The sequence below is a fragment of the Gallinula chloropus genome (genome assembly GCF_964237585.1).
Source record: "Gallinula chloropus genome assembly, chromosome: 13".
NCBI lineage: Eukaryota > Metazoa > Chordata > Aves > Gruiformes > Rallidae > Gallinula > Gallinula chloropus.
In genome coordinates this window covers 15,423,194-15,484,141 of record NC_140098.1, presented here as the reverse complement: position 1 = coordinate 15,484,141, position 60,948 = coordinate 15,423,194, and the positions used below count along the sequence as shown (strand labels likewise).

The following is a 60,948-nucleotide window of genomic DNA, read 5'->3' as shown; positions in this document are numbered from 1 at the left end:
AGCCTGTGACACGGGGTCAGAAGTTCCACCAAGATCCAAGCTTGAATTTGGCAATCAACAATGGGTTCGATGCACCCCTAAGCTAGATTTTCTACCTAGTCTAATAAAGTAAAGCACCTTTGGATTAAAAAATACATTTAAGCTTAACAGCAACTGGACGTCTCAGTTTTGTGTTTCGATCTCCTTGTGTCTCCATGGCTTTACAGTGTTTTCTTGCCAGATAAAGTATCAGTCTGTGGAGTCAAGACTTTCGGAGGGAGGCGCGTACTTCAGCCGAAACGTACCTGGGGGGAAGAGGAAACACAGGAATGAAGCCATCACCCACCTTTTCCCACCCATCACACACCTCAGACCTTCCCAAACCTGCTGCTTTATTAGACATACAGGGCAGGGTTACGGTGTAACGCCAGTAACCTCACTGCTTAATTTAGACTGGAGACCTTGTCTGCTCCATATAAAAAGGAATCTGGACACGCTCTGCAGACAGGTCACAACTCAAAACCACAAAGCTGCAGTGCTGGTGGCTCTAGTCTGAAGTTTGTATTTAATTTTTGAAGCCCACAGCATGTGTGAGTTATGTCCATAGAGTCTAACCAAAAAATGGGGGACTAGAAAGTGCTCTCAGGAAGCTGGCATTTCGCCCTCAGTTGCTGCCTGCCCAGACTCACAGACTCATAGGGGCTGGAAGGGACCTCCAGAGCTCATCAGGTCCAACCCCCTGCCAAAGCAGGGTCCCTAGGACAGGTCACACAGGTCAGTGTCCAGATGGGTCTCAAATATCTCCAGAGAAGGAGACTCCACATCCCCTGGGCAGCCTGTCCCAGGGCACCCTCACCCTCACTGTGTAAAAGTTCTTCCCCATGTTGGTGCAGAACTTCCTGTGCTCCAACTTGCAGCCACTGCCCCTTGTCCTGTCTGCACAGACACTGAAAAGGGGCTGGCTATTTCCCCCTGCATCCCATACTTAAGATATTTATAAACATTAGTAAGGTCCCCCCTTAGTCGTCTTCTCTCCAAGCTGAACAGTCCCAGCTCACTCAGCCTTCCCTCACATGGGAGATGCTCCAGGCCCTTAATCATCTCTATCCCTCCTCTGGACTCTCTCCAGAAGATCCTTGGCTTTTTGATACCAGGGAGCTTAGAATTGGACACAACACTCCAGGTGGGGTTTCAGGGGTCTCCTGGAGAAGCCTGTGCTGTACCCATGGTGGGAACAGGCCCTACAAAGGCAGTATAGCATCAAACACGGAATCTATGTGTTTCCAATGGTAATTCCTCACATATTTTGGGGAGGCAGGGAAAGGGGGAATAGAGATGTTTGTAAACCTCCTGGGGAACCTGCAATTATAACCAAGGATGAGCTGGATCATAGGCTGTCCAGGGGGGTTGTGGAGTCTCCTTCTCTGGAGATATTCCAGACCCGCCTGGATGCTGACCTGTGCAACCTGTCCTAGGGACTCTGCTTTGGACCTGATGAGCTCTCGAGGTCCCTTCCAACCCCTGTGATTCTGTGAGTCTGTGTAAAAACAGCAATTCCTCTGCAGTCTGTCCTGGGGAGCTCCTTCCTCCCTTCCTGGGCGCTTCTCCCCTTCCCAGAAACCAGCAGAAGCCCTGCAGAGCACCCAGGTCTGACCCAGAGTGTTACGTGGGGCCCGTCCTCCTGCTGTGTCTGCACAGAAACTTCAACTTTTGACTCCAAACCCCCAGTGTTCAAGAACCCAAGGCTTTTTTGTTTTTTAAATATACAAGGTAGAAACAGCCTTGTACTTAAAAGAGTGAGAGCTCCACGTGTCGGCCACATCCTGCCCCCATCCCCTCCACCTGCTTTTTTACCTTGTCGATTGAAATCCATGGGAGGCTGTTTGCAGTCCTGAGCTCTGTGACCACTGGCCCCACAGTTGTAACAGGAGAGATTCCCATTTTTTTTGTGACTGGAACCATTGCCATTTCCCATCATTCCCTGTGCCTGATACACCCCAGCTGTCCCTGCCATAAAGTTCTGCATCGGCGGTACTGCAAACGTCGACTGTCCGGTCATTACGGAGTCCGGTGCTATACCGCTGTTGTAGGCGGTGTGGACCACAGGGAACGTCGTGCTGCTGTTGTACTGCTGAGTGTTGATGTAGCCGTTGCTACACAGGGGGTTGAAGGGTAGAAATGGAAAAGTAAACATGGAAGGTCCTGAAAACGGGTGCTGAAAATAGTTGGCGTAGCTGACGGTCATCCCGCTCGAACCGCAGTTCCCGCTACACCCGCAGGAGCTGCACACCATACACCCGGGCGGCTGCGGCTGTTGCTGCTGGTGGTGATGGTGATGATGGTTCTGATTCGGTACCGGGATGCTCCCAGCGGATCCGGTGCTGCTGCTGCTGCTGCTGCTGCTACTGCTGCTGCTGCTGCTGCTGTAGAAGTTGTTCTCGGCGACGGATGAGAGCGTGGGGCTGGAGCTGGGCGCGGGGCAGCTGGGGAGATTGGCCATGGTGGCGAAGGACGTGGAGGGGTGGCTGCTGGAGGAGGCTGCATTGCTGTTGGCGCAGAAGCTGCCTTGCATCGGCGCCACTGGCACGCTGCTCATCGCAGAAAAGGCAACTTTGGTGTTGGCTGTGTACAGAGCAGTCCGGGGGTTGATTATTGCAGGGGACACCGTTATTTGCATATTACTGGAGCAGGAGGTCTGTCCAGCCATGGCAGAATCGGTAGGAAGAGACGAAGACACCAGGAGTTTGATGGGTGGACGAGCCACGTGGAAGACTGTGCTGGATGTGACAGTGGCAGCGGTACTCGTTTCTACGATCAGTCCCGGCTGCTGAGCCGTCTTTATCACTCTGTCCAGGGTCGAAGCGTGGATGACTTTGGTTCGAGGACCGAAGTTAATGGTGGATGTGGGGGAGCTGTTCTCAGCAGCCCCCGACAGCACCTGCAAGGGCTGGTGGGGAGAAGCCGCAGCCATGACATCCACCACCGCGTTTCCAAAGCTCTTCTCCATTTTTATGCTGCCCCTGGGTCCAGGAGAAACTTTACTTCTTTCTTCTAAAAACAAAAGTGAATGCATAGACGATGAAAGCAGCTTCATGTCTGCATTGCCACGGTCTGATTTATGCACCGAATTCAGCATCCGGATGGGGGTGATATGACTGGAGCCCGCTGACATCATCTGCATGGGCAGAGCGTGGTGGCCAGATGGGTTGGAGCCCGCGTCGTTCTGCACTGGTAAGACCTGAGCCGTGGGCCTGGCAGAGCTGGAAGTGAAATGATTCAGCAACATCACCGGCTTCTCCTTCTCTGAACCATCCAAGTGAATCTCTAGACCTGGGGAGAGAAACAGCTCTGAACACGGGGGCTTCACTAGGCAAAGCCGGGCGCTGCAGGCACCCTCTTGGGTGGGTTCTGCTTACGTCTCTCGTTCTCCTCGGCGCTGTCTGAGCTCTCTTCCCTCGTCTGGATCCCCATGGGGCTGGAAGAAGAGCTGGAATACTCAGAAGAGCTGCCCTCCCGGGGCAGGGGGTGGGCTGGCTGATCCACATCTACTCGCAGCTCTGCAGAGAAAGGGTATGTGAGCAATCAGGGGATGCAAACAGGAGGGGCAACACCTACTTGACAGGCCTGAATCTGACATCTAACATAGAGTGATGCTCATGATGTACAGAGCTACACATCGGCTGAGAAGCAGGAGTCTGGAGACCTAAGAGGCAGCTCCTTCTAACTGCACTCCATGTGTGCAGGAATCAGACTTTTTCATCGCTCCCTGTTAAGCTGATGGCATTTTGGAAGGTAAAGCTTATGGCAGGTTAAAGATAAAGTGGTGTAAGAACGAGCCTGCTCTTGTGCAAGGATGTATTCAGCCTCCAGAGCACAAGGGTGTCCTCTGCTCCTCCTCCTTACCTGCAGCATGGTTGCCCCGAATGCTCTGGATAGGCCCTACGTGCGTGGTGGGGGGAACCCTTGCCACTCCGCTGCTGGTAACAGAAGAAGGAGGTGTGGGGTTCAGGCACCGTTTCTCTGATTTCTCTCTAGAGGGGGAAAGAGAAAGGTTATGAAGAAACAAAAACTGGCCTAAGCACAACAGATCAATCAATTTCTGAAGGAACCTGAAGCAGACACCATAATCTGCTTAGAAGTTGCACTAATTTCTAATGGAAACATTGGGAAATGACAACAATCTTGACCAGGGCTTCTTGCCAGCAGTTTACCTTCAGCCTTTTGGCCAGACAGTTATTTGTACAAGGAAAAGCATCACCAAATGGTGACTCAATCCTACCAGGCGTTACGTAAGCACCTCCCAAACCCAGCCCTGCACGCCAGAGCCAAAGTGAAGCCAAATGCAGTGCAAAGATTTCATAGAAAAAACTAAGACCCTGGAAAACCACCATCAAAGAACTTTGAGAAATGGGCATGGCTTTGGATTGTTTTAACTGCTTTTAAGTAACTGCAGTAGCTGCAGAATAAACATTGCTCTCCAAGCAGAGATCTCAAAATAGGACAAGCTGTTGCATTGGTTTCCCCCAAGGCTGATTAATATTGCACAGAGAGCTGGCCTCCTTTGTATCACCTCCACCAAATAAAGCTGTGATTTTCCTGTGACTGGGGTGACATGAGAGATGGGCAGGGCTTTGGATTGTTTGAATTGCTTAACTGACTTTCAGTGGTTTGTCCCCACACAAAGTCCAGATCTCATAGGGGTATCGTCTGGCAACCCACAGCCCAGCTGGCTCAGGTCACTGTGGGACACTGAGGAGGCTCTCAAAGTAGCTGTGTTCAGTCTGCACTGACTGGGAGCCAAAAAATTGTCAGGTTTTAGGAAGAAAAAGTGCTGCTGGGCATCCTGGGTCTGTGTGAGCATCACCTGAGCCTGCAAACCCCACGGCTCAGTGGCTTGCTTGCCCAATGCACTCCTACCCCAGGCATCTCAGGTAGGTGGTAAGCCCAAAACCTGAATCATGGAATCCCAGGCTGGTCTGGGCTGGAAGGGACCCCAAGGATCACAGAGCTCCAGCCCCCTGCCACAGGCAGGGACACCAACCTCCAGGCCTGGAGCTACACAAGGTTGCCCAGGGCCCCATCCAACCTGGCCATGAACACCCCCAGGGATGGGGCACCCACCCCCTCTCTGGGCAGCCCCTTCCAGCCCCTCACCACTCTCTCTGCAAAGAACTTGCCCCAGTTTAAACCTTCCTTCCTTTAGCTTCACTCCATCCCCCTTGTCCTGCCATTGTCTACCCTTTTAACAAGCTGATTCCCCTCCTGTTCCTCTGCTCCCTTCAGGGACTGGAAGGCTGCAATGAGGTCCCCCCACAGCCTTCTCTTCTCTTCTCTAGGCTGAACCAGCCCAGCTCCCTCAGCTTCTAAAAGCAGTGACCATTGTAAAAGTTGCATTAAATACCTTAAAATGACATTTTTTTTTTCTCCCACCACTTACTTCTCCAACTCCAGCTGGGTCTTGAGCTTCTTCTTTGCTCCCATGGTGAGGGATTCAAACTTATTGAGATCTTCCTCAGTAAGACTCAGAAACTTGTAAAGAAAGAAGAGTCACATGCTTAGTTTTGCAGCATGAAATATTCCCATTTATATTTTCAGGTAAGAGAATTCTGAGAGGAAACTTTTAAAGCCTTTTCTTCCCCCCTTTAAACACCTGATAATTCAAATAAATTCTCTGCTCCCATTTTAAATTACACAATCAGTGTGGAATAAAATTGTTGGGGAGTGGGATGAAGGAAAAAACATCTGTAGATTGAATTTAATTAGGTGTGTGCCTATAAAACCTCTTCACAATGAAGGTGAAGGTATCTGTGTACAAATTAAAACAGAATTTTGTGCCATAAATGAGTTGAAGGATCTGGTTCTCTTACAGAATGGTTTTCCCTGTTGTTTCACTTAACATGGAAATCAATGTCCAGTCATCTCATTGAAAAATATACCCCAAAATGAGATTTTACAATGAAAGAGACATAGGAAATGAAAATAACCAAGAAAATTTATAATATAATGAAAACTCCAAGCCAGCAAAATACACTGTCTTCAAGCACATCGGAATTTGCATAGTTTTCCTGCTTTGTTGAAGAAAAACTCTACTCTATATAATTTCCCCCACCAGAAGACTCTGGTAACGGTGATAATGAAGCACATCCAACATTCCATCAGCAGCACAAAGCCGCCCAGCCCCGTTCAGACCCAGCTCAAGGCGAGCTCTGAGCCCACAGGAGGGCGTGCGAGGCTAACAGACAGTGAGAGAGGATCCCAATTGCACAGCTGGAGCCGGGTGAACGCTGTGAAAGGTTTCTATTTACATCCAATCCAGCACATTCGTGGCTCTTACTACACAAGGGATTATTTTTCCCCAGGAGTTTCTGCAGGAAACAGAAAACTCAAATGGTAGATATGAGCATGTGCTAAATATTCACATCAGAATTTTACTATGATATGGATAGCTGAGTATTTTGGGAGAAAAATGAATCCAGAAGGAGAAATAAATAAATAAAAAGAAATCAATAGATGTTAGTTATGTGCTGTACATCAAAGGGATGCCCAAGGAGCCAAAGCAGAGCTCCTAGGGCAGCACACAGGATCTCCAGTTCTTGGATCTCCAAAGCACTGAGTGAAGAGCTCAGCAACAGGCAGCAGCTGTTGAACGGCCCAAGATCCGGACACAACACAGATGGAAAAGAGAAAGAAGGTGGTTTTCATCCAAATATTGTTGCTTTGAGAGGGTGCAATCCTCTCTGCAGCATGAGCCAGACACTTCTGGGCCTCTCCATGCAGATGTCTGCAGACTCTCTCAGCACCAGAGTATGGGGGTGATTTAAAAGCTGGTTCCCCCGTCACAATCTCCTGCCCTACCTTCTCCATGGTGAGCTGTTTGAAGACAGGGTAGTATTTGTGCAACCGTAGCTTCCTGAGCCAGTCTAAGATCCCGTTTTGCTCCTGTGTCTGAGGGGTCTGGGGGCTGGAAGACATTAACATGGGTGAAGAGGAGGTGTCCATCTGGGTGCGATAGGCCAGCGACGAGCCGGTGCCTCCCGCGTGGGAACAGTGGGGTAGTGCAACGGGAGCAGCGGCCGAGTGCTGGACGTGGTTCTGAGAGGACTGAATGCCAGCCACTCCACAGATGGGTCTGCAAAAGAGGGACATCACTTGATTTAGGACCTTGAATCCATCTTGCACATAGTTCCACTACTACAGCCATACTACAGCTTCCAGGATTCTGGTAAAATCACTGTTTGCTTACTACGGGTTTGTACCTACGCTGTTGAGCAGCGCAATACAAGCAGCACAGCTTGTCTCCAGCTGAAGCAGAGGTTTCCTGCTATAATCACAGATAATGTATGTTCTACTGCTTCTCTGGCAGCAAACAAAAGGTTAGGAGAGAATTCAGCTTTGTGTTATTAAAAAGAACCCCCAAACAACCCAGTGGAATTTCTTTTCTACACAAAATAATCCGCAGTACTGGTTCCTCGGAGGGTCCTGGGGTTTGTTTGCTGGAGAAAATGAAAATTGCCTCTTGAAAGTCAAGAGAATGTCTTTGCTTCTTTTCCCAAGGCTGATTCCAAACCCTTTGGAAGAGGTTTCCTTCCTCCCTCTGAAAGGAAAACCCCTGCTGTACACAGGAACATTCCAAAATGCTGTAGGGGGAAAAACCCCCAAGCCTTGCAGAGATGTTCTAGTGTCCCCCTGCTCATGAAGACTTACACTAGGGAGGCCAAGATGTGTGCCTACACTTTGGCTGATCATTACTCCTTTAAAGCACGTGACTGAGACCATGAGGAAATCATCCACCACCACAGCTCAACACTGGGGTGCTGATGGTAATTAGTAGTCAGAGCTTTACACCTCTGAGCAGCGCTGCTCAGATCAGGTGCTCACAGGTTTTCCTGCCTTCTAAGAATCTTCTAGGAGTACATATGAAAGCATAGATGCAAAGAAATCCCCACAGGGAGACTGATAATTCACCTTTTTAATGGGGTTTTGTGACTAACCAGAAGACATGTAAACAAAATAAATACTTCACCTTCCAGATGTTCCCAGCGTAGTTCCTACTTTATAAAGGGAGGGGTTGCCAGGATCTGAAAAACCAGGGAGCAGAAGTTACAAATAACATCAGTTTATGACATGTATATCAACTAAAAAAAATAATAATTCTGTTTTAAGCTTTTATTTAGACTTACTTGAACTCTGAAGTTGCTGTGAAGGAGATGAAGTGCTGAAGAACTTTCTAACGTGGTCGTTTTTCACCACATGGGAAGGTAAGGGTGCCAAATACCTGCAGGTTCATCAAAAGCAAATCACACACACACCCCCAATTCAGTTAAATTCAATTCTCAGCTGCCAGTGCAATCATGATCATAGGCTGTATGTGAAATGCTGAAGCTGAAGTTGAAATTTTTAGACTAAAACATTGAGAGACCTCTGTAACTAGTAACACCATGCAATTCTGAATCAAGGTAGACTTGTAGGGATATTCTTATCCTTAATCCTAAAACATGTTACTGTTGGGTGGATTTCACTGCATTTATGGTTTCAGATGCTTAATTTAGGAAGGCTGAAGGCTCCTTAGGCAGAAAATGTTCAAATATAAACTTGAAAACTTCCTTTTAAATCCACAAACCTGCAGACCATAAAATATAGATGTAGCTGTTATTTAATTTTCCCCTCTTTGAGATAAACAGCAGATGCAGAGTCTGGCAGTGTAGGGGAAAAGGCTGTAAAACTTATGTTCTATTTTCCCTGGGATTGCTGTGCCTCTTTTTTGGGAGAAAAAATGGCAATCTCCTACAACATTGTAAGGTATAAAGTGTATTCACTAGGATGACTAAGCTTCTCATTGTCACACAAGCTTGCCTGCCTCCTGCCCAATCTTCTATGGATTTGAACAGGTGGAGAAAATTGTTTAATAAAGAGAGTGTCCTGACTGTGCCTTTGTGATTTCTAAGAAGTTTTGAGTAAAAAATAATGACACAGACCTAAAATGTGCTTTCTGTGGAGAAGGACCTGGAGGTGCTGGTGGGTGACAGGGTGGCCATGAGCCAGCAGTGTGCCCCAGTCACTAAGAGGGCCAGTGGGATCGTGGGGGGCATTGAAAGGAGCATGGCCAGCAGGTCATTGAAGGGGATCCTCCCCCTCTGCTCTGCCCTGCTCAGGCCCCACCTGGAGTGTTGTGTCCAGTTCTGGGCTCCCTGGGATCAAACAGCCAGGGATCTCCTGGAGGGAGTCCAGAGGAGGGACAGAGATGGTGAAAGGCCTGGAGCATCTCCCCTGTGAGGAAAGGCTGAGTGAGCTGGGGCTGTTCAGCCTGGAGAGAAGAAGCCTGAGAGGGGATCTGATCAATGGGTATCAATAGCTGAAGGGTGGGACACAGGGGGACATGGGCAGCCTCTTCTCAGTGGTCTGTGGGGACACGACAAGGGGCGATGGGCTCAAGTTGGAGCACAGGGGGTTCCACACCAACTTCTTCCTGGTGAGGGAGCCCTGGGACAGGCTGCCCAGGGGCTGTGGAGTCTCCTTCTCTGGAGAGATTCCAGCCCCATCTGGACACCGACCTGTGTGCCCTGTCCTAGGGACCCTGCTTTGGCAGGGGGTTGGACCTGATGAGCTCTGGAGGTCCCTTCCCACCCCTGTGATCCTCTGAGTCTGCTTGTTGCATTGTTTTTTTCCCAATCCACAGCATTTCACAGCTTCTCTCTCTGCTCCAGAGATCCAGCCCTCGCTCTGTACACGCAGATTGCTGCTCTATTAACCTAGATTCACCGAGGCTGTTGCTAGCTACACAGAGGCAGCAGCAACGCCTGCCTCTTCTCCTCGATAGGCTGCGATCCCCAACACACAGAAAGGGCTGTTGGAAACACTGTTGTAGTTCTGCGTGGCTGGGTGCTGAGAGAGAGACCAGGGGCTGCAAAAATGGCTGCTGGAACGCTCTGCCAGCCCCCAAAAATGTAAACACCAGGCAATTCAAGGCCAAAGTCCTGGCTAGAGATAATCATAACGCCTCTGAGAATCACATATAGGAGAAAAAAACCTGGAAGCAGCTGCATTTTGCCACCGGAGAAGGGAGGGAGAAGATGTAACGAGCTGTGCAGACACCAAGGCTGGGACAGGGCTGGGGAGGAGGCGGCCCAGGTGCCAGAGAGAAAGATGCCCCTGCAGCCCCTGGAGAAACCCATGGAAAAGGCCCAGACCCCACCTGCAGCCCGTGGAGGGGCTCCAGGCTGGATGGAGCAAGTGGAGACATAGAGGAGATGCTGTGACCCTACGTTGGAACAAGCCCCTGCCAGCACTTGCAGCCATGAGAGTCAGACACAGAGATGAGAGAGAAGTATTTGTGTCGGAACAGGTTTGCTGGGGGGAGGCTTGGAATCCTGTGGAGGACTGGGACTGAGAGACACTGTGATAGAGAGATAAAGCCCTGTGGGAAAGGAATCATGTCGGAGAAGTTCGTGTAGGACCATCTCCTGTGGGTGAGATCCCACGGTGCAGCAGGGGGAGGGTGTGGAATGAATTTTTGGCTTTTTTAAAAGCAGTTTTGGCTATTTTCTGAGCTCAAACCAAGCTTCTGCAAAGCCAATGATCCTCTATTTGTTTTCAACAGGGAATGAGGAAATGTCAGGCCTCCAGAAAACTTACTGTGGAATATTATTACCATCTGTATTTCTGAAGAAAGAATTCCTGAAAAATACTTGTGTGCTGGAATTAGCAGAACCTCAAGAAACAGGCACTTAGAATCAAGCTGTAATTTCTTGAAAGTAACTTAGAATATGAATAAAATACTTCTAGTTCCTGGTTCTTTTCTCCACTTGGTGAAAAGAACCAAGTGTCAAGATAAAAACCCACCCCTACAAAAACCCCCAGCATACCTAAGGTCCGATTCCAGGTCCATGTGGTTCCTTTCCAGGTAAAACGAATCTGGACCAGCTAGGCAAGGAATGAATTTCTCCAAGTTTTCTTCTGGATACAGCTGAGATAGCTGAAAGGGGAGGATATTACAAACAAGTGGAGAGAGGACTCGTTACTCATGTGAGATTCAAGGTGCAGAGATTCATAAGCCAAACATTTTATGGCGTTTGATCTATTTGTATTAGCTCAGTACACTTTGAAACATGTCACTGAGTAAAACTACACAGAGAGACAAAACATCTCTCTGGCTTCCAAGTATTTTTCACGTTGCTTTTACCTTTGAAATAAACTCAGTCACTTCAGCAGAAGATTTGGTTACCAACGTCACTGAAGAATCAGACCACAGGACCTTAGGAAGTAAAAAGAGCATTTAGTGTAAGTTAAAAGGGCTTGGAATTTGGTTTTAAAAGATCAATAGGTATCAAATATTCCCCACAGACTGCAAGAAGGTTTGTAATGTGTGATGCCAATAAGGAAAAGCTTTTTTTTGTGGTGCACAAGTAACTATTACTCACTCCTCCCTCACTGCCTGATCCTCGCTGTTATTCTACTTAACAACTATTCCCAATGCTTAAAAAAAGCTCTTCATAGTTTACACAGCCATTGCACGCTGCAGACATCCAGTATTAAGGAACAGACTACTAAGTAATGGAAATTCCCCCCCTTTATTATTATTGTTAAAGAAAGCAGCTGGTTTATGGAATCTGGTGGACAATACGAACACTACCACGGCACACTGCTGCCTATTTATAATTAATCACCTCCATGTGCCATGCAAAGTTGAAGATGGCAGCAAATCACTCCACTGCAGGGAAAAAAAGGGCAAAACCTCAGAAATGGAACTTGCTGTTACCACTCTAGCTATGTTCTTCAGCCACCATCCCACAGCTGCCCCAGAAAAAGGCAATGGTTTGGTATCTCTTCCCATATGCTTTCTGCATGAAGTCATTACATTCTTAGATATGGAGGCATTTATTAGTTGGTAGGTGATTAGTTTGAGCCTAAAGTTGGCATATTCTTGGCATGTAGAATGGCAGCTTGAGTCTGGCCCTTCAGATTATCTATTCAGGGTGTTTGGAAGGCACACAGATCTTCAGGAGATATTCGAGTGTGGCCAGCAGGTCACAGGAGGGGATCCTCCCCCTCTGCTCTGCCCTGGTCAGGCCCCACCTGGAGTGTTGTGTCCAGTTCTGGGCTCCCTGGGATCAAAAAGCCAGGAATCTCCTGGAGAGAGTCCAGAGGAGGCTACGGAGATGCTTAAGGGCCTGGAGCATCTCCCCTGTGAGGAAAGGCTGAGTGAGCTGGGGCTATTCAACCTGCAGAGAAGAAGCCTGAGAGGGGATCTGATCAATGGGTATCAATAGCTGAAGGGTGGGACACAGGGGGAAATGGCCAGCCCCTTCTCAGTGTCTGAGGGGACAGGACAAGGGGCAATGGGCTCAAGTTGGAGCACAGGGAGTTCCCCACCAATCTGGGGAAGAACTTCTTCCCAGTGAGGGTGAGGGAGCCCTGGGACAGGCTGCCCAGGGGGTGTGGAGTCTCCTTCTCTGGAGAGATTCCAGACCTGTCTGGACACCAACCTGTGTGACCTGTCCCAGGGACCCTGCTTGGGCAGGGGGTTGGACCCAATGATCTCTTGAGGTCCCTTCCAACCCCTGTGATTCTGTGATAGGGGAAGCTGCTGGGTTTATGTGTGTAAGAATCAGGAGGTCATCCTCTCACATGACATCGGTTTCAATGACAACTGAAGACATACACAAAGTTTTTCCAGCCATCAGAATGCTGCCAAAAAGACTGATGAGAGTATTTCAAAATACATTACATAATGGAGGCATTTCCTCTCTGCAGAGTGGTTACACAAAAAGGGGGGAAAAAAATAAAAGAAAAAAACCCTTTTAAAGTTGCTGTTTTTCCAAAGCCTGTGGTGTGGGGAGGCGTTTTTTTAAAGGTTGTGATAAATGTATATTTTTTAAGAGGCATGAGGAATTTCAGAGACTAGTTGCTCTTTTTAAGTTTTGTAATAACCCAACATTTGTTACAGCTTAGGTCCTGCTAACTTCCACAAAGGCAGCATCGCCATGTGATGCTGAAAACACTCAACTTGCTCTATCTATTGACCTCCTATTCCCAAGCTACAAAACAAAACATGTCATGGTTGGGTTTCTAACCCAGCAAATAGCAATTTATTAGTTTGGCTAAACTATGGGCTGTTCAGTTACAAGCTGACAAGTGAAATACTGGTAAAAGCACTTTCTGGTATTTATAGGAATAAAAAAATATAATAGGAAAAGATGTTTCACAATGTACTAATAAGTAACTGGAGTCCAGACAGCTGCATAATTCATGAAGGTTTTTAAAACTCTTTGGAAAAAAAAATCCTTTCTAATATTGATGACATTTGGAACAATCATGGGGTTCAGAAATAATCCATGAATCAAGTCGTGGGGAGGTTAATGCTGTCAGCGTTACAAGGAGAGGCTGAACCAATGCTTTCTCTGGGGTGGAACTTCTAAGGAAAACCTCTTTCTTTTGGTAAAACTGGTAGATAAGGGAAATTCTACAATTCTACTGTCCATTTTCTTTCAGGTTCTTCTTTTCTCACCAACTGTTTGGCTCTGTTGCCTCATTAAGCAAACCAAAGATGTTTTCTGGGCTTTGAGTTCTGAATTTTGGAATACATCAGTCCAGCTAGTTGGGAGAAAAGGGGTTTGTGGTTCTCTCTCACCAGCACCCAGAATCCAGTCTCTGCTGTTAACACAAGGCTTCAGAGAATGAAGTGATCCCTGAGATGAGCAATGTCCAAACCTCCAAAAGCTGCGTAAAACCCAGGGCGAAGCCACTTCTCCAAGCAGCCTGTGGCTAACCACTCTCATTCCAAAGGAACTATTCTCACTTCCAGTTTAAATTAGCCTGGCTTCCACTTTCAGGCACTGGTTCCTGTAATGCCTTTTTCTGCTAGATTAACGTCCCCTTTACCGTAAAACATCTTCCTCCCTTCGAAAACACTTTTACATGATACTCAGGTCATCTTGGAGCCAAATTCTCTGAGTCTCTCCCTACATGGCACTCTCCCCAAGCCTTGAGCAATTCCCATGGCTGTTTTCTGTACTCTCCAACCCCCCCTTTTCAAACCAGTAATGCCTGAACCACACACCCCAGTCTCGACCTCCCCTCAACGCTGACTGCAGAGATAAATGACCAGCCTTTCCCACACATGGGGCACTGCTTGTCTTGGATTATCTTGTTTGTCCAGACATCAACTCCTTCTAGCTCCTGTACTCCAGCACCTAGGTACCCACTGTGTAAATGTGGCATGATATTTTCCCCTAAATACATCCTTTATTACAACCTGCTGCATTACAGTGAGTATTCTTATTTTGCTCATGTCCTGCTCTGCATCATCATCAGTTTATCTTTCAAATCACCAATTATAAAATACTATGTCTAAGGAGCTCCATAAGAATGGTTTCTGGAATTACCAATAAAGTTTGAGACCTTCTTTAAACTCCTCAAGTGTCATACTTCCTTCATAGTAAAAAAACCCCAAAGCGACCACCAAAACTCACCTCAAAGGAATACTCAACGTTTCTTTCGTTCTTCTTGTGTGCCAGTCCCTTTAATTCCACTTTTTCAACACTCACTAGGAAAAAGCAAAGAGATAAGAAGAATGAGGAGGATATTCTTCAAATGCACACAAAAAGGATTAATTTGGGTAACCTCAGGAGCAGCACCAGTAGTGCTGCTTTGAGCATCAGATGATGTGGGGTGCTGCCTCGCTCGGCAGGTAGAAGGTTGGTCCTGCTGCTCTGTGACTCAATGATCCTTGTGGTCTCTTCTTTGCAGAGAGAGTGGTGAGGGGCTGGAAGGGGCTGCCCAGAGAGGGGATGGGTGCCCCATCCCTGGGGGTGTTCAAGGCCAGGTTGGCTGGGGCCCTGGGCAACCTTGTGTAGCTCCAGGTCTGGAGGTTGGTGTCCCTGCCTGTGGCACCCTGTGACCCTTGGGGTCCCTTCTAACCCAGACCAGTCTGGGATTCTATGACTCTGTGGGTCCCTTCCAACTCAGTATACTCTATGAATTCAAGGCCTAGCTTGAACTAGTGCTCAAACACCATGCTGAATGCAAAGGTCTTTATTTCCCCCCCTCATCAGTGCAGTAACAGAACACCACTCAAACACACATGGATTTATCTTAACAAGAAGTAGCAAGTGGCATCCCTCTGAGAGCAAACCGGTGCACAGTGACATGGACAGGGGCACAAGGCTTTGTGTTTCCAGGGGCTGGCTTTGCCAGGAGCTTAGTGTGCTTTTATCACTGTGTTGACATCCTGACTCCTCCTCGACTGTAGTTTCATGGAAAATTTCAGCCTCAATTACTGCAGTTTGAGTAAATTGTAAGTAAAACCAGGATCTCACCGCGGAAAGGGTTGAGTAACAGAACAGCTCACTGCTCCCACCTCTACATACAATAGGCAGCCTTCAAAGACACGATCCTACGCCTCAGGTATGTCACATGATAAATTCTTGGAGACTCATTTCCCACAACACACAGATCAGAAACTCCAGCGTGCTGAACTTTATAAAAAATGACTGGACTGACTGTCTCCTGTACCTCTCTCCTGCCTTCTGACTGTATGGGGATGCACCCAGAGAAGTTTTCTTTGAAATAGGCAATCTATATTGCTTTAAAAATTCAAAAGCAGTTATGCTAAAACAAAGGCACTGGAATTTTGCCTCCAAGCAATGGATGCTTGAAGGGATGTGTGCTGTGTATATTGTGTTTGCAATCAGAGGTTTGAACAAGCAAACCCAGAGCCCTAATGTTGTGTTTCTGGGGAATCACCACTTAGAAGATGCTGACCTGCATTCAAGACTATTTACACAGACTCAATGGCAGACAGACATACAACTTCCTCATCACATAACTGCAGGACAAAGCACCTGCAGTGCAGAAGTCATAGTGACAGTGTCACAACAGGCAACCTGTTTCATCACCCTCCCATCTCCCTTGGGGAGAAGCAGCCAAAGCCACCCTACTGCCTGCTGGGAGCTTGGCTTTCCTCTGCCTTACAACAACCATGATCTGCAGCCTTTTTCCTGGCCCTTGAACAATTTTGGTTGTGTCCAGCACGTTCAGCAGTGTTACAACCTAGGTCTTGGCTGGCTTAAAGACATCTTCTTTGAGTCTTATTTATTCCCAGTCAAAATTTTTAGAACTGGCAAGTTTTAAAATAAATCTACAGACTTTAAAATACCAAATTAAGATTCCTTTTATGATCAACCCAACTGTTCCTCTTCTATGCAATTCCCAATTACAATTAACAACCCCCTGGGCTTATGAATAATGTGAACTCATTACTTACTACTTTCTCCAGCATATTGTGCTGTTTGTAGAGACTTGCTCCTCTTAAAAAGTTTTCAGTGGGTTCCTCTCATGCTTTGGAAATGATTTTACACTGAGCCCCATAGGAACAGATCAGACATTGAGGAGCTATCCAGGCAGTGTGGAGCGGCATGAAGGTTTAGACATGCAGATGGTTCAATCATACAGATGGTTCAGAGGTTTTTGTGGCATTTTAAGGAAAGCCTACTTCAGTATGCTTTATTTAAGTGAATTCTGGGCAGCCTTAATTGTAGTCACACTCAAAACATACTGAATATTGGCTGGATTGAGTTCAGAATTAGAAGGAACTTGTGAAGTGGATATGGAGGGGGTGCTGTTGGTGAAACAGCTGAAGGACGAGCAAAGAACTTGTTGAAAGCCTCGTGTCAACTGCTGCAACATCTGTTTTCAGAGTGGGACAAAGAAAGCCAGAGGAACATACTAAGTGCTACCTAACATCTGTTCTTCATAGCAAATCCAGTGTCAGGGCAAATAACTGTTTTATTGCTGGTGTTTCTATAGTATGCAGATACCACTGCTTTTATCTATTCATTATCCCTCTATGGTAACACAAACCCAACAAGGTTACCTATCAACACAAAATAAAGCCATTGCTGTTTTCCTACGTGGGTTAATGACAAACTTCCAATTGCCTCACAGATTACTGCTGTGCTGACAGTTACATGACCTTTTCATATCAAAGTTCTGGGCTGAACTCATCCAGTTAACATCCAATTTATCCTCTGGAAAACGACTGCAATTAGCAAAGCAAACCATTAGGTAGGATCCTAAAGCCAAGCTTGTAACATTAACTCTGTTCTAGAGCACGAATACAGTTCATCATGCAGCAGCAAGATGCTTCTAGAGACCAGACTGGGTAATTCCTGGTATCACCCAAAGCCCTCCAGCAGTTTTCTTCCAATACAATGAAAAACATCATCTGTTTAAAAACCTCTGGCATTGAGTTTGTTAACTTGTCTTGTTTTGTGACACAGCCCCTCATATACTGTTTGCATTATTTAACTTGTGGTTGATTTTATTAAAGTAGCCTTCCTAAACCTATCAAGCAGCTTAATTTTAGTCAATCATACAGAACTCGGGAAGGAAAAGGTGTTATTTACCAAGACACAGGGAGTGGATATTAAATTTGCTAACAAATTATAAAGGTTTGGTTGGGGTTTATTACTGTGTTTACACTCAGAAGCATGGGAAATTGCTCAAAGTGCCGACTCTACCCAGTATCACGATGAATGATTCCATGACCACAGCATCACTGGGTGGAGAAGACCTTTGAGATCATCAAGTCCAACCATACCTGTACTCTACTAACCCATATCTCTGAGTACCCTGTCTGCCTGGCTTTTAAATACACCCAAGGTTGGTGACTCAGCCCCCTCCCTGTCCCAGTGCCCGATGACCCTTTCAGGGAAGAACTTTCCCCTCCCAGCTGAGCTGACCCTGCCCTGGGGCAGCTTGAGCCCATTGCCCCTTGTCCCAGCTCCTGTCCCCTGGCTGAAGAGACCATTGCCCACCTCTCTGCACCCTCCTGGCAGGGCAGGGGAGGTGGGGAGAAGGTCTCCCCTCAGCCTCCTCTTCTCCAGGCTGAACACCCCCAGCTCCCTCAGCCACTCCTCGGGAGGTTTGCTGCTCTCCAGCCCCTTCCCCAGCCTGGTTGCCCTTCTCTGGACACACTGCAGGACCTTGATATCCCAGAAGTGGACCCAACACTCAAGATACAGCCTCACCAATGCCAAATACAGGGGCACAATCCCTGCCCTGGCCCTGTGGCCACGCTGGCTCTGACACAAGCCAGGATGCCGTTGGCCTTCCTGGGCACACTGCTGGCTCATGGTCAGTCACAGTCACCCAACACCCCCAGCTCCTTCTCCACCAGCAGCTCTCCAGCTGCTCTGCCCCCAGCCTGTCGCTCTGCTCGGGGTCGTTATGTCCCACGTGCAGGACTCTGCTCTTGACCTTGTTGAACTTCATCCAGTTGGTCTCAGCCCATCAATCCAGCCTGTCCATATCCCTCTGAACAGCCTCCCTACCCTCAGGCAGACTGACACTTCCTCCCAGCTTAGCTTCATCCATGAATTTACTGAGGGAGCATTGGATCCCTTCATCCAGGTCATTGATAAAGATATGGAACAGGACCAGCCCCAGGACTGAGCCCTGGGGAACATCACTCTTTGGGCACGGCCAAAACCCCCAAAAAATCCTTTGTTTGGAATTAAGGACATAGGATGCTGTTGCCTTTTCAGACAGGGAGGCAGCCAGCATAGGTACAGTTGTGCCACCTTAAATCTGAGCTCTAGAACTAATCAGTGGGAGCTCATACAGGAGTAGTCCAGCTGTCTCCCTGTTAGGCTGTGGTGTTGTGCATGGGACAGGAGTGGATGGGAGCAGCTTGGCAGGGTAGAACCAGTAAGAGGTGATCTCAAAGAGATCTCTTTCTGGCTGCTCCTCACTCCCAGCACTGTACAGGGATCCAAGAAAATCTCTTGTGCCTCCCCTCAATGTGAGGCTTTCTAAGTTGTGCTGGCAGAGGGGCACAGGAGACTTTTCATCAGGGGGATTCAGCTGTAATTATCTGGGGAATTAAGGCAGGTAAGAGAAACAGTAGGAGGAGGTCACCAACAGCATAGAAAAGGAAGGCTGTAGAACTTCAGTGCTCCCACGGAGGCTGTGGCTCCCTCTGCACTACAAGCATCCTGGGCATCATTCAGGAAAGGGCAGAACAACAACCCTAAGTGAGCATTTGGAGTTCCTGGGGATCAGGCTTTTAAACAGCTCAGCCCCTGCCTATGTTAAACACTACTTTGACAGGGTGGCAGACAATGCAAAACCATCTCCATTCTACACAGTCATCTCCATGGTTTTCTGTAATCATTTTTCCTAATGTTTCTATTACTTTATTTGCCCCATTCTCCATGCAGCTTTCAACCATATGTAGAACTGCATCAAGTATGGAAGCTTGGGTTTGAAATATGACAGCAGAGAGGCAGAGTTAGCTCCCCTAACAGGTGCAATTTCTAACTCATCTTCTCTCCTTCCCAAATAAAAGTGCCTTACTCCCCCCACAGTTCCCAACCATGCAGGTAAAATTGACCCAGTGAAGCTGAGGCCATTTTATCCAGGTCTGTTTTTCTATTCCTGGGATTTTTACCCATTCTGATATCTGTGCATTTGGCCTCTGATCAGTGGAGTGGTTCTGTTCTCCTCCCCTCTCTTCCCAAACAGCTATTAAAGCCTTTGGCTTTCTTGATGCCACCCACTGCCTCAAACTGTGACAGAGCAGGATCTCAGACCTTCTCCTCCTCCCACCAAGTCAGCAGCTACATAACATCACAGACCAATTCAAACACTTCAGGATTAGCCACTCCTGGCAGCTCCATGTGGGCAAGAGCAGGAAAGATGTAACTTTTGGAAGTCACCTTAATATTCCATTGTAGGTCATGGGTTTTATAACCTCCTTATTTTCAACTTTTGGATCAAGCCCCTGTTAACCAGGAAGAAGACTGGATAGATCAACGTTCCTACGACTCTGAAAGAGTAAAAAATTCAAGATAGGCTCAAGTGTTAATTGAAGTCTAGCCCCTTTTTCCATAATACCCCATATTTCAGCACTCTACAATTAAATCCAACACCCATCCCACCAGTTTTCCTGTAGAAATCAATATAATTTCTACCAGCATGCTTTCCCTTTGATTTCATGAATAGCTTTGCAGATTGCTTTTCTTTACCAAAAGCAGCTTGGGGTTTGGGGGTTTTTTTGTGCAACACCAGGTGAACACTCCAGAGAAGCCTTCAAGCCAGCAGCACATCACGAGAGCTGAGCAACTGGGTTAAAGTGAATGACACTGAAACTACCAGGAAGAATTCATGCAGCCCAAAAGAACATTTCTTACTCCACACCTAGCTAGTTATTTCCCTTTGACCAAAAAAATAAGTAAAAATGCTACAGTTTAGGGTTATTTTTCTTGTTTCAAAGCCTCAAAAGTAATATTATTTAGCTTGTGTTATCATAGAATCCCAGACTGGTCTGGGTTGGAAGGGACCCCAAGGATCACAGAGCCAGTGTCTGCCCTTTAACAAGCTGATTCCCCTCCTGTTCCTCTGCTCCCTTCAGGGACTGGAAGGCTGTAATGAGGTTCCCCCCACAGCCTTCTCTTCTCTTCTCCAGGCTGACCCAGCCCATCTCCCTCAGCCTCTCTCCGCAGGGGAGCTGCTCCAGCCCTCTGAGCATCTCTGTGGCTCCTCTGACCCCTCTCCAACAGTTCCACATCTTTCTTGTATTGGGCCCCAGCTCTGGACACAGGACTCCTGCTGGGGCCTCCCCAGGGCAGAGCAGAGAGGCCAAGTACGTAATTGTACTTGATGCTTCTGGCTTTAAAGCTTGGTTAACTTTCATTCATGAAGTTGTGCCTTCATGGAAATAAGCACTCAAAACACAAATCCAGCAGTTGAATTTGTGCTGGAAAGGTCTACCTAACAAGAAGGAACTAATAAAATACTATTCCACATCCTTGTTTACACAGAAGTGGTAACCAAAAAACGCACCACCAAGACTTTCACATGCCATCCCTTGTTTTTTCTAGGAGAAATACTTCAAAAGCAGCATTACTCGATTATTGCTGCCCATTCCAAAGTGATTCCAAGTGACCACACCAGAAATGGAAAGAAAACCCCACAAAAACTCCCTGCTCAACCCTCAAACCCACCAGTATTTATATTCCCATATAGGCAAAAGTGAGGGAAAACAGGAGGAAGTTTAGTTACTGGTTTCAAAGCACATGAAGTTAACAAAGTTTGGGGGTTGTTTTGTTTTAAACAAAAATACCTAAGCTATAATGGAGAATAAAAATCCCCCACCAAACTGAAGTACACACTCTTTACCAGCAAAGAGATCGAGCCTCTTCTGCCACAGACATAAAAGACCAAGTTTTCAAGTCAACTACATTTAGTTTAGTTCCCTAGCCTCATACTCCTCCAAATTTAAATGAGTCATTAACTGGAATACCAGAGGCCTGAAGGAAACTTGCAGAATCAAGTAGTAGTTTTCCAAAGCATGTACTGAAATGATTGGCCTGAGTCTGTAAGATTAAGATGAAATTAGTAAGAGTTGAGAGCTAAATAACTCTGATATTGATCAGCATCTTTCAGGTTGCTGAGAGTTTGGTGTCAATGAGTCCCAGGACCTCAAATCAAGTTTATCTCAGGTTTATTTACTGTAATTCTTTTAACATACCAGACAATTACAGTGTTAGCTTGGAATGGTTTGGTAGTTAAAGCAAAAGAGGGGCTGGCACTGGTGATCTGTCTCTCAGATCTCTTCACTGAAGATTTTGCTGGAAGAGCATCCCCAAGGACTCACTTCAGGTGACCATTCAAACCTGGACCCACCAGGCTCTGAATCACTGACTAATATTAAGAGGATGACACTGAAACCATTCAACTTGAACTTTGCCCCCACCAGTGAAAGCACACCTTGGATGGTTTCACAACACATTATCTCACAAACCATTCCTTTTAAGTAAGAGATAACCAATCTGCATCAATCTACTGATGGATCAGAGTCCAAATAAAGGAATAACAAGAGATGCTCCCCGATGTGTAATGTTCATAGCTACAGAAGCTGTGATCCAGAAGTAAAGAAAGGCAGATCTCAGAATATATTCTTAAAATTAAAGCATATCAGTGTCAGAGGTAACTCTGTGACAAGAGCACATCGTGCAGCTATGAGCTTGTCTATCTATAGCTATATTGGATAGAAGAATTGCTTCCACTTGAGAGCATCAACTGATTGTTTACAGAGTATTTCTTTAGAAGTGAGGGAAGACAGGCAGAGCTCAGATGACTTTCAAAAAGAAATACTTATTTTACTACTTGTAGAAAAAGTAAAATATGGAAAGGATGAAGCAATTTGCTCTACAGCTCACTACACTGCTCTGTCATGTTAGAATGACCTTTCCTTGTTGTATTAGGAGAGAAAAGAAATGACATCTCATTCTCAGAACTCTCCAGACACAGCACTGTAATTTATTAAGATATTAACCTGTTTTCACATCATTCAGTGGTGATGGATTGAGAAAGCACTGTGTGAAGAGGTGTAACTGGGACACTGAAGTGATCCCAAAACCTTTGTGCAGATATAAAGCTGCTGCTTGCTAAGAAACAGTTAAACTGAGCCATAAGTTACATAGACCTTAAATCCCCCTCCAAAAGAGGGCAGGTTGGCATGAAAGCACAGTAGGATCTTGGCCTGTTCTTCCAACATCAGGTGGCTTCAAAGGACTCCATGAAGCCTGACCCATCCAGGAAATCAAAGACTGGATTCCCAGGAGAAGACTACTGCATTTACACCATCTTTAAAAGTCAGCAGTGACCACAGCACTACAAAAAGAATTCAAAATAAGTTGCAGATTCACTTGAGACTCCAAACAGAGCAGACATTTTCCTGTTACCAGCCTCTTTAAACCAAGTATCCTGCTGGAACTTATGCCTGGCTAACACAAATGCAGGAGGCAGAACTAATTACTGTCATGGCTTTCATTTAGAAAAACAAAGGAGGTAAAAGTTAGCAGAGAACAGAAGAGGGACCTCTACCTCTCCCCCATTCCTGTGACTGAAACTGAAGAAGCAGGGTGTCCCAGTATGTGACCCAAAGCCTTGTATTGCTGCTCCCCAAGTTGCCACTGGTTGGCCTTCACTTCTCTCCAGATAAACTGATTTGGAACCACAAACTTAAAGTCAATCACTGTCTCTTCATAAAACAGATGGTTTTGTGGAGAAAAAGAAAACACAACTTGAGTTTAAGGTATATTGGACTTGCTAGGTCCCAGTTCAGCCTCAAAACAGGGTTCACCATCCTTCTGGTACCACTCAAGAGTAGAAGAGCAGACAGCAGCTTTTGCACAGTGTCTGCTTAAAAAGGAAGCTACAGCTAGGAAAGAACTCATAAAACCCATCAGAGCTGTTACACTAGTTAGCAGGAAAGTCTTCTGCCTGGCTGTAGCCTCTACAAACATGCACAGGAAAACACTGGAAATTAAAGTGTGATGGACATAATAAAAAATTAGAGGAAGAATTGCTTTCAGAAATGCCATTTTTCTTTGTAAGAAATAAGGGTTCTTCCAATTATAGAGAATATTTAAGATCAAAACCAACACATACTTACAACGTGAGTTTAAGGGACAAGTTAATCCTGCTTTAATTTGAAAATAAAATTTAAGACTACAAACCACAATATTCCACAGGAAATGATGACACAGCTTTTTCAAAAATAGATATAAAAAAAATCAAGGCCATCAGCTTACTTTTGGCAGCATATAGGAAGGAATAATACAGTGGGATTGTAGCACTTCCCCCCCAAACTAGTAATTCTCATGTTCTTGCTATTTCCTTATTCTGGCTTGAACTTGCCAACTAAGTGACCTTCTAATGTTTCTCAAAAAAAAAAAAAAAAAAAAAGAGACATATAAATTAAAATCTTTGTTTTTAAGATAATTCATACATTGTTTTGATTAATGCTGAAGAATCCTGTCAGCACATTAAGACAACCACAAAAGCCAATCAACCTAAAGAAGGGTTTCGCAACGGCGCTGGATTGAAAAGCTCCACACAAAGAGCTGTCTGCACTGGAAGGTTGGAGAAGACTCCCATCTGGACAGGAAAATGTGAAACCCAGAAGAATCAGCCAGCTGCTTCCAAAACAAAAAGAAATAAAAATCAAGATACAGCTTCAAACACTAATCTGAAGGGTTTTCTTAGCAAATACTTCAGGCCAAGAGCACTAACATTTGTGTTACTGCTGCTGAGCTGCCTGCCATTGCCACTGAATGGACAACTGCCTTACAAGTTGCCTTTTTTTCCCCTTTCTAATGCCAGAAAAAGCTTTTACAGAATAAATTATCCAGATAGGGCTGCTGTATTGGACAGATCTGTGTAACAGCTCCAATGCCTGAGTAAATCTGAGCACCAACACATGTCACAAAACAGGTGCTGGGCTTTGAAATGTATACTTACCCAGGGTATGTGGGGGAACATAAAGAATAACGCTCTGGGCAGAGAGAGTTATGATATGGGGCTAAGAAAGGCTGTGAGAGTTTGATATTAATTACAGACAACTGAGCAACAGGTAAAAAAAAAATACTCCTTAGCTGAGTTTTGAACAAGCAGCTCTTACCATGTATCTCTCTGTAGCATCAGGTGGAACATATCCAAAGAGGAAACCTTAGCTGTGTTTTTAATACCATGGAAACACTTCATCATTTTCAAGAATGATTTTAGGTAAACACTTGCAACACTGAAAGTTTAAAGGTACCCTCCCACAAATTCAGAGGCCTAGTCAGGGTTTGCTGCTTGTGGGTTGGGGACTGCTTGGTTGTTTTTTTTTTTTTTAAAAAAGGACTTCAAAATTTAATTTGTAAAAATATATTTACTGCCTAATTCCCCAAGCTGGCTAATTCTACACGTAAGTGCAGCTAATTAACTATTTTCCTGCAACTGAAAAAAGAAGCAGGGGTAAGTTATGAATGCAGCTATGTCCTTCACTTCCTTAGAAATCCAGCCCAGTGACTCATCTTCCTTCTCCAGTTTAACTAGAGGAGATTTCTCAGAGGAATGCACAGCTCATTTTGAAAAGCACTCCTGCAAAACTGACTATAATATAAACCCAAAGGCTGAGTTTGAAGGCAGCTTCAGTAACCACTACCATAAACTCTTGTATAAGCAATTAAAACAATCAGGCTGCCCTTATCTAATTACTCAGCCCATGGTAGTAAACATCTCTGCAGTCAAGAGAGATGGTTCAAACTCCATATAGAAATACTTTTACTTACTGGGGAAGTAACTTGTGGTAGTATATTTAGTCTGGCTTTATCTGATGGAGTGATTATTTTATTTACTGTTCTTAGATGGCTTTTTAAACAAAATCTTGGCTTTGCTCCTTCCTTTTACAAGGAGGTTTGCTCATCCTAGAGAAGATTTATGCTTCCTTAGAAAGGATTTTCTCTGGCACACAATCCACCAAACCCCTACAAACCCAAGATGAGACACATTAGTTCTAATCTGAATGCTATATTCACCTACAAAACTAAAAACACAAGGTTAGTTTTCCATGGGAAACGCTCTTGGTAACATTCTTTCCCTGATCAGTTTTTGTACTACAGCATACCCAGAAAACCCAGGCTTCACTAAATCCCCAAATCAGAGGAAAACCAAACCCAATTCAGTTAAGCCTTTGAAGTTCCTGTGTCAGCATGGAACAGACACACACACCAAGCTCAGAAAGAGAACACAACCCTCGGTGATGCACCCTGAAAGGAAACCAGAGGGGGAAACGTGACACACACAGGTAGTCACCACAGCTGGGAATCCGAGCTGGTGTTTGCTCTGAAGCTTTGAGCAATGTCCTAAGTACAGACAGACAAATCGAGTCACTCACCAACTCACCAGAGCCACCTTGAAATGCAGTTTGAACTAACAGCAAACCACCTTTTTCTGTGGGGGGAGAAGGCACTGGGAACTGAGTCAAGGGTGCTCACTACCCCTTAGTTTTTCCTCATCACACAAGATTTTATTCAAGCCTTCTGGGTCCTGCTTCAGTAATTATAATCCACTGTTACTCTATTAAAACAACAAACAAATAACAAACACACAGTTCCCACTGCATAAAAATGAATTACACTTGAAATCAATCACAACTGCATCCAATGAGGATTTGCCCAGCAACACTTCAAGCCTGAGCATTACCATGTCAGGAGCCAGACTTGATGATCCTTATGGGTCCCTCCCAACTCAGTATATTCTACGAGTATATTCTAAGCCCGAGCCTGACCATTCCCCACACACATATTAATTATACATTACAGAAACACATGGTTATCTTGTTTTTCTCCAGCCCAGCCAAACACAGATAGCGAGTTGCAGCACGTAACCATATATCGGCATAGCTGGAAGCCTGTCAGGGAGGCTGGAAGGCAGCAGCTGCTCAGCCAGCATGCCCTGGCTTGAAGGGCAATCTGGTGATAAAACCCCAGAGTGCTGGGATCAGATGGCCGGCTGCTCCAACCTTGGCTAAAGGATTTCTTCAGCAGCCTAAAGGAGTTCGGAGCGTCCAACTCTTAACAAGGCAGAAAGGGGCATTTCAAAACTTCAAGGCACACAAGCACAGGCAGATAGTCCTGTCTGAAGGACAGCTAGTCCAGAGCAGCACAGTTTAATGCTCATGTAAATAAGCACGTGCTGTTTTCTGCCTTTCTGAGAACAGGATCAGCATCTTGAAGCTCATGACTAAGGCTGCAATAACAAGCACGAGCAGTGAGGACAAAGCGATTTTGCACCAGCTTCAGGGGTTTTTCTTCCCCCTAAAGAATTGCAGCAGGAAAACCTTGTTAGCAGGGGAAAAATATTCTGTTAACACCACCAGACTAAGGGACTAATCCAGAATAGGCAAAACCTTGAGTACACACAGTCTTGCCAAGAGCCACAAATGCATTCAAGTGCTTAGTTCCATGAGAAACAAATATCCCCCTGTACAGCCACTGCTCTGAGGTTCTCCTTTTGCTGGCAGTTATGTCCTTGAACATTTTCAGGTCTCTGGTCTCAAGCTTTAATATTCTCAGTCCCTTTTATGCTTTTGTATAAATCATTGTCCCTTCAGTCTGGATCCCAGACAAGATTTGACCAGTGATTCAAAGACACAGGGGAAAAAAAGATCTAATTGAACACTGAAGCTTATTTTGAGATACTGTGCAACTAGTAGACAACTGTTTCTGTAGCACATCTATGAAGGAAATATAAAAGGGAAAAGAAGACCAAAGAAGATTTTATTAGTATTTGCCAAGGCAGCGAGAATGCCCAGAAACCAACATAAAAAGAACAGAAACAAAAACCAAACCCCATCCACTAAAAACCTCAGTGGCTTGAAACTCCACGCTTGCCACTGGATTCCGCAGTAGAGAATCAAGCAAAACACACATTTCTACCAAAACCAGAGTTTAAAGCTCAAGTTTCCCACAGTCTTTTGCAGTAGTAGGGTATCTAGCAACTTCAGGCACAGCTTAGTGGTGGGAAGGAAGACAAACCTCGATCTCCCTATGCCATACCTACTGGCTTTGCAAACAAAATCCACTTCTCTTCCAGGGGATTGTTTACGAAGGACTCAGACTGTTTTCCTGCAAATGATGGTCCAACTGTAGCTCTGCTTGAACTAAACACTGAATAATTCACCCACAGAAATGGAAGACACAGTAGAGACAATCTTCTAAGGCTCTGTTGTGTTTTATTCCATTTCCTTTCAGTTGTATATCTTAATGATGTAATTTTAGCAGGGCTACCCCTTTGAGTTACTGCTAAAAATAGCAGCTGCACCCTACACTGATGAAATGCATCCACTCCAGGCAGTTAAGTAATGCAAGTCCACTGCTTTTTTTTTTTATTCCAGAGAGATAAAAGACCAAGTCATAAAGCAAATGAAACATTAACCTTCCAGCTTAGCTTTTCTGTGCACCCAAGAAATAAAATCTAGTTTAATCAAAACCATTGTTCTACATAATTACAGCTTCCAACTCCCCAGCATAAAAGAGGAGGAGAAAATGGAATTAGAAATGAAATCTGACAAAGCACCTCAACCATGCCAAAGCTGACTACTTGTCTCCTGCCCTACCCGTGCAGTGCACAGTAACAGAGATACCATATGGTCCAAGCCACAGCTCCTCTGCTGCAGGAACACATCTGATGGCATGAGCATCTGTTGCTGAAGGGAAGTACAAGATGTCCTGCTGTATGCAGGTTTGGGACAGTATGACCCCTTCATATGTTCATTGCAGCCTTCCAGTCCCTGAAGGGAGCAGAGGGACAGGAGGGGAATCAGCTTTTTAAAAGGGTAGACAATGGCAGGACAAGGGGGATGGAGTGAAGCTGAAGGAGGGAAGGTTTAAATTAGGTGATAGGGGGAAGTTCCTTCCAGAGAGAGTGGTGAGGGGCTGGAAGGGGCTGCCCAGAGAGGGGGTGGGTGCCCCATCCCTGGGGGTGTTCAAGGCCAGGTTGGCTGGGGCCCTGGGCAACCTTGTGTAGCTCCAGGCCTGGAGGTTGGTGTCCCTGCCTGTGGCAGGGGGTTGGAGCTCTGTGACCCTTGGGGTCCCTTCCAACCCAGACCAGTCTATGATTCAGTCTCCCAATTTCCACTATCTGTGATCTCCAAATAAGATTTTACTCTCAACTTACTTAGCATCAACCCACAAACAACTCTAGATGCTTTCATTACCCACACAGCTGTCACATCTCTTCATCCAGGTCTCAGGGTCTGGCTCAGCTCTGGCATTTTTCAACAGATGCAGTTTGTGAAAGCTGCATTAAGCAGAAGAATCCAACTTTCTTTAATCAACCCCCAAATACAATGGAATTAACCCACAGAACTTCACTGCTTTGACTGTTCTCAGCTTCATCTTTTCCTTGGTTTTATTCTAGTTATACCAAACTCAGTGTTAACAGTACTGCTTTCTCCTTTGGCTGCTAGTAAAAGGAAATACAAGTTAGTGAAGGCACATATAATCTAAGAAATAATAACTATTTCAACAAAACAATGGAGAAGAACTTGCTTCTGTCTACAAAGAGAGTCCAAAGAGCCCTTCTGACCATTGATTAGAAAAATCGTAACCTGTTTGATGTAGATCTGAGGGTTTTTTGAGAGCTCTACAAATATTAAGCCAGCCCTGATGTAAAGCAAGAAGTACCCCCAGCCTGCTGGGTACATAAACAGGCCTCCACAGTGAACAAGCAGCAAAGCCACATCCAGAACACAAGAATCAGTAGCTCAGGCATAGTGATCCTCAAAGAGCAGAGGGCACAGATTCCTTCTGAGTTTCAATCTGCAGCCAAAAAAGAATTAAATAATGAAGTCACCCACTGCCTCCTGACCTGTGAATCAAGGCTGGAGGCAGCTGGTAGAGCCAAAGTGCAGGAAAAACTATTCAAAACCCACAACCAATTTCTTCCCCTCTAACCACACGTCCTGCAGTCAGACTCATGAGCTACCATTTGCAAAAGGTCTCTCTCACCAGCATATTATTACATTCATCATTTCTTCTCTGCAGTCCATCTGTTCCCTGGTGCCTGATACTGAATGTGAGAAACCCTGATCACTCAGAAATGTTGTCATTTACTAAAGAAGGTCACTTCCAGATTAGAAAGAAGGGAAGCAGAGCAAAGAAATATTTGCTGTAGTAGTAGGGGAAGCAAAGAAAAATGCTGGCAAAGTGGATAATGTGTTTTGTGAGATGTTCTCATCCTTCCTCTCCACCCACCTCCTCAGTTTTCAGACCAATATGTCACGTCAGTGCTCAGCACTAAGGATAATACATCTCCTCCTGTGACTTACTGCCCTACTCCAAACTAGTTGATTGTTTCTAGTATCACCAGTTTCCCTAATGTAATCTCAACTACTACAGTGTCTGGTGTCTTTTCCCTACCACAGTCTGACTCTTTCAAAAACTGCCAGCCTCCCCTGTCTGCAGAGTAAAGCCCCAATGTGCCAAGCCTGATGTTGACATCAAAAGTCAACCAAGAAACTTAAAGACTTAAGTTCCCATAAATTTTCAGATCTGGACCCAAAAATCTGTGAGGGATGACAACACTTCTGGCTTGTATGTGCAAGTACCTGCAAAACCTCCAGCTACTCATTGATAAAATTATTGTACTTTGATCTGTTACCCTCAGGGAGCCAGCCCTTTGGAGGAAAAAAAGATAAATTGAGACATATGGAAACAAAAAATGAGGGATTTAACAATAAACTGATAAAGGAAGGGAAAGAACATCTAGCAGCTAACAACTAACCAGCAAAGAAAGCTTCTTAAGCATGCCATACACAAGAAAATTGCTGTTTAGTCAGTAGTACACTTGTGACAGCATGAAAAAAAAGAACAGGCAGAGACATTATGGTTTTCTAGGAATACATGTGAATCACTCCTATTCTTCAAAATGATATTTTTTTATGTCCAGTAGAATTCAGGGAAAGTATAAGCCTAGAGACAATAAGCCATTTATTTTAAACTCCTGTCTCCCCCTGTAATGTGTCAGTGAACCCAGTTATTTCAAAACTGACATTTCCAGATGTTAAAGGGTGTTAAATTCTAAAGAGATGCTGAACAGCTGAGCATTTCTGAACATTTCACACATCCCTCACTCGATCTTCAGGCAGCATCCGGTCCCACTGAGCTATCTGCCATCAGGTTGCAGCAGAAATCACCAGGAGACAAGAATCAGCAGTTAATAGTCACCTTTGTTTGTTCTTGGAAGCCCTTCATGACGTGTTCTCTATCCTTTAGTAGGTTTTTACATTTCAAATGTCTTCTCCAACAACCCCCCTGCCTTTCTAAAAGATGTTATGCAGGTTTAAGCATTAGTTCAGCCAAGATGTACACCAGGCAACGTTTTCACAACTCCTTCTGGCTCTGGTACATTTATTTTTCCAGAAGATGTGCTGCATTAAGCCATTACTTAAAGATTTGAGGAAAAAACCAGATCTGGTTTTGCTCCTTTAATGAAATTTTAATCAAAAGCTCAAGTCACTTATGCTGCTTCCATTACTGGCAAAAGGTCATGCTATTGCTTCCATAGCTGTTGAGGTAATGGCTATTAATTTCATCTGCATTAACGACTGATGTGCCATAACTGGCACTTCCAGGGCTGAGGGCACTTCCACTGCTTCACAGACATGGACTGGCAATACAGGGGAGTCCTTCTAGGAACATATGTGCCTAAGCACTGCCTCCTGTGCTTCTGAAGAGCCATGGAAAAAAGGCAAATTGTATTAAATATGAATTCCTCATCTCACATTAGACATTGACAACGACCTGGTCATTATTTAAGGTCAGGAATCTACCTGAGGAATGCATTACAGTGAGGAAAACCCCTCAGCATGGATGAATTTAGCTGCATGCTACTGTTTGGCTACTTATTTTTCAGAGTAGCCTGATTCTAATTCATTATAAACAGAAATATCATCCAACACCCACAAAACCCAAATCAAATGGACTTCATAGTACTCAAAAATCAAACCTTTACCAGAAGGCTAGTTATTTGCTAATGTTCAATAAGAAAGTTATATTGCCTGCTACAGAAATTCAGAACAAGACTTGATAAGAATAAATAAAAGCAATGTTGGTTAGAAAGGAGCAATCTGAAGCCGTTTTTGCCCTACCAGGCCTGTGTCATATATATCTCCTCCCTTCTGCAGAGCCTCCAGCCCCACATCCCTTAGGCTACTTTCCACATCTACCATGCCCACCTTCATTATTTTTTCCCCCCAAATTTTCCACATATTCCATAAATACACATAACCAGCTACCTTCCTTCCCCCAGCATGCTTACCACTGCAAGACACCTGCCTTTCTCACACCCCCATGTACTTCTGCAGGATGCCAGTTCAGTCTTGCATCCCTACAGCGATGTGCACAGGACTCTTGTGAACTGCCAACTGTGCAACCATCAGCACATGTTGCCTCTAGTCCAAAAAAAACAAAGACAATGAGTGGCTGGGGTAGGCCAAGCAGGATAAAAGCTCAAGTGTTCTTACGTCTCCTCTTGATGGAAGCATGAGTGAAGCTCTTCTATCCAGATGCTACTGTAGAATAAGACTCCCAATACCCCTGTCAAATTTGAATTAGTTTAATCAAGGGGCTCAACAGTTAATAAGGTAGGAACTGACAGAGCTGCCTGTGCAGAGTGATTCTATCACCTTTATTGAGGAAAACCAAGAAGCCCAAACTAGACTGAAGAAAAGGAACCACTCTGCAGATTCAAGGTAAAAATATATCTATGGGTGTTGATATATACATTATTGTCATGTGAACAAGGCACATGGCATGCACTCAATTAAAACTGCCTCTAGGAAATGCACAGAGTCTCATGCTGTGAACTCAAACAAGAGCCATGGGTAAATGTATACAGCATGATTTTCACAGAATGGTTAAGGTTGGAAGGGACCTTAAAGACTGAAGCCAACTCAGTACAGCTCTTGGCCAAGGGGCAGACCTTTTAACCTGCACATAAAGTGCCTGTGAACCATGAAGAGCCTGAAGGAATCTAGGCCACGAATTACAAACTTCAAGTACTTGCACAGAAAGGTTATGACAATTACTGCATGAGTAGGCAGAGCAGAACCTACTTTTCATTCAGTTAGAAGAGTCCTCATGTCGCCCTCCCCTCCTCTCCCTGAGTATCTTGTCATAGCAATCCCAGCTCTCCTGACAAGTCTCATTACGTGGAAAGGGAGGTAAGGAAGTCTGCAAAGAAATACTCACTCCAGCCTCTGGAATACACAAGCTAACTTATTAAACTTTAACAACTAACTTTGCCAGAGTCCAACTGCAGCCTCAGGAGTGAGGAACTCTACTCCCAGCTCTGACCCAGCCCCAGGGTTGAGCTCCTTAACACGGCCTTGGCTTTGCAGGCCTAAAATGGGCTTCTACACCTGCCTAATGAAGGACAGAGCCCAACTGCACACTCAGTAAAAACTTGAGATGAAATGGAATGGGCTTGATTTTTTAAAAATTAAACAAAACCCCTCATGACTCTGTTCTTCATTCTGAAGTTAAGCCTCCAACCTTAAATAAACTCCAACTCCTGAAGACCAAGCTGTGTGATTTGCACAACATACAGGCTTCAGGAGATTTCTTAACATACAGTAATCTTCTAGCACAGGGGAAAATATGCAACATCAAAACATTATTTTTAAGTACACTAATCCTTGGATTTGATTGCTTGAATTAACTCTAAATACTCACTACTCATAAAACAATGAGTATATTAGAGACAGTAAGTCGGGAATGCAGCGCCTGGTGTGTGATCTAACAACCTAACACTGCTGAAGTTTAGAAGCAAGAGTTCCACTTCAGAGATAAAATGAACAAAGACATATACAAACAGCTGAAAAATTATATACAGCTGGCCAAGGGAGATTTTTTCCTGAAGGATTATCATAGCCTAAATATTTCTTTAAGCCCTACCCTAACGGTAGTTGACCCAATATTGTTGGGACATGATGATGTATTTACTTAAAAATAGAATAATCCAGCTACCCAACTGATGCAGAACAAGGCACTACAAAGCTCAGACCCTGAACTGAAAGGATTTCAGAGCTTTTTTTCCTCTCTCCCTGTGTTTTCTCCCTGCCTGTTAACAGGCTGAACAACTGGCATCTAACATTCCACAAGCCTGTTGGTTTCCTTTAAGGAAGAGAGCTCCTGCAGTCTAGTTTCTTGTGGAAAACAGATGAGTCAAGAAAGTGGGAGACAAGAAAAGGTGCAACACCATACAAATATATCTTGCCAAGGAAAATAAATTGGGCAGTAAAAATAGTGGTTAAAAGTTCTGGATAGCTTACACCACACTTTTCTGCTGGCTATAGTAATGAAAGAATTTAAGATTCCAAAGCCTGCACATAATATTCAGCTTAACCTACCTGCAACTCTCATCCTACCTGAGGTCAACAGGTTTACTGCAAACCAGGATATATTTTACATCTTAAAATTAAACCAATATATTACTGAGATGTGTTTTCTCTGAAGTTTCTATTTCTTCATGTCCACAGACTGCAGCTCCTTTAGTCCAGCAAGTCACTTGCTAGTCTGTGTAGTTATCCTAGCCTGGGACAACGCTGAGGCTTTGCAGGACCTTGTGTGTGGACTAATGGCATACCTTCAATTAAGCAAGAAGTTTTAATGTACTAAATGAAGTAGAGATTGTGGAATAAAGCCTACTGCATCCACTTCACAGCTAAAAGCTTTACTTCTGTCCACGGAAAGCAGTCTGTGCCTATCATCAGATGCTCATGTTGCAAGAATCGTGATTCAACTTCACTATATAAGGTTCGTATTTCAACAGTTGCTTCATTTGAAATCAGACTGGCACGGAGACAATCTTGAGGTTTGTGTGTGGCAACAGCAGAAAGGCAGGATAAATACACAGGAAACACAAGAATAGGGGGAATTTTTTGTCACTTTGCAGAAAATGAGACTTCTTCAGTTGAGGGAACCATCTTCCAGACTGCTTTCTGGAGGAAAACAGTGCTAAGTGCCACCTGCAAAGCCTCACAGCAGCAAATAAACATCTTCTAAAAACCACCACAGAGCTTCCACAGGAGAAAATTTCAAAATAGAGGCTGTGAAAAATCAACATTTTACTCAGGATTATGAAAATTTTACAGTGTGAAGACTGTACTGTAACGTTTTACAACTTACACTGCTTTTGTTATAAAGATTCTTTTGTTCTGCACTTCAACATCTGGTCTAATGTACTTTATTCCACTGTGCTTTTGGAAAATATGCTGTGGTTGCTGACTATGTTTAATACATTTCTAAAACATGTCACATGCACTGAGTAGCACTTGGTTACAGTACTACTGACCTGATGGCCAAGTCGTTCTGCTTGGAGCATTACAGAAAGTGTAATTAATAACATCTCTGGTCTACAGGAAATTCCTGTTGCTTTAAAAATAAATTAAAAAAAAAAAAAAGAGTTATATTTTTCATTCAGCTTCGATAACCGTAAGTGCTGCCTCCTGGGAATTGCCACACAAGGTCAGAATAACTCTACAGCCACAGGCTTGTTACAAATTAGCCCTGTGAATGGGACTTCCCAGAGGTCAGATTGCTCCTTCTGGACTAGGCATTAAGGACTGAATTCCCCTTAGCTGCAGCACAGGATTGCCTGCAAAACAAACTTCCTAGTGAGTATACTATTTTTATTCTTTAACCACCTGGATCTTTTGCTACTGGAGAAAGGTTCTGAGGTGGCTTCCCCCCCAAAAATATAGGGGAAAATCCTAAATTTCAAACAACCACCCTCAGTGCCTTGTTATCAGAATCCCTCCAAGGAAGTTTGCTGCCTTGGCTGGCATTGTGCTGGGAAACACAAGCGTGCCCATTGAAGGGACCATACTACAGGGTTGCACTGTTGCTACAGTATGTGCCTATCAAGGAAGCATGTTCAAAGATGAGATTTCATGCTTGCAACTGGAATCAACATTAATGACACTGACACCCTCTGCAGCTGTATTTGCACTGCTTCAGCTCTTGTAGCACTGCGGAAAAAAGCCCAGGGCAACACCAGGACAAGAGTGGGGCACTCGACTCACTGTACAGAGCAACCCACCCACCTTCATCAGAATTTGATTTTGTTCAGATCTGTATTAAAACCATACTTAAGTCCTGACTTACATTCTAGAAACAGTGGGCAAAGAAAGATGTAGCAACACATCGCTCTTGGAACTTCAGTTCTATGTATTTGCCTCTGTTCTCCTTGAGTAGAAAGATCTGGTAATACCTTAAAACCCACAAACAGGCCCCCCTGCACAGCTTAGCAGGGCAACAGCCAGTCCCTGGGAACAGGGGAAGTCTCCACTTCCAGTTAAGATCCCCTCCACACCTGTGAAAACAGGTCTGAACAACCCTAAATCACCAATGAAAACAAATATGAGAAAAAAAGCACAATTTATACTGCATGTTACTACAGCTGGTAGACTTCAGAAGAGGTCCAGATTCTTCCTACTTCAATACTCAACCAAACTTTTTCCAGACATAGGCAATGTTTTTGAGTTTTATTTTATAAAAGAAAACTCCAGGTAAAGCACAGATATATGTATTTTTTATATATATAGAGGACCTATTACTGTATTGATGAACATTCATATGGATGCTTATGTCAACAGGTATAGGATCTTCCTAGTGTCCCACCTCTTTTACTCTGCAGAATGTCCATCTAGTTTACCCTGTGCTGCTACATGCAGAAGGGGTTTTAGCTAAGACTTAAGGGCATAGAAAAAAAGAGTGAATTTTGCTAAATAACCATATGAATGCCCCCAGTTGGTCACCATGCCAAACACCACAGACATTACAGCATGGAACCAGCACACCAGTCCCTGCCAGCGTTCCCATCATTAGCTGGGCCTCCAAGATGAGAAGAAAAGTTTACAGGCTCCTCAGGCTGACATTCACTTTATAAATTCATTTCCTAAGGCAGCAATATTCTGTGCAGACAGAAAATCATCAGCAAATAAGCACTTGACAAGCCTCTACATGAAGGGTGTGTGAATGTTTCCAACCACTTAATGCAAACAGAAGTGCATGCAGATTTCCACCAGGGTTTGTTAAAGAGCATTCAGCAACACACTCCACACTTCTGTCTGTCCCATGAAGAAAGATTTTGCGCTAAAAGCTACTTTCAAAGTGTGGATTAGGGACAATGCAGCCACTGATAGCTTTCAGGTCCAAACCTACTACAAACCCACTCACTGTTTGACTCTACACATAGTATGTTGTATTACTGACATTTTCTACAAATCAGGATTAAAACCATTCACTGGATTAATACAAACTGTCCCTAATTCATCTCAGCACAATGGATACTGCACCTTTCCTGAGCTTGCTCATTTTTCTTCAGTTTCAGCTGCAGCCCTTTTAACTGAGATGCTTCCTGCCAAGAGAAGAACGATGAACTTGGGCAGCTCACTATTTCTGACCACAAACAAGAAGAAATCCCGTCCTCTCAAGCTGTCTGAAACAAGATTCACTAGAAAGTATCAACACAGGAATTACACAACTGGGTCAAGCAACCTCTCCATCCTCTCTCTACTCTTGTAACTGAATTTCCTGTGCCCTAGGTTAAAAACTTAGTGGGTCCAGACAAATTAAGAGTTGTGGTGGTTTGCTACAGGAATCAGAAATTTAAGTGAGCTCCAGGCTGGCAAATAATCTTCAGTTCTACTCCAACCTTAAGTGGTAGAACTCCCTACCAGACAGATCACCAAGGAGAAATCAACACAATCTTTGGAAAGCAGAAAATTAGTTAGTGGGAGTTGGTAAAAAGAGTTGTGGAACAGAGTTTTCTTACTAAGGCAATCTATAAGTTAAAAAACTAAATTTGCTGAAAACTAAGCAGGTATTCTATAAGAGAAAAGCAGATCAGAGGAAAACCTAATTAATTTTTGCAGTGTACCATGACTAATCTTGGCATATATGGTACTGGAATAGCAATCACTGAGTACAAATGAAAACAGTGTTGAACCCTGTCCTATTTTTAATCAGATGAAAGCCACAAACCTATCCCTGCTTCTGCTTAGTGCTGCATTTTCCTTTACCCTAATAGCTTTTACAGCTGGAGAAATAGCTACTTACAGCACTATTCTGCTGTAAAAATTATGGTTACTTACAGCTACTGGGATTAGAGTTGAGTATGTCGCAGAGAAGGAGGTCTGGTGGAGGCAAGCTAAGAACACTTCAGTGGGACATTTAACCCATTCCAACCTCTATCAGTTCCTCTGAGCTAAGACATGCTTTGAAATTCTTCAATCACAATTTAGGTGGTATAAACTGTATTTACAAGGTTATGAAGCAAACCAGTGGCAGAAAAGGAAACAGAACTCTGAAGATCAATTAAAAAAATAAACTAGGTGGTCGAGGACAATATTTTTAATGACATTTGAAGGCAATATACTAGTGCTGCTAATGTGATGGCTTATTTCCCCTGCATTAGTTCTGCCATACAGGGTTATTTTTATTAATACCACAAAGAGTTCACAAAAGCTCTTCTACACACGTAACAGCTCCCAGCTCAGACTTTCCTCACTTAACAGTGCTTTCTGTATACATTAAACAAAGATGCTGTTAGTCACACCTTAACCTAGACAGTTCAATATTTGTAATCACAGCCTGGAGTGTGGAAATGGAATTCATACTTATTAACTCAATTTTGCTAAGCCCAGTTTTTAGCCAGGTTGGCACATAATGTAACATTACAAAAATAAGATTTATTTTATAACAACATTCAGGGGGCACACATGTGCCACGAAAGGAGCAAGCCCTCTCTCCTATCCTCCACTCCTCTTTCCTTACACATTCCTGGGAACCAGGAGGAAGGTGGAAGTGGAAGCCTAACTGCCGTTTTAAATACCACCTTTTCTCCCCAATGAAACACCACTTGTCACTAAGCTTCATCCAAGAAATAATCTGTTGCTACAAAGATGAGAGGTGGGGTGTCAGAGATAATCCCTTTTTAAGGATACATTTCATGAGCTAAACTGGTGTTTCAACTGATAAGGAGCTTCCTTGCTTACCTCCCAGCAGAAGAATAAGCATACTTGCCTCTTGCTACACCATGTTTCACGGATACACGAACACAGAACCCCCTCAATGGCTTCCTTTGCTCAACCCAAGCCAGAGGTAAAGCAGCAAAATTCCAGGCTCCAGTCACAATTAAAAGTAATGCTAATTGCCATCAAGAGACACGGCTTCATTCCCCCACTGGAAGTACGGATGTGGAAAAGGACACACCTTTGGAGTGTTTCCCCGAAGGCCTCTTGGGTAATGACTCCTCCATGGAATGTGTTGATGTGTGTAGTACGTTTTCCAAACTGTTACTGACGCTGTTGATGGGGGTCTCAGACCTTGGAGTGACCTGGAAAGAAAAAAAAAAACACCACAAAAATGCAATAAAATGAACTGAGGAATGCATAAACATCACACCTTCCTCCAGAGTGAGGAGAAGGCAGCAAGGAGATGTGTGTTTCTTTTAAACCCAAGGGGTGTTACTATTGATATTCCACAAGTAACAGTTCAGGGAAGTGTTTCAGTCAGCAGCTATTCACAAATCTAGATTATCTTGGCTAATCTATAAAGCTACTTAAAGCATAATTCTTTTTTAAACAATAGTCACACAGCAGTCAATTGGGGAGATATTGCAGGACCCTTAACCTCTCCACACTGCCGTTCTTAACTTTTTAACAGGAAAACTAGGGAGAAAGAACTCCTGGAAAATACCATTTTTATGTTATGTCACCTCTCCACACCAATGCAGACCCAATTATTTCCACACAGACTGCAAGGAATGAACTCCAATGTGGCAAAACCCTAATTTTCTTGTCTTTCCCATTTAAAAGCCCACTATCATGGCCATATTTCAATGAAAAATTGCACACTAAAAAGCCCAAGCAGAAGGCTGCATCATCAAAACAGACTTCATGGCCTAATAAGTACCTTCAAAAATCACATTTAGTGTCAGAAAACATATTTTCACTGTTACTTAAAACTACAGAAACAAACACAAGCCATTAGAAGAAACAGAGCTGAACAGTGCCCACTTCAGCTGCTGTCCACAAGAGCATTCACAATTATGTAGTAACCCATGAAAACATCTATTGCTTGTAGTACTACATTCAACGCCTGCCTCATAAGCCAGGCAATTACTCTCTTGTTTTCTAGGTAATGAGAAGCAGAAGTGGATGGGCAGTTACATTAGCAGTACTGAACACAAGGCTTTAAGTATCTTAAAGAGGAAAGTGAGCTTTAAAGAGGTAGTTAAGACTAACAAAAGCACTCATACTAACTATGCATTAGTTGAATTTCAATTGCCAACTTTCCAATCCAAGTGAGATCCTGCTTTGGAGAACTGTAATTAGAATTTAAGGTGGATTTTTAGCCTTTCACAAGTCACAGGAGAAAATGCAAGCTATGCTTTATTCATGGTAACTAACACCAGAGCCCGCAGGTAAGGGAAAAGACTCACTCCAATCCCAATTACTTGAGACAGTGCCATGAGTTAGGTCAATTTATGCTTAAAACAGTCTTTTGCTTACTCTGTGGTCAGCTTTACATGTTGCAAATCAAAACTAGGCTTGTTCACCCTGGAGAAGAGAAGAGAAGGCTGCAGGGGGACCTCATTGCAGCCTTCCAGTCTCTGAAGGGAGCAGAGGAACAGGAGGGGAATCCACTTTTTTAAAAGGGTAGATAATGGCAGGACCGGGGGGATGCATTAAAGCTGAAGGAGGGAAGGTTTAATTTAGACACTAGGGGGAAGTTTTTTTACAGAGAGAGTGGTGAGGGGCTGGAACAGGCTGCCCAGAGAGGGGGTGGGTGTGCCCCATCCCTGGGGGTGTTCAAGGCCAGATTGGATGGGGCCCTGGGCAACCTTGTGTAGCTCCAGGCCTGGAGGTTGGTGGCCCTGCCTGTGGCAGGGGGTTGGAGCTCTGTGATCCTTGGGGTCCCTTCCAGCCCAGACCAGTCTGTGATACTATGACATCCCCACCTCTACACAAGTGCCCAGTGTCAGCCCTGTTCGAAGACCAACGGTTAAGGATTTATATGCAGATTAAGGCAGTGGCACAAGTGGAAGACCTGGTGTACCAACAGCCATAAAATGCTTGTATGTGCAGAGAAATGAGTCCAGACAGACAGTTGAGTGTCAAGATGACAGGATTACAAGTATGTGCTTTCCTTTTCAGCACTGTTAGTCTATTTTTGATCAAAACATTAAAATTTCACTTATGTGCCTCTTCAGCACAGCTCTTCACCACCACCAAAAGCTTGATATCAAAGTTCCACAGTAGGAAGACTAGCCATTGAACGTTAGGCTTGGGGGGAGAGTGGGGAATAATCTACATCTCCTTGCCAAAGTCAGTGTTTCCCAAAGCTTATCTCACAGCACCCCTCTCCTGGAGCTCATTAAACTCCCACTCCAGTGGATTGCTGCTGAGAGGAAGTTCCAGCGGACTGAGCAATGTCACTCCATCCTCCCAGCAACGGGAGATCTCAGAACAGCATCTAACAGGGCAAGATAGAAAATTAGATCCAGGCAAGACTGTTATCCTGAAGAACCAGGCTCCAAATATTCAGAACGATCAGCAAACACTTACAGCGCCTGACACTTAATAAGAGCCAGGCCCAGGGCTTCAGAAGAGTCCCCCAACCCCAGAGCCAGGCCCAGGGCTTCAGAAGAGTCCCCGAACCCCAGAGCCAGGCCCAGGGCTCCAGAAGAGTCCCCGAACCCCAGAGCCAGGCCCAGGGCTTCAGAAGAGTCCCCCAACCCCAGAGCCAGGCCCAGGGCTTCAGAAGAGTCCCCGAACCCCAGAGCCAGGCCCAGGGCTCCAGAAGAGTCCCCGAACCCCAGAGCCAGGCCCAGGGCTCCAGAAGAGTCCCCGAACCCCAGAGCCAGGCCCAGGGCTCCAGAAGAGTCCCCGAACCCCAGAGCCAGGCCCAGGGCTCCAGAAGAGTCCCCGAACCCCAGAGCCAGGCCCAGGGCTCCAGAAGAGTCCCCGAACCCCAGAGCCAGGCCCAGGGCTCCAGAAGAGTCCCCGAACCCCAGAGCCAGGCCCAGGGCTCCAGAAGAGTCCCCGAAACCCAGAGCCAGGCCCAGGGCTTCAGAAGAGTCCCCCAACCCCAGAGCCAGGCCCAGGGCTCCAGAAGAGTCCCCCAACCCCAGAGCCAGGCCCAGGGCTTCAGAAGAGTCTGTGAACAAGCAGCCTGTGACAAAATATTGCCTCCTAACTCATATTCCCTTCCCTCCCCTCAAGCATCGCGTGCAGTTTAAAATTTGCATTTTGTTTCTACATAACTCCCAATTCTTTCCATAAAGAATTAATTTTTCTATACTCAGTACTAAGATTAATTTGGCCCATATGTCTTGACTGACTGAGTTCATATACTATCTGATTCTAGTCGCACATCAAAGCAAAACAGTTTCAAATTGGCCTAGAAAAATCACAAAGCTCTGATTAGTTCCAAATGGAGCGCTTTGTTAGGGAGCTGAATGGTGTTAGAACCAATGATTCTGTTAAAGCTTTCATTCCAAAGTTTAAATAATTTTTTCCACTGACTTAAACATACCAATACTGCAAAGGTTTGGATCTGTTTGGGAAAAGGAAAATAATGAAAATATTTTGCAAATCAAAGTTTTATTTCCAAAATAGTAACAGTTTTTCTTGTTCTTTTTTTAAATTTGAGGCCAAAGAAAACAGAGGAACAAAACCCCCAGCAGCTCCAAACCACAGGAGATGCTGTCCTGGGAAGGTCAGGGGAAACACTGGCAAAAGGCTTAATGGTAGATGTCCAGGAAGGACTTGTCCACATTTAACTGTGGAAACTCAATGTCAGGTAAATTCTGGGAGGCATGTTCACAGTGCCTGAGCACTGCTGCAAACAGAGAACAAGGCATTCCCATGAGATGAAGCTTCTGAGAAGTGGTACACAAATTGCTCTGGACCTTTCAGGATCTGTAACATCTCTGAAGCAAGCTGAGATGCCATTAAAGAGTAAGTGTCTGCTGTTCAAGAACTGTTAAAGGCTGTTTTCCCAAGCAGTGACAGGCCACAGGGAAGGTGGATAAACTGGCATCACAGAAGCCAGAAATGTTCAGGCTCTGTATCATAACAAACCACAGGAGTGGAGTTCTGTGAATGCAGAAACATTCACAAATCTCTCAAGGTCTAAGAGGACACAGCATCACAGATCTGAGCAGAAGACCTTGGGTTTTTCAACTGAAATTGAGAATAACAGCAGAAACTGATGAGACAGAGACTAATAGCAAGCCCAGAGAGCTAAGGCAATAGAAGTGTTCTTTACTGTACCTAATCTTACCCTTAACACAGCATTTTGTAGAGGGCCAGGGAGAAGGAAACCTCTCTATAGCACCTGCACATAGTTTCCTTAGAGTATTTGTAAACTTTTTTACTATCAAAGTGGAAAATGGCCCGTAGGCTCATTCAGCAACTCTAGAAGATGCACCGCTCAAGTGCACAAGAGATTCTTCAGCTACTTTTATTCAACTCTAGCATTGCATCTACCCCCTCCACAGAAAAGCATCTGGCTCACAGATGAACTTCTGATTCTGCACATTAAAACCTAGCTTGTCTCCTGGATTTCAAGTAAAAGCAGCAGATATAACTGAAAGAAAATGCACTGCTACCTCATGCCCAGCTGAGGTTCAGGCCTCATTCTCCACTGGAATAAAGACATTCTCAAAGCTGCTATCAGCTATCAAAAAGCACATCCTGCCCATCAAGAAGGGTCACAGAATGCCACCCCGAAGCCTTCCACCCCAGGAGTTAACTGGGAAGAGAAAATTGCTTTGCCCCAGAGGCTGAGGACAAATCAAGGTGTCAGAAGCCATTGCTAGGATTTTAGCCATTAGCACACTTTTCCCTTCCCATTTGCCAACAAGCAGCCACATTGGCAGCAGAGAGCAGTGATTTTCTCCTGAGCATCAGAGATCAGGTCTAGATCATCTTTGGGCAGTGAAAAAATTCTTCTAGAAGGCTCTCCAAACCCCTTGATCCAACAAAAAAGCAGACAGAAAACAAAAAATTAAGATAAAATAGTAATAAATAATCAACACAACAAATCACCAGGTGCAGTTACTTCAACAGGTGGTGTTTCTCTTCTAGCTGCTGCTACCTGAATCAGCTCTGCTGCTATCCAAGCCAGTGGAAGTCAATATGGAAAATGGTAAAGCTGCAAAGCCAGGCTCTGTGACTGTGAGCTTTGCTCCCCAGGGACAATGCCTGACATTTAATATAGCAAAGCCTTTCAGAAAAATAACAGGACTGATAGTCAAACTTAATGTGGTAAGAATTTTACCCAAACAGCAATTATATGTTCCTTTTAAAAATAACTAAACATAACACAGAAAATACATGGTTTAATAGCAAAGTATTTGCTGACTTAGTTTGAACTGGAGCCAATACTAACAAATCAGCATAGCTCACTACCTAAAGAGTAACATGGCATATAATTTAAGGAAACAATGATATAGGATCCAAGGGAATAAAATACTGATTTCTATACCTAGTTAGGTATGAAATTTAGGTCATGTATTACACAGGAAAAGTGAAGAAAATAAAAGCATTGAGTCAGTCAAGTGAGATACAAGGCGGCTGCCCAGAGCCACATGGACACGTTCTCCCATTGATCAGGTTTTTTTTCCACAGGATATTCAGTTTTCCAGAAGTGGCCCATGATAGTCCCATGGATAAAAGCTTCTGTCAACAGTTCCTTTGGAGGTCTCCATTAAAAAAAGGGTTTTCATAACCAAACTGCCCCTCAGTGCCTGAGGCTGATGCAGAGAGCGTGTAAGAGTGCACTCAGGAATTGGAGTAGTGAAGTCCCTTCACCCCTGCCAGTTTCATATTAGTGAGTATTAACAGCAGCTTATTTTGAGGTTAACACCAAGGTCTTTAACACACTGCAATCCAGTCTGCAAAAATGCTGCAGCAGAAGCTTGGTGGCAAGGATACAGCCCTTGCCTGCTCAGGGAGATAAGCTGCTGTTTCCTAACACAGGTACATAACTTGGGTTCCCAGATCATTTGGGGGGAAAAACCTAATGCACTGGTAACACTTAGATGCCAGTCTACTGAGGCAGGGGATGTTCCTGCTTCAGACCTGGCCTACTGAACAAAAAGCAATCAATGCAAGAACCTAAAACCTACAGACTCAAAATCTACAGAGACTGCAAAACCCAGAGGAGTAAGGCTGACAAGACATCTTCCTCTTAGTAAGTTATTAGTCCGTCCAGGTGCTTGTGAAACCGTTGCCTCAGGCACCAGTTCTTCATTTACTTACACAGGGGAATGAATGCCTGACTGTTCTCCCACTACAGGAACAAAATTGAAAATTACTCCTTTTGAAGATCTGGACTCTTCCACTAGGTTGTTTAAGGAAGACTCAAACACAGCCAACTTTTCACATGCATAACAAAGGCCTCAACACTGCTCAACACTTACCTGTGCTGATTTCCTTTGTTCAGACTGGGACATGAACACAACTGAGAGCATTTTGTTCCAAAACCAGGGCCTACCAGAAAAAGATGGTAAGCACCAGGTGCAACCAAGTCTGGTGTTTCTCAGCAGCCACAAAGGTCCCACACCTATTCTCATGGGAAGTTGGTAAAAAAGCTATCCATCTTTAAACACAAAGGGTGAAGAGGCAATTCATAGCCAAATGAGATAATAGATCAGATGCTTTTGTCCTGTGAGACTTAATAGCTCTGGAATGAAATGAGGCATGCAGTACTTAAATAGGATGGGACAGTCACACCTGCTACAAGGCTCCATTATAAATTCAGTAGAGCAGATGGACCAAAAAAGTCTGGGCCGTATTTTACAGACCAAGTCATTTCCACTACAAGTCCTTTGCTTAAAGAATCATGAATACTTCGTTAATACTAGGAACATAAACCTACCCTACAGTAACTGGATCTTAATTACACAGTGCTGCATGTTTGCCATTGAGGACAAACAGCCAAAGAACATCTGAATACACCTGGCAACTCCAGTTTGTGCAGGGATGTGCATTCACCCTGTAAGCCAAGCAAGTGAAGATGTGAGTATCTCCTTCTCTGGAGAGATTCCAGACCCATCTGGATGCCGACCTGTGTGACGTGTCCTAAGGACCCTGCTTTGTCATGGGGTTGGACCCCATGAGCTCTGGAGGTCCCTTCCAACCCCTACGATTCTGTGAGTCTGTAACTCTTTGCTATCAGCTAGCACGGTGTTCTCTGCCATCACTACAGCCTCCATCAGCTCACCACACGAGCTGGCCAAACAGTCAGAGCACGGAGGATTTCCCACCAAGACAGACTGAGTTGAGTTTGAACTCTAAAAGGAAAACTCTCTACAGAAGGCAACAGAAAACAAACCAGTATTAAAACATTAAGCTACAAAAAACCAGCCCGTTTCCTCTACCTGATGTTGCGTGATTTGTTGTAGCTTACTGGGCAGACTGCAAGTGCAACCAGTTAACTCCCACTGTGCTAATTCAAGGCACTTCAATTCTAGACTCCTGATGCATCAGGCATATTTCAAAAAAAGACAACTACCAATAAAGTTTTTTTTTGTTTTGAAGGAAAAATAAAGATATCAATTCTGAATTTTAAAACCCAGTATTTTAAAACAGCTAAAAAGAAATATCGAGACAGATAATTGCTTATAAACTGACCTTGGAAGAGGTCCTACTGCTCTACATCCCAGCACTGATGTACAAGTACATCCCTGCTCCTTCACCTGAAGGCTATGCAAAGGTACAAGCACAGCTATCAGGAGGGAAGACCACACTGAACTCCCCAAGAGAATTCCAAGTGTAGCACAACCCTATCTGCTATACAAGCCTTTAGCCCTTAATGACATCTGCCTTTAAAATATTATGTTGACTTTAGAGCTATGTACTTACGTTGCCAGCATATGGGTGGGGAAATTTCCCCCATGGGACCAGTACAGACATCTGGGAGGTAAAAGGATGGTCAAACAAGCAATTCTAAACTCTGTTGAACTATAATCCAAGCAGTGATAGCATAAACCTTTCCCTGGTAGAAAGGTGCATTGCCACTCCAGTCTCTTTTGCAAGAGTTTACAAATTAACAAGGTTGGCAGAAGTCACCAATTCACTGAATTGTATTTCTCCCTCCTTCTCCTCAATTAACAGCTTGAATGTAATAAAGCTACTTAACAGTGGGGGAAAAGTAAGACACTGGAAAAGAACTCATAACATGCAAGAAATAGGTTCACTTTCGCTATTATCATCATGATTAAGATCCTACTCTGAGGTAACTGATCTCATTATTTCTGGATCACTATTTACAAAGTCCTCATGACCAGGATACCTGTCAGAGCACCTGTTAAAAGTTCATCCCTGACAATGCTTATTATTGGATATTCATACCAACAGGACCAAAGGAAAAACTCTGGTTTAGCATGAGATGAGAGCAAGGGATTTACAACAAGGAATTTGTAATGTTTGCTCATTACACAGCCCATGCAGAGAAATACAGGTCTGGAATATCAACATCTCCCTGCTAGATTTAATACCAATTCAAATCTAAATAGGGAACAACTTCAATTCAACTTCCTCCAATTCTTTTGCCAAAGAGTAAAGTCAAACTCTAGTTTAAGTGTGACAATGGTTCCCATTTCAACAGAGGAATTGGATCTAGCATTTTTGCAAGGTTTTGTCTATTCACAGAAACTTTTATCTGTATTTTTGGGAATAACATTCCTATGCTTGTGTTTTTTTAGTAGAACAAGCATTACTAGAGACACTGCTGCATTTGAATACAGCAGACAACTACACATATCCTTTTACCAGCACATGGTTACGAGGAAAGCATCACATGTACTGAAGCCCATGGAAGAATCAGAGCTCTACCCTGGTAGAAAGAAGCAGTGCTGTGCCTAATATCCAGCTAAAAGATGGCAGGATCTCAGTCTTGGCAATTCAATGATTTAAAAAAACCCCCAACACACTAAACCAAATGGTTAAATACTTTCAAACAAGGATGCTGTTCAGTACCTTTGAAGTTAGACACTGGCATGCTTGTTAGGTGTGGTTAACTACCGCTGGCTCTGCTTTTCCATGCATGATCTGCATAGAGTTTGTACACTGACTCAATTAAAACAGTCTGAAGTCTGGTACAGTTCAAAGTGTCCAGCACCTTACACAGTCATTCTTACTCCAGAAAAGATGAGGCTACTTCCACATTACTTAACTGACACCTAATGGTTACAAGGTAATTAGTAGCAAAGAGTAAATTAAAACAGTCAAGTGGAACACACCCTTAAAACAAAAACTTTATTCAGCCTGTGCAAAAAAAAAGTGGGAAAACAGTTCATGGAAAAAACATCATCATTAGAGCTCAACACAAACTTTTTTTGGCTGCTCTGCCCCTGATGTTTGGATGTACAGGCCATGTCCCAACCTGGTTTAGGTTCTTAAATTCAGAGTTCATCACATAACATACAACTAGGCAAAATGAATTAGTGGTAATTAACAGTGTGACTCCATGAGACCACTGTCTTCCAAGGATTCCTTTCTGTGCTGAGCTCATTTCTGAAAATACAGCAAGTTTAAGACTGAACCATTTTATCAGAATCATAAAAGCTTCCAAACACGAATATCATTGAGAAGTGAGCCAGAACTGGAAGTCTCCCATTTCTTAACTGGAACATCAGTGTGTAATCCATGCTGCCTCTAGTACCCAGAACACTGAAAGGACACGCAAAGCTTGGCACATGGCACCAGCTGGAAACTCCAAGACCTGCCCCTGCAGCTCCTGAGTTTCATGTGGTTTTGAAAATGAGATCATTTCTGAGGTATCAGTGAGCAAACACCTCTAATCCTAGCCAGCAACAGCAATTAATGTGGTGATCTAGTACAGCTATGAAAAACCTTCAGTGCATTAGCAGGCTAAAAATTAGGCTTTTCACAATTCTGTCCCTACAAAGCTAGCATAAAAGCCATAAAGGCAGCTGACAGATCACTTAATAGCAAGATTGCTTACTCTGTGAGGACTTAAGGACTCTGTTTCAATCCAACAAGTACTGTTTTTTTCCAGCTCATCATCCCACAGATGAAATAGAAATCTCTGAATCTCTATGGAGTACGTGACTTCAATCACCTGTAGCAAATGGCATAGAAAGGTGAAGGTATTTGAAACAGGCCCTCAGAACACCAGCTCTACACACTCCCAATACATAGTCTACAGTTATTTCTATGTTTTACATGAGCCTGAGGAATTAGCACGAGTGAAAAATAGCATCTTATGCTATAAACTTGAAATAGCCATCAGTGCAGTATTTGGAAGCTGACTAGGTAAGAGCCCTTGCTCCCATTCACAAGACATCAACCTGAAACAGCCACATAACTACAGTGTCCCTGGCTCTTATTTCCTTCCAGCAGTAAACAAACTGTAGTCAGATTGGCTATTTATGATCCCAGTCGTGTAGCTGAAGCCCCCACCACATCATGTCACTTACTGCACTGAAGGGTTCTTGTTGGTCAGCTAGTAGAGCAGGCACTAAGGACCCAAAGCATTATCTTCCTTTCCTGCTTTTACAGAATGTCCTCAATGACCACTCCAATGAATTCCAAGAAATACAAAGTGACAGAGATTCATAGTCATTTCTCCTCTAGCTTTGGATGTTGCATCTTCAGTGTTACTAACACATGTTGACTTCTTGACAGATGAAGGTTAGCCAAGGCAGAGGTTTGTATTCCTGTACCTAGAGGAGTTCCAGTATCCAAGTAGGTCCTGGTACATCATTATCTACAAGCCTAAGGGCTTCTGAGGAGACAGCATCACTACAGTGATTAGCTATATCATCTATAGCTAATAAAAGATGTTCAGTGTTCCAAGTTGCACATGATAGAACTCTGAATGGATGGTTCACAATGTTGGGAGATGGTTTTGAAATCCTTCTCCCTGGGTCAGTGGCAATTTGCCTATCAAAGCACCCAGACTGTAAAGCACAGCAGCAGCAATTTGGCTACTGGTTTACATGTGCCCTGATGCTTCCAGCTCTCCAAGGGAGCAGCAGTTTGCAGCTGAGCACTATACATCAGCACAGAAATGAGCCTTTGGGTGCTTGGCTGGAAAACCATCCCATCTCCATTGTGGCAAAGGCATAAAAGGCAGCTGAACGGGTAACTTAAGGTGCAAAACCAGCCAGAAAACTCAGTTGCATCATCTCCAGTTGAAAATAAGCCCACTAAAGTTAATCCCAGGAACAGAAGTTTCTAAAGACCTTATTTCTCCAGATACATTCCTGGGCTTCATGTGGAGACAATTCAGGCTGTTCTGGTTTTTAAAAACTATACAACCACCTTAGATTTTATCCCTACAACTAGAAAGTTTGAAGAAATCACAACTGAAGGCCTGGAAGCGTTGGCACCATTCAAAACAGGAAGAAAATGCAGACCAAAGGACAGACGGTATTATCTTTATAGACTAAAGCAATAGTCTGCTGTAGCCAGGGCAATGTTGTCCCTACTCAGGGCAAGGAAACTTTATGTTCATTTCAAACTATCAAGTAGAAACCATGTATCTAATAATTACTGACCTACTTACAAGCCAGACACAGCCACCTTTTCCTGTAAAGATAAGATTCATATAATCCTAGAATCATCTCAAAGAACACAAATTAAAGCAAACTGATATTGGCAGCTGTTTTAAAGCCTCCTTGTAGACAGCAACTGCACCAGACAGTAAGAGATAACAGGAAAAAGCTGTGGTCTGCATCAACAATCAGCTTTAACGTCTCCACCTACCCCAAAGCAACTTGAAGAATAGGGAAACGTTTACAGTAATCAACTGCATCAGCCTCTTCACTATTATACACAATTTACTTTAAAGAGATTTTGCTGTACGATGTGAAAGCAACAGGAGATGGAAAGAGGAATGCAAGCTCCAATCCTCTTGGGGGTGGGGGGAATAAACCTGTATCTAGCATCAAGTTGGGTGGTAATTTAACAGGACTGACTCAACAGAAGCAGCACGATTCCATTTGTTTCTGCAGAGGGAACAAAGAACGCTGTTCAAGTCCTCTGTTGCATCTCTCTGAATAAACAAGTTAAATGGAAAACATCAGGGACTGTAACAGACCCCTAGTTACCCAGACAAACAGGTAGTCACACAAGTGTTAGTCCCTATTCCCACACTCAGCACAAGGGAAACGCTGAAGGGTAACCAGCCCGGTTCACAAAGAGCTCCCTATTTGCATGTCAACACATCCCTGCCACTCCAGCGCCCAAGAGTTTCTCAGGACCTCAGATGGTGACCACTTCTCCAGCTCATTTTCTAAGGAGGAGCTCAAAGAGGTTTGTGCTTGAGAATGTAGGAGCAGCATTCATGCAATTCAAGACCGCGGTGCTGACTTCAAGTACCAGCTTAGCATGGCTCAAGCTGTAGTAAAGCAGCAAGAGCGCTGAGAAAGTGCTGGCTCTGAGGAAGAAATCCTCCTCCAACTCTGAAGAGGACGAAGAACTCGGGACTCTTGGCAGGCAGCAGCCCAACTCAGCTCACTTTCTCTTGACATCTGCATTATTATTTTTTTTCTAGGTGATGTTACAACACAAGTATTGTCACAACATCACTTGGTAACATCACAAGATCTAAGTCCACAGCGCTGGAATTTATTTGTGCATATTTAAACAGGGCTGAAGGGAGAAAGACATTGTTTTTTCCACTTGCTTCATCCAACTCCTGCTTCGAGCCAACTGCTTACTCTAAAAGTAGCAAAATTACCCAGCTTTCAACCTTAAAAAAAGGAAATCTGCATCAGTTGAAACAAAATGCATATTGAAGAGACTGGGAAAGCAAAGGCACCTTTTTTATTCCCTCCCAACTATTCTGTACTTACAGACCAGCATTCCTGAACATCAATTTTGTTTAAAAAGTAAGTATTTTTAAGAGACAATCCATCACTGAGCCCAGAGTTTAAAAAGAAAGAAAAAATGAAGCAACTGTCCTGCATGCCTTATTGCTGACACAAAAAATGGTAGGATGGATTCTCCATCTTAGATTGACATAAATAGTGAGGGAGTTTTTTCAGCTCCATAAATCCAGGGCTATTTGTGAAGCTTTGAAAGCATGCTTTAAAAAATAAAAATATAAATCTTCCTGCCTGAGTAATTTTATCTTTTTTTGCTCACTTTATTTGGGGGAAAAAAACCCCAAACTTGTCTGTGATTTACAGTAATCCCCCTTTCAAATGAAGGGTCCACACATCTTTTGAATATGGGAAGTTGGAAGCAGTGATGTATCTGAAAAGAAGCTTTTGCTGGTTTTAATTGAACCTTTCTGCATTCTGTGTGAAATAGTCTATTTATTCCATTTAAACTTTGATGCAAAAAAACAGAGAGGCATTTCCATAGCTTGAACAAAATGTCAGGAACAAGCACTGCTTAAAGGCACAGGAAGGGAAGGATCAGGAGGAATAGGAAGTTTAATGCCACTCATCTAAATTTTACAATCCAAACAGCGTTATTCAAAGAAGCACAAAATTGGAAGGAAATTTGTATTCAGGGGAAGACTGAGCAGAGATTCCTGTCTGGGTCTGAAATTCAACGCTCAACTGAATGGAATCTGTACCGAGCCCTCAGAAAGAGCTTTATTTAGGATACGACTCCAATATAGGGATTTTTATAGCCTTAAGGTATGCACCATCCTTCCCAACAGAAGGGTAACATTTGCTGACAGAGTTCTACATCCTCAAAGGCTACAGCCCTTTAACCAATCTCAGCTCCCACTTAGGTGGTAACTTCAACTTTAAAGCAGGTTAAATTCAGTCAGAGAGACAAGTTTGACTCCCTAATTTGTAGGAGGCTAAGAGCACTTAAGCAGTGAGTAACATGTCTAATTACTAACACCACTTCTTAAAACGTTACAGTCTAGCTTAATTGCTGGCAATTGAATGAACGAACTGCAAGTTAATGACGGTGAACCACTGACACCAAGATCGATACCCCAGAGATTCAGGGCCACAGGCCGCCACAACATTCCTTTTGTTATCAGCAACTCGAAAGATGTTTGCCATCACATCCCAACGAAACCCAAACTCACCACGGATGCCTTTGCCACTGGACAGCTACTCCCACAGCTGATCCTCCTTTCCAACTTGTTCCAGGCAAACTTTTAAGCAGCTGCTTGTTCCTGAATCTGGAGATATCACGTTTGTTCCCCCCAACTAAATCACTGGTTTTCCACGCAGCTGGCAGGACTGACCCTCAGCAGATGCACTGCCAGAAGCAATCATTTCAGGTTTATACTGCTGCCTGTTGATCAGCTTGTGAACCCCCTCCTCATTTCAATGTCATGAGTCCATGAAAACTCAAAACACCCCCTCCTTTCACCCCCCCATCTGACCATCCCCAACTAGGCAAATGAACTGTAATGCCCCTACTAAAAGACAGGTTTAAAATCACTGCTGAAGACACAACCCAGTGCCCTGCAGCAGTGCCATCAGGGTGTGGAAAAGCCAGATACCCACCTTATGGCAGCCAGGATAGGTTGCCATGGTGTTGAGGGTAGAGGTGCTGGGATTCTTGCTGGTGCTGGCCATGATGTTCTGGATCTGGGTGAGCTCTTGCCTCAGCACCTGTTTCTGGTGGAAGCTGAAAGCGGGGTGGTTGGATGCCATCGTGAAGAGCAACAGGAACTCATCCCCTGTGCGGCCCTCGTTGAGTTGTAACCCATAGTTGTTGATGACCGAATCGATGTGGGTGAGGGTACGGAAGAGGACCCCGGCCGCCTCTCGGTGGGCAGATCCGAGCAGGGCGAGGGAAACCAAAAGTTTGCTGCGTACCACCTCGTCCGTCAGGTTGGTGAGGCTCCCCAGGTCGGCGGGGTTGTTGGCCTTGATTTCGGAGTCGCGCAGGGAGTGGTAGTCCTTGCGGGCCAGGTCCTCCAGGCAGGCGCCCAGAAAGCGCAGCTCCAGCGGGATGCAGAGGTCCAGGAGGCCGCAGAGGAACTCCACACGCTGCGGGGAGGGCAGCTCGGAGAACCAGCGGTACACGCCGTCCCGCTGCAGCCGCGGGCACCGCTTCTCCACCATGGTGCTTCGCCTACCCCCGGCCCGGAGGGCGCACGCCCTGCTGGGGGCAGCGGCGGAGAGGGCGGGCGGCAGCGCCCCGAGGGGGGCCCGCAAGGCCGGCGCCCCGACACCCCCCGAGCGGCCCCCCCCGCGCTCCCGCCCCCCCGGCAAACCCGCCCCCCGGGGGCCCGGCGGCGAGGAGCGCGGGGGGCAGCCCCCGGCGGCGGGCAGGGCCGGGCCGGGCCCCCCCCGAGGGCGGCCGTCGGCGGCGCCGGGGGAGCAGGCCCGAGCGCTGAGGCGCGGCCTGGCCGCGGGGTCCCCGCCCGGCAGGGCCCGGCGGCCCCGAGCAGGCCTACTGCGCTCCCGCGTCCTTCCCTCACGGGGCGGCTCCTTCTCCTAGCCGGCCGCCGGCCGCCTCCATCCTCAGCGCAAAGCCCGTCCCGCCGCCCTGGGCCCCGCCGCCGGAGCCGCCCCGCCGCCACAACCGCGGGAAATAATCCCTCGCTGGAAGGCAGCGAGCAGGCGGAGGGGGACGGGGCCGCGCGCGCGCACACACACCGCCGGTTGGCGGCGGAGGGATCCCGCGGTGAGAAGTCCCAGCCGGGAGCGGAGCGGGGGGGAGAAAGAGAGAGGAGAGGAAGGAGCGATGGAGCGGCTTCACTCCCGGCCTGACCCGGCGGCGGGCCACACCCACCGCCCTGCCGATTGGCCGAGCCGTCTACGCGCGCCTCGGGATTGGCTGCCCACACGCTCCACCCGCCCCCTTCCTCGCGTACCGGAGCGGGGTCCGGGGGGCTTGTCAATCGCCCCCCTCTTAGTCCCTCCCCTGGCGCTGGTTGGCCGAGAGGCCGGTTAAATAGCAGAGGGGCGGGAGCCGCCGCCTTTTGTGTGCGGCCGGCGGCAGCGAGGGGTGTTGGGGTCGTGCCGGAGGGGGCTCGGTGCTGCCGGCGCCTGAGGGGCCGGGCCTGGGGCCGTTGACCCGCCTCAGGGCGGAGCCGCGCGTTGCCCCGCCCCGGGCTGACCCCGCGGGGCGGCTGTGGTGGCTCGGTTGGGCCGGAGGCACCGTTACTCCCCTCGGGGCGAGGACAGGGCGCGGGGCGCTGCCTCAGGGGCTGCTCTGCCCGGCCTTCCCCACCCAGCCGCCTGGCCGTGCCACCACCCGTGCCCCTCCGTGCCTTCCTCCCTGGCTCTTCTCTGCGAAGCGTCCTCCCCTAAGCCAGGAGGAGCATTAAGGGCTGGAGAGGGAATGGCTGCGGTGCTTTTTGTCCTGAGCTGCTGTTTCAGGGAATCATAGTGGTTGGAAGGGACCTGGAGAGCTGGTCGGGTCCAAGCCCCCTGCCAAAGCAGCTCCCCAGCTCATACTGCACAGGTCGATGTTCAGATGGGGCTGGAATCTCTCCAGAGAAGGAGACTCCACACCCCCTGGGCAGCCTGTCCCAGGGCTCCCTCACCCTCCTTTGTATAAGTTTTTCCTGGTGTTGGTGTGGAACTTCCTGTGCCCAGTTTTGGGGTGGCCAAGAGCCCTGGGGAGGGAGCAGGGGGGTGCCGGATGGCACGTGCTCCTTCTGGGGGCCTAATGCCAAAATCCTAGGAAATCACTGGATCACCAGGTTGGAAAAGACCTTTAAGATCATTGAGTCCAACCGTTCCTGTCCTACACTAAACCATATCCCTGAACACCTCATCTACCTGTCTGTAAACACACCCAGGGAAGGTGACTCAGCCCCCTCCCTGGGCAGCCTGTGCCACAGCCCCACAACGCTGCCAGGGAAGAACTTTTCCCTCACATCTAAAGCTCTTGGTGTGGCATTTGAGCTGTCTTGCTGAACCAAGCCGTGCTCTGCAGCCAGGGCCAGTTCAGTGGTTGACTTCTGATTATCTTTCAGCACGGTGTAGAACCAAAGGAGGCACTAATGGCCTTTAAAAATGATAATTTCCACCCCCTACATTCCCACTCCATCCCAAACTGGTTGGAAACAACGTGGCCATGGACATTCTGAAGCAGCTTTATCATCATCAGATTTGCCAGCGGATGGCACCAACAGCACCCAGCAACCTAGAGACCAGTGCTAACTTCTTTTTTTCATACTGGGTTTTTTTTCCCCCAGGACTGGGCTCTGTTCTGTTGTAGCCCAGTAGCCAGACTGTGCACCCTCTGGGTAAATGATACGGGTGGGGAGATCTTTTAAGTGGAGCAGGCCAGGAACAACATCTTTAAACACAGCCCCAGGCAGGCGTAGGATGATTCCAGGCTTGATTTTTATATGATCGTAATCTTCTTGGAAGATGGGCCGTGCCTTTGATTTCAGCAAGTGCAATATCACTGCAATGCTGAAGCCTCGAAAAGAAAGATAAACCAAAGAGCTGATGTGTTTTATGAGCACAATTGCATTCCGTCCCGAGTTGATCTTTATGGGATGCTCAGGACGCCCAAGCACGGGCTGGTTGCTGTCACATGAGTTGTGTGAACAGTTGGGTTGGTATTGTATCAGAGAGAAAGGCTTATTCCTTTGGGTGGGGGTTTATTGGAAAGCTCATTATACACCTTGCTAAGACGGACTGCTGCACCACAGAAATTCCAAATGCTGGTAGTTTATCCTTTTTTATTTCCCTGGGGAATATCACAGCCTATCAAGCCCATTTATTGAAGTCCCACTGAAATGCAAGAATAAGCAGTGAAAGGACGCTTACTGGGGTTGCCTCATAATGTCATATTGCAAAGTGACGCAGCTCTGCTTCTGTACTGCAGAGTCCTGCGGTGACAGGGTCCTTGAAAACCCCACAGCCTCTCCGTGTCCTTTCCTTGTAGTGATCTGGCATGGAGTGCAAGCCATACGTGATTCCTCTTCCTGCCCTGCCCAGGATCGGCCATCAGAGGAAGGGATATGCAGAGAACAGAGGAAGGGCTCTCAGTCCCAGGATGACTAGGTTGGAAAAGACCTTTGAGATCACAGAGTCCAACCATACCTGTACTCTACTAACCCATATCTCTGAGCACCTTGTCTGCCTGGCTTTCAAACACATCCACAACCCCCTCACTGTTCCAGTGCCTGATAACCCTTTTGGTGAAGAACTTTTTCCCAAAATCTGAGTTTGAATGATCTGACCCTGTCCTGGCACAGCTTGGGCTCATTCCCCTCATCCCATCACCTGTCGCTTGGGTGAAGAGACCCACCCCCACCTCTCCACACCCTCCTGTCTGGTAGTTGTAAGCAGGGAGAAGGTCTCCCCTCAGCCTCCTCTTCTCCAGGCTGAACACCCCCCCAGCTCCCTCAGCTGCTCCTTGGAAGTTTTGCTGCTCTCCAGCCCCTTCCCCAGCCTGGTTGCTCTTCACTGGACACACTCCAGGACCTCAATGTCTTTGTTAGGAAAGGTTTGCAGCAGGTATCTGGAGATCGTCTGGTCTGTAGCAAGGTGAAGGTTTAAACTTTTCTACTTGAGAACCAGGTCTAAGCCTGAGCCCAAGGAGAGTTTGAATGAGAAGTTTGCTGCTGAGGAGCGAGTCTGTGCTTCACAGCCGGAGCAGAAGTTGTTTATCTGCGATGCCAGACAGTAAGATGAACTCTGATCTGAAGCATAGTAGTTGAACTGGAAACCTTTCCTCTGATTAGAGGTGGCTTTGGGTGAAGCTCGAGGAAACCGAGCCATACAATTCTGTCACACAATTCTGTCACAGGCCACCAAGAATTCCTGGCTAGCCAGTGGGCAAAGCAGGGAACCGCCCTCAGGGAGATAAATCAACTTCACAAGAGCTCGTGTTACAGTGAGTGAAGGTCGTTCTGGGCTGCCTGTGCAGCCTTGCTCCCTAGAGGAGCACAGCCCAGCCCTCAGGATGCCAAAATTGGCTCCTCGTTTCATCCCCACATCATCCTATTTCCTGCCTCTTCCTCTGAATTCTCCTTCTGCTCGTATGAGACAACAGCTGGGGAAGATTCCTTGTCGGAGTAATCAGTAAACAACAGTGGACAGTGCAGTGATTTTCCTCTGTCTGTATTTTCAGGCCATGCAGGGGCTGTTCTGAATGCTTCAGGTGAGGGGAGAGGGTTCCTTTCTTCAATGCTGGATGGATCTACTGCTGGAGAGGAGCTCTGCGGAGAAGGACCTGGGGGTCCTGGTGGGTGACAGGTTGGCCATGAGCCAGCAGTGTGCCCTGGGGGCTGAGAGAAACAATGGGATCCTGGGGGCATCAAGAGGAGTGTGGCCAGCAGGTCACAGGAGGGGATCCTCCAACTCTACTCTGCTCTGGTCAGGCCCCACCTGGAGTGTTGTGCCCAGTTCTGGGCTCCCTGGGATAAAACAGTCAGGGATCTCCTGGAGAGAGTCCAGAGGAGGCTACGGAGATGATGAAGGGCCTGGAGCATCTCCCCTGTGAGGAAAGGCTGAGTGAGCTGGGGCTGTTCAGCCTGGAGAGAAGAGAAAGGAGGAGGACCTTATTAATGTTTATAAATCAGATATTTATATGGCATGCAGGGGGAAATGGCCAGCCCCTTTTCAGTGCTCTGTGGAGACAGGACAAGGGGCAATGGCTGCAAGTTGGAGCATAGGACGTTCCACACCAACATGGGGAAGAACTTTTACCCAGTGAGGGTGAGGGAGCCCTGGGACAGGCTGCCCAGGGGGTGTGGAGTCTCCTTCTCTGGAGAGATTCCAGCCCTGTCTGGACACCGACCTGTGTGACCTGTCCCAGGGACCCTGCTTTGGCAGGGGGGTTGGACCCCATGATCTCTGGAGGTCTCTTCTAACCTCTATGATTCTATGATTTCCTCAGTCCTGTTTAACTGAGGAGCCTGGCTGAAGTGCTTCTTTTCCTTTAAACAGCACATCAGGCCAAACGTAGCTGAGTCCACCAGGGTAATTCCTTCTCGGTGTCAGTCTGCCTCAGTGCAACATGGAATGTGCATTAAACACGTAGAAAAACGAACCGCAGGAATCCAGCGTGAGGTGGGGAAATGAAGCCTGTGTAAAAGGAGTTACTTCACTTTTTTATCCATCCACAGACTCAACAGGAGACCAGATCCTCCACCACTGGAACCAGAGGGGAAGCTTCGTGTGGGTGGCTGCGGTTAAAAGGCTGGTTGAGGTACCCAGAGCTTTCTCATGCTCAACACTCCCAGCCCTCAGCACTCCTCTGCAGGGACATTTCCAGAGCTTTTGTCTACCACCTTTTAAAAGAAGTCCTCCCTTTCCTTTAGGAGACTCCTCAGCCTCCCCATTAAACAGGCAGCCTTTTTTCTTTTTGTACATTTTGCATTTTTAGACCTAAATACAGCTTAAATCTCAGCACTTCCACCAGAAATCAAACCAGGAAGTTCAAAGTCTTCTTCACAAAGGACTTTCAAAGCTGTAGATGAACCTGCTACTGTCTTGGTGTCACTGGTATGGGTTAGCTGTGGCTGGTATGGGTTAGCTGTGGCTTCCACCCAAATCCAGCCCTCCTTCCTTTTGGGAATTGAATGGTGCCACAGGACAATATACTGAGAAAAAAAGGTACTTGGAAACATGGTCATATATAAGACATCCTTCCTGATATCCACCTCTCCCATTCCCGTTCCCCACTGCCTCAGTAAAGTCTTTTGATCCTGCAACCCTACCCTAACATCTCCTTTTCTGCTGGGATGCAGTGAGTGACAGGAGCACTAGTGTCGGTGCTGTCTGTGCTGTTATAAGTAGTGTAATGTAATAAATCAGACAGTTTTCTTTCCCTTATTCTGTGTTGAGTCTGTTTTTCCCATGACACTGATTGTGGAATGATCTCTCCCTGTCCTTATCTTGACTCCTAAGCCTCTCAATGTCTATTTTCTCCCCTGTCCAACTGAAAAGGGGAGTGATAGGCCGACTTTGGTGGGCGTCTGTCCTCCAGCCAGGGCTAAACCACCACAACGGGAAAGATAAAGTAATATTGCAGTCACATTCAACTCAACTCCTTCTGTGCACACGGGTTATTTCCTGTAAGGTTTCACACAGATGCTGGAATCCAAGGTCTTGGGTTTGAAAAAAAACCCAAACAAACCTCAGCAGCTTCAGAGCACAGAGAAAAATAGCGCGTGGGCTTCGGAAGGAGGCAACAAAAAAAGAGAGGAAAAGGAAGATAAAGAGAAACCAGATGCCGGGCCTGAGGCACCCTGTGCCTTTGGAGTGATATACTGAGCGGGTTTGTTTTGTGTAGGGCTGGTGGAAGGTGTCCAGGGCTAGTGGAAGGTGTCCAGGGCTGGTGGAAGGTGTCCTGGAGTGAGAGCAGCACAAGCAGGCTGGATTAAAGCTGGCGGTGATGAGTGTGTGTGAGTGTCGTTGCCCTCTGCCGATAGACTCCGGATAAACAGGGATTTTCCAGGGTTTTTATTTCCCAGCCGAAGGCATAGTGGTAAGCTTGCCTCTCCCTGAGCCAAGGTTCCCCCCTTAAATCACCACCCTGCCCCATCTGTCACCTTTCAAACCTCAAAATGCCACCACCTTCCCTCGCATCGCCTCCCGCGTCCCTGTGCCTGTGGGATGGCTGTAGCACATCCCTGCCTGGCCCCAGAAGCCCAGCAGACCTTCTGGCTTTGCCTGCTTCCCCGAGAGGCTTGCTGCAGCCTAAAAATCCACAGTCCCTGCCTGCCAAAAATGCTTCCCCCCACCCCCTCCCCAGCTCCTTTCCTTTACTCCTCGCATCCGGCTTGGAAACCGCTGCAAAAGAAACACCCTTGGTTTTCCCTGCCTTTCCCTGCCTGTGTGTTGGCCTGTCCCCCCCCGCCCCAATCCTGGTCTGTGTGGCTGGAAGGACAGGGATGGCTCAGCCTTTGCTGGAGCTACACCCTCCCTGTCCCCACCATCCCAGTCAGGGGGCAGCTGTTTCCCTTTGATTCCTGCCCTGAAGTCTTCCTTACTTTAATCTCACCCCAGGAGAATCACGTTTTTTGGGTGACTCTTTACAAAACCAGTGTATGTTGCAATCCTTTTCAGTTTCCTTGTGCTTGAGCTACCACAGCTGCTTGTCACATCAGGGGCCAGGTTGTCAGAGCCAACGTTTGCCCCATGCAGGCAAACCCTGGGGAGATATGCAGGAGTTGTCCCCTCCTATCCGCAGGCTGCTTCCAGCTCGCATCCATTACACAACCTTAATTTACTCTTGGCTGCAGCCAAATCACTTTACAGCTGGAAAGGAAAATCTGGAAGTATTTACTTGACTCCTCCAGTGACATTCCTTGGGGTGTTTTCACATCACATCCCTCCTCTCTCTGCCTTGGCTCACTGTCTCGATCCGTTTGAAATGCTCCTGGAGAAGGCATGAGGAGGAAAAAGGACCAAGCTTAAGTATCACAGAATCACAAGGAAAGGATCTTTAAGATCATCAAGTCCAACTGTTCCCATCCTAAGCTAAACCATATCCCTAGGTACCTCATCTACCCTTTTTTTAAACACATCCAGGGACAGGGACTCAGCCCCTCCCTGGGCAGCCTGTGCCACAGCCCCATAACTCTGCCAGGGAAGAACTTTCCCCTCCCAGCTGAGCTGACCCTGCCCTGGGGCAGCTTGAGCCCATTGCCCCTTGTCCCATCTCCTGTCCCCTGGCTGAAGAGA

General features: G+C 45.8%; 1 protein-coding gene across 1 annotated transcript; it reads right to left on the bottom strand.

Annotated features, from left to right (window-relative positions):
• Window positions 1-228: 228 nt before the first annotated feature.
• On the bottom strand, window positions 229-53,409 carry ZCCHC14 (zinc finger CCHC-type containing 14; the record flags this gene model as incomplete). Its single annotated transcript, XM_084269932.1, has 13 exons — window positions 229-284; window positions 1,834-3,309; window positions 3,396-3,536; window positions 3,883-4,010; window positions 5,417-5,508; window positions 6,835-7,108; window positions 8,003-8,057; window positions 8,160-8,254; window positions 10,842-10,951; window positions 11,159-11,230; window positions 14,448-14,521; window positions 38,592-38,715; window positions 52,846-53,409. 13 exons carry the CDS (start codon window positions 53,407-53,409, stop codon window positions 229-231), a joined length of 3,261 nt encoding a protein of 1,086 aa, XP_084126058.1.
• Between the last annotated feature and the right edge of the window lie 7,539 nt (window positions 53,410-60,948).